The following is a 72,089-nucleotide window of genomic DNA, read 5'->3' as shown; positions in this document are numbered from 1 at the left end:
ACGGACACATCGAGGGATAAATCACACTCCTGAATTACAAAACCCTTAATGTTACAAACCCTCCCGTTGCTAAAATATACCTCAACTATGTCAGTTAGGTAGAGTTGGGCCTTTATGCTCACCAGAATTTTAAAACCCTCCTGGACCTTGGTACTCCTTGTTATGTCCGGGATCTCCAATCTTCCTTATGGGACCGGCTCCTGGACCCGCTCTCCTGCACAAACTTGGAAGTCCTCCGAACTCCTCGAGCCGTCTACTCTTCCGCACGGTCTTCGAACTCCTGATGGTATCTGGACTTGGACTTCACTGCTTCTGGTGAATCTTGTGGATCTGTCTGAGTCTGGCTGAATCTCTCTCCTGCACAATCTTGAAAGTCCTCCGAACTCCTCGAACCGTCTCCTCTCCACTCGGCCTTCGAACTCCTGATGGTCTTGGATCTGGACTGAACTTCTGAATCTGCTCTCCTGCACAATCTTGTGGGTCCTCCTCGCTCTGTCCTTGACCTCGTGTCTGTGTGAATCTGTGATGGATCTGTCTGAATCTCACTGAATGATAAAAAGGTCTTGCTGTCGATTTTCCCTCAACAGTTATACTGTTTCCTTGTCCTTATCTCGGCGCCAAATCAGGGGTTTTCTTTTGTCAAGGTAATGGGCAGGCTGCTTTGACAAAAGCAAGTACTTTATTTTAATGTCTTGTAAATGAAACTGATGGGATCTGTCCTGTGTCCCTCTGAGTTTGGTACAAATAATGGGGTTTTTTCTGTGCTCAGCGATTTCAGAGATGGGTTTGCGTTTTGCTAGCAATTAGCGCACCTCCAGGTGCAAATACTTTTGTTTACGAGTTCGTTACTGCTGTAACCATATTATCATATCAATAGCAGTAAGTTCTGGAATCTTCTAATCGGTGATGACTCAGGCTGCTGTAAGATACTGCTGGTGTGTCCTTTTGAACTGAGCCATGAGAACTGCCAACTCCATCTTGTGTTCTCACAATGTGGCCATTTCAGGGGTTTTACCAATCTAGACTGTATTTTCTGGATTTTGCGAATCCTACAAAGAATATGGCACAAATGAAATGTCATACGGAACAGTGAAGTGCTATCGCTGCGGCAGAACAGTGATGTGAACAACACATGACCATAATGATTGCTGGTTCAAGGACAAAGTGTGCAGACAGTGTGGAAAAGTAGGACATGTAGTGCCCGTGTGTAGATAAAGACACTGAAGACAGGAGTTGGTTCATAGGTATTTACTAAGCAAGTCTGGGGGGGGGGTTTCTAAAGGATATACACAATACACAGGCTTATATAGCCCAAGTGGCAATTACCGGCATTACGAACACCTGGGGCTCTTAAAGGCACATACACCATAATTGCTCTTAAAGGCACATACACCACAATTCCGCCCCTTCTAGCTAACTAGTACATCATATTTTAAGTAATTATTAATTACATGTCTTATGCAAAATAATATACATTGCTGTATTAATTAATTATAAGTTAGTCTCTCAGGAGGCTTCCTGACTCGGTCTGGATAACGCCTCGGGGGTGTAGTAGTTTCTGGTGGTGTAGTAGGTTCTTCTGGCAAGGCTGATTTGGCTTGAAGGCCAGTGTCGGGTTCATCGGGCTCCAGTATCACCGGATCGGAGGTAGATATGGGTATCTCTACTTCATCGTTAGATGTATAGAGTGGTGGTGTAGGTTGTCCCTTTTCGGATGACTTGATGATTTGGTCAGCATGGCGCCTTATTATGCTGTCTCCGATGTCCACGGTATACATCAGTGGTCCTAATCGTGTGCAGATAGTTCCAGGCTGCCATTTCTCGGTACGGTAGTCCCGGGCCAAAACCGGTTGGCCTATCTGGAAGGCCCTAGTTGGCCTTTCATTCATGCCCTGAAACTGCCAGTTCTCCACGTCCCTTCGGATGTTGGGCTTGACCAAATCCAGCCGGCATCTTAGGTTTCTATTGTAGAACATCATGGCGGGAGTTTGGTTAGTAACCATATGCGTTGCATTCCTATATGCAAATAAGAAGTTATCCACCTTGTGCTGAAGTTTTATGTCTTCATTACCCATGGCCTTGATGGCTTTCTTGAAGGTCTGGACAAACCTTTCAGCCAATCCATTGGTGGCGGGATGGTATGGGGCGGACGTGTAGTGCTTTACCCCATTGTTCTTTAAGAACTTTCTGAATTCTTCGGACACAAATTGCGGTCCATTATCAGAACATATCTGTTCCGGCAGCCCATTCCTGGCAAATATGGTCCTTAATACTGTGATGGTTTTTTCCGTGGTGGTGGAGGACATCTTTATTACCTCCGACCACTTGGAGTGTGCATCAACTGCGATTAAGAACATTGAGTCCATAAATGGACCAGCAAAGTCGATGTGCACCCTTTGCCAGGGAGATGAGGGCCACTCCCATGGATGTAGAGGGGCCTGTGGCGGAGCATTTTGGACCTTCTGGCATCCTAGGCAGCTCTTGGTCATGTCTTCGTTGTCTCCATCGATACCTGGCCACCATACAAACGCCCTAGCTAGGTTCTTCATTTTCACTCCACCCAGATGCCCCTCGTGAAGCTCCTTTAGCACTTTATCCTGGAGTTTGGGTGGAATCACCACTCTGGATCCACACATCAAGGTTCCTCGGCACACTGACAGCTGTTCTCTTCTTTGCGAGAATGCTGGCAACAGTGGTTCGCCATGTGCTGGCCATCCCTTCACTGTTAAATCATAGACCCGTGAGAGAGTAGGGTCATTTCTTGTCTCCCTTTCAATGGCAGAATTTGTCTGTGGTAAACCACTGTCATACCTGTCTGTGTCTGTATGTGTATTCCACTAGGTACAGGTCTGGACATGCCTCGGCTGACTCCTCCCACTATTCCAGGTATATAAGTGACTACCTCCCAGTCCCTTAGTATTCTGGACGGGTCGACCACTCGAGACAAGACCTTCATTCTTTAGTTAATAAAAGCCTGATTGTTACTCGCTCAACTTCAGTCTTTTGAGTAATTGATGGCGCATCAATTTTATTAACTAAATTTTTTATAATGGAGAAGATCCTCACACCAGCATGCCTGGACCTGGACAGTCGGGAAGCGGACGCTTCCACCAAGTTTGCTCACTGGCTCACGTGCTTCGAGACATTCCTGACTGCCTCCACTGCGGTCGAAACGGATGCGGACAAACTGTCTGTCCTGTTCTCCAAGGTGAACCACCGAGTGTACTCAGTCATCCGGGACGCGACCTCGTACACAGCCGCCCTCCAGCTCCTCAAGACCCAGTACACGCGCCCTGTGAACGAAGTATATGCTAGGCACCTTCTGGGGAGTCGCAAGCAACAACCTGGGGAATCGACTGAGGAATACCTCCAAGCACTGTCCGTGCTTGGCCGGGCCTGTGGGTGTAAGGCGGTAACGCCCACTAAGTACACGGAGGAACTGATCCGGGATGCCTTCGTAGCGGGCCACAGGTCCAACTACACCCGACAGCGACTGCTGGAGCAGAGTGACCTCACCCTCGACAAAGCCTCTGACATCGCACTAACGCTGGACGCAGCCTTCCGGGGCATGGATGCCTACTCCTCTGCACCGTGGACGCCGCGGGGAACGACAACCTGGGACACGGTAGGACAGCCCCATAGCACCGTGCCACCCCAGCCACAGCCCAACAACGGCCCAACTACCGCAGCAGTGTCCCAAAGCCAGACAGCAGTATCCCAAGGCCAGAAATGCTACTTCTGTGGCCAGGCCAAACACCCCAGAGCGCGCTGCCCGGCGAAGAATGCAACCTGCTCGGGCTGCGGGAAAAAGGGACACTACGCCAGCGTCTGCAAGGCCAAAGCCACCCCGAACGCCAGCAGCGCCGCGTGTGGGCCGTGCGAGCCGCCATCTTGGGCCTCCCCAGCCATGTGCGAACCACCGCAGCAGCAGCCATCTTGGACGACTCCAGCCACATGGGAATCATGGGCGCCGCCATCTTGGACACCAGCCGGGATGCAGCAGACCGCCAACCCCCCCCCATCTGATACTCGCAGCGACACACCGACCCCTACGCTGGCCTCTGTGACGCTGGACCAAACGAGACCGCACCAGCTAGCTCGGTCCAAAATGGACGTTAAGGTAAACGGCCATGCAATAAACTGCCTTTTTGACTCCGGGAGCACAGAGAGCTTCATCCACCCCGACACGGTGCGGCGTTGCTCTCTCCCAGTCCTGCCTGCGCACCAGCGGATTTCTATGGCCTCCGAGTCCCAGTCAGCGGACATTGGCGGCTACTGCGTGGTGACACTAGTAGTAGACGGGACTGTGTTCAATAATTTTAAACTCCTGGTCCTGCCCGACCTCTGCGCTGCCGTTCTACTGGGGTTGGATTTCCAGTGCCACCTCAAAAGCGTTACGATGGCGTACGGTGGCCCCCTCCCCCCACTCACAGTCCGCAGCCAGCAGCCTCCAAATTGCCCGCCGCGCACTAGATGCAACCTCTCCACACTCAGAGTCCCACCCCCCCCACTGTTTGCTAACCTCACCCCCGACTGTAAGCCCATCGCCACAAAGAGCAGGCGATACAGTGCCGGGGACAGGGTTTTCATCAAAACCGAAGTGGAACGGCTCCTGAAGGAGGGGATTATTGAGGGCAGCTCCAGCCCCTGGCGAGCCCAGGTTGTGGTCGTTAAGACCGGCGAGAAACAACGCCTGGTCATCGACTACAGCCAAACAATAAACCGCTACACCCTGCTGGACGCCTACCCACTCCCCCGCATAGCTGACATGGTCAACCAGATCGCGCAGTACCGCGTCTTTTCGACCATTGACCTGAAATCAGCGTACCACCAGCTCCCCATCAGCCCTGAAGACCACCAGTATACTGCTTTTGAGGCAAACGGCCGCCTCTATCACTTCCTTAGGGTTCCCTTCGGCGTTACCAACGGGGTCTCCGTCTTCCAAAGGGAGATGGACCGGATGGTCGATCAAAACGAGCTGCAGGCCACTTTCCCTTACCTAGATAATGTGACCATCTGCGGCCATGACTTGCAGGACCATGACGCAAACCTCGAGAAATTCCTCCGCACCGCCCAACTCCTGAACCTGACATATAACAAGGAGAAGTGCATATTCCGCACAGACCGCCTCGCCATCCTTGGCTGTGTTGTAGAACACGGGGTCATCGGTCCCGACCCGGACCGGATGCGTCCCCTTATGGAACTCCCACTGCCCCACTGCCTAAAAGCTCTGAAGAGGTGCCTAGGGTTTTTTTCCTACTACGCTCAGTGGGTCCCCTACTATGCAGACAAAGCCCGTCCGCTGATCAAGTCCACCTCTTTTCCCGTGACGGCAGAGGCCCGCTTAGCCTTCCACCGTATCAAGGAAGACATTGCCAAAGCCACCATGCACGCAGTGGACGAATCCATCCCCTTCCAGGTGGAAAGCGATGCGTCCGACTTCGCTCTGGCCGCCACCCTTAATCAGGCGGGGAGACCTGTGGCATTCTTCTCACGAACCCTCCAGGGCCCGGAGACCAGACACTCCGCGGTCGAGAAGGAGGCCCAGGCTATCGTGGAGGCTGTGCGTCATTGGAGGCACTACCTGGCCGGAAAACGATTTACCCTGCTCACTGACCAGCGTTCAGTTGCTTTTATGTTCAACAACAAGCAGAGGGGCAAAATCAAAAATGACAAGATCTTGAGGTGGAGAATCGAACTTTCCACCTACAATTACGAGATCTTGTACCGGCCTGGGAAGCTCAATGAACCCCCAGATGCCCTATCGCGTGGCACCTGCGCCAGCGCGCAGATCGATAGGCTGAGGGCCCTCCACAATGACCTCTGCCACCCGGGGGTCACCAGGTTCTTCCACTTCATCAAGGCCCGCAACCTGCCTTACTCCATTGAGGAGGTCAGGACCATGACCAAGAACTGCCAAGTCTGCGCTGAGTGCAAACCGCACTTTTATAGACCAGACAGAGCCCACCTGATAAAAGCCACTCGCCCTTTCGAACGCCTGAGCGTCGATTTTAAAGGGCCTCTCCCCTCCTCCGACCGCAATGTGTACTTCCTCAACATCATTGACGAGTACTCCCGGTTCCCGTTCGCTATCCCCTGCCCGGACATGACCAGTGCCACGGTCATTAAATGTCTGAACAGCCTCTTCACCCTGTTCGGTTTCCCCAGCTATATCCATAGCGACCGGGGCTCATCGTTTATGAGCGACGAACTCCGCCAGTACCTGCTCGCTAGGGGTATAGCCACAAGCAGGACCACCAGTTACAACCCCCGGGGGAACGGACAGGTGGAAAGAGAGAATGCAACTGTTTGGAAGGCTGCCCTACTAGCCTTAAAGTCTAGGGGCCTTCCGACCTCCCGCTGGCAGGAGGTGCTCCCCGATGCGCTCCACTCGATTCGGTCACTTCTCTGCACTGCCACCAATGCCACCCCTCACGAGAAAATGTTTGTCTTCCCAAGGAAGTCCACATCGGGGACATCGTTACCGCCATGGCTGACGTCCCCAGGGCCGGTACTACTGAGAAGACACGTGAGGGCCAATAAAACGGACCCCCTGGTCGAGAGGGTCGACCTCCTCCACGCCAACCCCCAGTACGCTTACATTGCGTACCCGGACGGGCGGGAGGACACAGTCTCCATACGAGACCTCGCACCCTCGGGGACCGCTGTAACCCACTACCCATTACCACCCCCCCCAACGACCCGATATCCAACCCCAGCAGCCGGCTCGCCTTGGACCATCACCCACGAGGACTACACTCCAGGGCCCCAGCCTACACGGGACGCGACGCCGGAAGCTCCACCACCCCTGCCGTCGCCACGTCGATCACAGCGGCAGACAAGACCTCCGGAGAGACTCCAATACACGAACTTTTAAATACACTTCACCCCGCCGGACTCATTTTTAAACAAGGGGTGAATGTGGTAAACCACTGTCATACCTGTCTGTGTCTGTATGTGTATTCCACTAGGTACAGGTCTGGACATGCCTCGGCTGACTCCTCCCACTATTCCAGGTATATAAGTGACTACCTCCCAGTCCCTTAGTATTCTGGACGGGTCGACCACTCGAGACAAGACCTTCATTCTTTAGTTAATAAAAGCCTGATTGTTACTCGCTCAACTTCAGTCTTTTGAGTAATTGATGGCGCATCATTGTCACCGGTAGACATTCCACTATGGTAGAGTGGAATATCTCTACTGGGTCTGCTGTAGGTGCCTCTTCTATCGTTGGCAACGGTAGGCGCGATAAACCGTCAGCATTCCCATGCTGTTTTGACCCTTTGTATTCAATGTTGTATTGGTGTGCCCCTGGAAAAAGGGACCACCTCTGTAGTCTTTGTGCCGTCATAATGGGGACACCTTTTTTAGGGTTGAATATGGAGATGAGGGGTTGATGGTCAGTCAGCAAGGTAAATTTTTGTCCGTGTAGGTAATGGTTGAATTTCTTCACTCCCCATACCAGGCTGAGTGCTTCCCTGTCTATCTGGGCATAGTTACGCTCAGCTGAGTTTAATGAGCGTGACGCAAAAGCTATCGGCCGTTCCGAGCCATCAGGGAATCTATGGGACAATACTGCTCCTATGCCGTAAGGGGATGCATCGCACGCCAGTCTGATTGGTAGTGATGGGTTGTAATGAGCCAAAACTTTCTCGGATGTGATTAAGTCTTTACATTTATGGAAGGCACGTTTACAGTCTTCGTTCCATTTCCAAATCACTCCTGTCTGTAGAAGATCATTAAGAGGGTGTAGAAGAGTTGATAAGTTCGGTAAAAATTTATGATAGTAATTTATTAATCCCAGGAATGACCTTAATTGTGAAACATTTTCAGGTGCTGGGGCTTTTATAACTGCTTCAATTTTTTCAGGTGACTTATGCAACCCTTCCTTATTAATTATGTGGCCACAATATGATAGCTGATTTTGGAAAAATTCGCACTTGGGGCGATTTGCTCGTAGGCCCCGTTCTTTCAGCCTAGTGAGCACCTGCTCCAAATTGGCAAGGTGCTCGTTGTCGTTTTCTCCTGTTATAAGGATGTCGTCTAGGTAGCATTGAGTCCCCGGAATCCCTTGCAGGACTTGCTCCATAGCTCTTTGCCAGATAGCTGGAGCTGATGCTATTCCAAAAACCAGTCGATTGTACTGGTACAGGCCTTTGTGTGTGTTTATTGTGAGATACTTTTTAGAGGTCTCCTCAACCTCCATCTGTAGATATGCCTGTGCCAAGTCAATTTTTGTGAAACGTTTCCCTCCGGATAGTGAGGCGAAAATATCTTCTATCCTCGGAAGAGGATACTGTACCGTGTGAAGGACCGGGTTTACAGTCACCTTAAAGTCCCCACAGATGCGAATTTTTTTCTGTTCCTCAGAGTTATTTTTCAATGTTTTTTTCATGACTGGAACGATGGGTGTTGCCCATTCGCTCCAATCTATTTTGGATAATACGCCTGCCTTTTCCAAATTCTCCAGCTCTGCCTCGACTGCCGGACGTATCGCGTATGGCAATGGCCTTGCCTTAAAAATTTTTGGAATTGCTGTATCTTCCACTTTTATTGAGGCGGTGATGCCTTTCAAGGTTCCTAGTTTCTCTTGAAACACTTCTTTGGCGTTGGCCAAGATGTCTTTTAATCGTTCAGGTATGATGTCATCATTGTTTTTTTCCTTACTGGTCACCGTCAGTGCCTGAATGGAGTGCCAGTCTAAACGTATCTTCCTTATCCATTCACGTCCCAACAATGGTGGACCACCATCTTGTAGAATGTATAAATACAACTTTTGTATTTCTTTGCCGTTGTATACCACAGGCACCCTTATTTTTCCTTTGGGGTAGACTTTCTGCCCCGTATATGTTTTTAAGATAATGGATGTGTCTTTTAGAGGTATATGCGAAAATAGCCTCTCGTAATCTCGTCGATTTATTACGGTTAGAGCTGATCCTGTATCTAGCTCCATTTTAACTGGGGACCCTGCTATTGTGAGGGTAACCCAAATGGTTTGGTAATCCTCTTTGGCAAGTATATTATGTAATTTGAGACAGCTTAGTCTCTTGTTTCCGGAGTCGCTATCGCTATTCTGGTCTTTGGAGCTATTGTCCGTCATCATTTGTACCTTCCTGTACTTTTCTTTATTGATTTTTTGTTTTCTGTCAGTGGATTTATTTTGTCTAGATTGGCATACCCGTGCAATGTGTCCAATCTTACCACATTGCCTGCATGCTTTGCCCTTGAACCAGCAGTCCCTCTGGTTATGGGTGGATCTGCCGCAGCGATAACATCTTTCGAACTCCTGTGTCATTTTATGGGTGCCGAAGTCCTGTGTCTCTTGTTGTATATCTGCAGTTCCTTTTGCTGCTGCTTCATATGATACAGCCATACTGAAAGCTTTGTCCAATGTTAAATCTTTTTCAGAAAGCAGTCTTTTTTGTGTTCCTTCACTTAAGAGACCGCAAACAAATTTGTCTCGAAGATAATCCGATAGTCCTGCTCCGAATTGGCAGTACTTTGATAGCTTTCTTAATTCGGTTAGGTAATCAGCGTTACTTTCATTCTTGTGTTGATTTCTCTTGAAGAACTTGAATCGTTCCGCTATCAGCAGCGGTGTTGGGTTTAAATGCTCCTGCAGGGTATCAACAATTTCTTTAAAAGTCTTGTCCTTTGGTTTGGCTGGAGTGATTAAATTTCGTAACAGCCCGTATGTCTTCGCGCCCATTAGGTTCAGAAGTACTGAAGCTTTTTTTTCATCTGCTATTCCATTTGCAGTGCAATAAACCTTTACTCTTTCCACGTATGTGGTCCAATCTTCTATTTCGGCATCAAAAGCCTCAATATTACCAGATTTAGGCATTTCAGAAAAGATATGGCGCTTCCCGCGCTTTTTTTTCCTGTAGCAACGATATGGCGCTTCCCGCGCTTTCCCGCCGCTGCTACCGATAACAACGCTGTTTTACTGTGGTTTCCGTTTATTCACTGTTGGAGACTCGTTCCCGACGGAGGTCTAAACGCTGACCTGCTTGCCGCGCCGGCCATCTCTCGAGTGCACCCTCCCAGTCCGTTATTGCTTGCCTCCGATTTCGCTGCCTGTCTCAGCTGTAGAGCCCGCCGCTGGAGCTCCAGCCTGACGCCCAGGAAGGATTAGCGCAGTACCTGTCACCAGCTTGGCCAGCTGGTGAAACCACAGTTTCTCTTACTTCCTTGAGTCTTCTGGACGCTGGAGGAATCGATGTCCTTGAGGTGCTGCCGAATTGCAGGTAAGTCCGTTTCCACTTCGTCGCCACTGTAGTGTCCGTGTGTAGATAAAGACACTGAAGACAGGAGTTGGTTCATAGGTATTTACTAAGCAAGTCTGGGGGGGGGTTTCTAAAGGATATACACAATACACAGGCTTATATAGCCCAAGTGGCAATTACCGGCATTACGCACACCTGGGGCTGTTAAAGGCACATACACCATAATTGCTCTTAAAGGCACATACACCACAGGACACATAGCAAGAGTCTGCAGGTCGGGAAAGAAAACCAGCAGCAAGAAATCTCCACAGGAGAAGTACAAGAAGGTACATAAGGTGATGGAGAGTAGTTCAGATGAACAGAAGAGTGATACAGACTCCGGAAGCAAGGAGCTGGGTTGTCTGAAACTACATAATGTGATCAAAACGGAGGATCACCAAACTATCTGGTCACGCTCAAGATAGCAGGAGTCCAAGTGAAAATGGAATTGGACACAGGATCAGCCCTAACAGTCATAAACCGAAGGGACTACAAGCGGCTATTCTCACATATACCCTTGAGAGATACAAAGATTGTCTTGAAGACGTATACGGGGCAAAAAGTCTACCCCAAAGGAAAAATAAGGGTGAACGTTATATATAATGGCAAGGAAACACCAAAAATGGACCTATATGTATTGCCAGATGGAGGACCACCACGACTAGAACGTGAATGGATCCGGAAGATACAGCTAGATTGGCATTCCATACAAGCACTGACTGTAGATGCCAAAAAGGATGACGACGTCACACCTGGACGACTGTCAAAAATGCTAACTGACGCACAAGAAGTGTTCCAGGAGGGACTCGGAACACTAAAAGGCATAACAGCGATGATCAAAATAGAGGAAAATGCAAGCCCAAAGTTTTTTAAGGCCAGACCGGTACCTTATGCGATCCGCCCAGCCGTCGAAGCAGAGCTGGAAGGTTTGGAATGTTCAGGAGTACTGTCCAAAGTGGACTGGAGCGAGTGGGCTACACCCATCATTCCTGTAATGAAGAGGTCATTGAGTAATACGCCTGGGGAACCAAAGAAGGTTCGCATCTGTGGGGACTTTAAGGTGACAGTGAACCTTAAGGCAGCACGGTGGCATAGTGGTTAGCACTGTTGCCTCACAGCGCCAGGGACCCGGGTTCAAATCTGGCCTCGGGTGACTGTCTGTGTGGCGTTTGCACATTCTCCCCGTGTTTGCGTGGGTTTCCTCTGGGTGCTCCGGTTTCCTCCCACAGTCCAAAGATGTGCGGGTTAGGTTGATTGGCCATGATAAAAATTGGCCCTTAGTGTTAGGGGGGATTAAATATGTGGGGTTACGGGGTTACGGGGATAGGGCTTGGGTGGGATGGCTGTCGGTGTAGGGACCGGGTGCTAGGGTTTGGATGATCAGCCATGATCTCGTTGAATGGCGGAGCAGGCTCGAAGGGACGAATGGCCTACTCCTGCTCCTAGTTTCTATCTTTCTATGTAACCCAGTCCTTCACACTGTACAATATCCGCTTCCGCGGATTGAAGATATTTTCGCCTCGCTATCTGAAGGAAAACGCTTCACTACGATTGATCTGGCCCAGGTGTACCTGCAAATGGAGGTAGAAGAAGCCTCGAAACAGTACCTCACGATCAACACTCATAAAGGTCTCTACCAATATAACCGGCTGGTGTTTGGGGTAGCATCAGCTCCGGCTATTTGGAAAGGGCAATGGAACAAGCCCTGCAAGGGATTCCAGGGACCCAATGTTATTTGGACGACATCCTGGTCACGGGCGAAAATGACAGTGATCACCTCGCCAACCTGGAGCAGGTGCTCACTAGATTGAAGGAATATGGGCTCCGAGCTAATCACCACAAATGCGAGTTTTTCCAGAAGCAGATCTCGTATTGTGGCCACGTTATTGATAAAGAGGGGTTACATAAGTCCCCTGAAAAGATTGAGGCAGTAGTCAAGGCTCCAGCACCAGAAAATGTGTCACAACTGAGGTCGTTCCTCGGGCTGGTGAACTACTACCATAAGTTCTTGCCGAATTTGTCTACCGTACTACACCCACTGAACACCCTACTGCAAACGGGGGTACCATGGAAGTGGAGTGACGAATGTAAACGAGCTTTCCAGAAGAGCAAAGCATTGATCACATCAAAAGAGGTGTTGGCTCATTTCAACCCAGCACTACCAATTCGGTTGGCGTGTGATGCATCACCCTATGGCATTGGAGCGGTGCTGTCGCACAAATTCCCGGACGGCTCGGAGAGGCCAGTAGCCTTTGCGTCTCGGTCACTAACCTCAGCCGAACGTAACTACGCCCAGATTGACAGGGAGGCCATCAGCCTAGTGTGGGGAGTGAAAAAGTTCAATCACTATCTGCACGGGCAGAAGTTCACCTTGCTGACTGACCGCCAACCACTTGTCTCCATCTTTAATCCAAAGAAGGGCGTTCCGGTGATGACTGCGCAACGGCTACAAAGATGGTCCCTTTTTCTAGGGGCGCACCAATATGAAATCGAATATGAGGGCACGAAACAGCATGGAAACGCTGATGGGCTATCATGCCTGCCACTGCCTACTGCGGAGGAAGCACCAGCAGTGGATCCTGTCGAAATATTTCATTTGACTATAATTGAATGCTTGCCAGTAACTAACGCTGGTATAGAGAAGGAGACCCGAAATGACCCGACACTGTCTCGGGTATATGATTTGACGGTGAAGGGATGGCCAGCACATGGCGACTCACTGTTGCCAGCATTCTCATCCAGAAGAGAACAGCTGTCAGTATGCCAGGGGACCTTGATGTGTGGATCCCGAGTAGTAATTCCACCCAAGTTAAGGGAGAGAGTGCTCAATGAGCTTCACGAAGGTCATCTGGGAGCGGTGAAAATGAAAAGCCTTGCTAGGGCTTATGTGTGGTGGCCGGGGATCGATCAGCAAATCGAGGACCTGACAAAGAGCTGCTCAGGATGCCAGAAGGTCCAAAATGCACCACCACATGCCCCTCTACACCCATGGGAGTGGCCCTCATCTCCATGGCAACGGGTGCATATTGATTTTGCTGGTCCATTCATGGACTCAATGTTTTTAATAGCCGTGGATGCGCACTCGAAATGGCCTGAGGTGATCAAAATGTCCTCCACCACCACGGAGAAAACTATTGCAGTCCTACGGACCATTTTTGCCAGGAACGGCTTGCCAGAGCAGATTTGCTCTGATAACGGACCACAGTTTGTGTCTGAAGAGTTTCGAAGATTTATGAAAAGGAATGGGGTAAGGCATTACACATCCACCCCGTATCATCCAGCCACAAATGGATTGGCTGAGAGGTTCGTACAAACCTTTAAAAAAGCAGGAAAGGCTATGTGCGATGACAACATTCCACTGCAGCATAAGGTGGACAATTTCCTGTTCGCCTACAGAAATGCGACACATGCAGTCACCAATCAGGCCCCGGCCATGATGTTCTTTAACCGAAGGTTGAGATCTCGTCTGGATTTGCTCAGACCAAATGTACGAAGAGATGTTGAGAGTAAGCAATTCCTGCACATCAATGAGAAGCCGACAAGGAGTTTCAATGTAGGGCAACCAGTCTTGGCCCGCGACTACCGAACAGAGAAATGGCAACCAGGAACGATATGCACACAGCAGGGGCCACTAATGTACACAGTGGATGTTGGGGAGAACATTGTGAGATGCCATGCTGACCAGATCCTAGAGTCACAGGAACGAGTCAACCCCATGTCTCGGCCATACGTACCTGGTGAGGAACCCGACGTACAGGTCGCATCTACCTCAGAAACAATAGCATTGGAAGCTGATGAATCAACTGACGACAGGGTGTTAGAATCGCCTCCACACCAAGAGCGAGACACTCGGGAAAGGCGTTATCCAGAAAGAATCAGGAAGCCTCCCCAAAGACTGAATTTATAAATAGACTATTTTCAGTTAATGTTGCATGTTAAAAGTGTTAATTGTAATTAGTTTGATATTTAATTGTTAAATGAGTGTTATGGTACTGTTAATCTAAAAGGGGAGGAATTGTAATGTATGTACCTTTAAGGGGGAGAACTACTTTTTACAGCTCCTGTATCCTGTAGTACCGGCAGTGACCACACCTGTATATAAACCCTGAGCAGTGATCTGTACAGTCAGTTGCAGTTTGAACCCTCATTCAGTAAACACCTGTTGAATCGTTCCCTGCAGTCTTTGTCTGATTAATGAAGGACAAACATTAAGATACACGGATCTAACAGAGATAATCTGTTTCTTGTTTTTTACCAATGTTGGTTGAGGGATAAACGTTGGCCAGGGCTCTGGGAGAATTACCCTGCCTTCTTTGAATAGTGCCATGGGATCTGTAACATGCTTCTGCGAGGGCAGACGGGGGCCCTCTGCTTAATGTCTCATCAAAAGACTGGAAATACACAATGGCTTGTTCAATACCTGAACGAGGTTAACATTCGGGGTGTTGGTTATTTTTGTGTAATTTGACTCTTAAGGGGCTTGTGTTTGCCTCCTTTATTTTTCATGTTTGTTTACTTGTTTACCAAAGATGATCGGCCATTAACTGTCCCTCTGGACTGTAGAATTCAGACAGGAGTTCCATCAGTTCGAACTATACTGCACGCGGCGGGGAAGGCAAACTAGGTAAGCAGTTCCCTTGCTAAAACATTCAACTCAAACGGCTGTGACCAGCAGCAGAAATATATCATGTGACGTGAAAACTAGAGTGTATGAAGCTGGTATACAGTTGACCTCCCAAATGGTGCTGTGAGCTGGACCCTGATGGAGGTGCAGAAGCAGAAGATGCTTTTGGAATGGGCTGTACAAGGAGGATCCTGGATTTCAGCTGGGATGATATAGCCCTGAACATTGAAGTAGCAAATAATACTGTAACAGAGCATGTAACAGTTAGAAGATTGCCAGCTGGGCAAGTAGATCAGTACTTATGGCTGAAGATCAGTACTCTGGCAAGTCAATGTTATAGGTCCCAGCTTACAGCGTAGGTCTCATATTAATGACAATTCTAATGCATTGCAGATTTAATGTAATTGGGCTTGTAACCCAATTCCCTCTTGCCCCCCACCCCTCCCCCTCCCCCCCAGCAATCACTCCCTCCTCTCCTCCTGCACATTCCTTACCCTTTCTCCACCATCTGGACGTCCTGCTTGTTATCTCCTGACTCTGAAAGCTGCCATGAAAAACATACAAAAAAACCCCTGCATGATATCCATGATGCTTAATATCTGTTAGTGCTTGACTTTATTCATTCGCTTCAAGGTTCCAAACATTGTAGAAACATAGAAACATAGAAGATAGGAGCAGGAGTAGGCCATTCGGCTCCTCGAGCCTGCTCCGCCATTCAATGAGATCATGGCTGATCATCCAAATTCAGTACCCTGTCCCTGCCTTCTCCCCATATCCCTTGATCCCTTTAGCCTTAAGAAATATATCCAACTCCTTCTTGAATATATTTAATTTTCTGATCGGTATTGTTTGAGCTCTAGAAGTAATTTAAATTTTAGTTTGCGCCTTGTCACTATCTTGAATTTCAATTTTAGTTTCAGTCTTCGGAAATGTCCTCCTAATTTGAATTTGGTTGACAAAAATGCAATAATTTTAGTAAATGACGAATTTCCTCTTGATTGATTAAAACAACACTGCTTTCCAGCAGACAATGCTCACTAGAAGGAACTGACGCTAAGGGCGGTGAGGCCAATTCAATTCCAAGGGAGGGTTCAATACCTGAGCCATCGACTTGTCCCTGACCTGCTGAGTGTTTCCAACATTTTCTGTTTTTATTCCAATTGTAACACTGCTACTGCCACTGGCTAATTCAGCACTGAGCAAGGGACCTTTCTGGCCTATATTACTCAATGAATGCTCAATTCTTTCATTCTGTATACTTGGAGGAACCCTGCATAAAGTGTTTGAGAGAACTGTTGCATGGCCTTGCACTTGTTTCTTATCCAACCTGCTAAAATCCTGTATTTCTTATCCAGTGACTTCATTAGTCTGCTTGATGTCACAAAGCTTTTGAGGTCAGATTGACACAGAGAAGGAGACAGAAATTTGACCCCACAGAGGAGACTTGGCAGAAGGATATGTTCATCTACATCAAGTATGGAGGTGAGCTGATCTTGCCTCGTGCATGTCTGTAGAGAGAAAACACATCACTTACATTTCAAATGACAGGCACACAATTTAACGTGATGAATAAGCAGGCACTGCAGAATCTTGGCGTACAAGAAAAGCTTTGAAAGCTAGGCCAGAGGGGACCATTTGTAGATCTGGGGGATGGATGGGGGGTGGGGGGGAGGAGGGGCGGGGGGTTGTTGGGCAGTACTGTGGAGCCCGGTGGAGAACTTCCTGTATCTCCTGGGCCCACAAAAAATCTCTGTAGACTTGCCTTGTTGTGGCCTCTTCCTCTTGAGCACCAGATTTTACCAAGCGGAGCCTCTGCAGTGCACGTTCCGCCCACTAGGCCTTCAAAATTGCATCGGTTTACGTCGGACGACCCCCAATTTGCATAGATTAATGAGGCTCCCACCTGATGCCAGTGAGGTTTCTAATGATAGAAGAAAGCTCTTTCCTATTGTAACAATTCAATTCTGTTCATGGGAATGAAGTTTAAAAACTGAGCTGCACTCCAGCTAGAGTTACAATATAACTGGCGTGCAGTGCTAACAATACAGCGCTGCCTTTACCAAAGAGTGCCACAACCAATGCCAAAGCTGTGCAAAATTGCCAGTTCAGCAGAGTTATACATAGGGTTACATAGGGTATACAGCACATCCTGCACATCTTGAGTTAGTATAGTGTGAAAGACTGTAACAGCAAAACAAGAAGCACAGTACCACTGGGGCATTCTATGGCTTCTTTGTCTGAGAGACAGGGTCAGATCAGGTGTTGAAACCTGCTACCATAATGACAGTAGACAGTGCTACCTGTGAATGGTCAAAGCCCAGTGCCGGGTGGCAGTGAAGTAACCCGGACACCTCCAGAAAGTGCCAACAGCTTCAGGCGAATGAGCCCTTGGAGGACAGGAGTGGGACCCTTGATGGATAAAAAGAGAAACTTTGATACGACTTGGAGAAACTTTTAAAAATTTAAAGTTGCTCGAGGAAGGAACACTTTTGTGCATTGCGGTGGTTGTGAGATGTTTGCCTTCCAGGCCCAGGTTAGTGAGGAGTTCATCGGCAGCAACTCAAGGCTCAGGTGGTCGGTCTTGGTGAGCGACTGGCCACGCATCAAAGTATTAGTGAGGGAGAAGTTTTTATAGATGAGAGGACCACACTTGGGGCTCAGAGTAGGAGAGGAGTCCTCGCTACATGGAGGAGGAGGGTGGGTCTCTGTTAGTAAGGGGCCTGGAAGTTGTGGTCAGGTATTGGGACATTAGGAGGCATGCCTGGTGCTCTCCAACGGATAATGTGGAGACTCAAGGCACAGCTGTGTCAGGTGAGGATGTACCATGTACTAAGGCAATCCAGCAGCCTGTTGGGGAAGGAGGCAAAAAGAGAGAGAGGAGCAGACAAGTTGTGGTATTAGGGCATTTGATTTTTTTCTTTGGTTCACAGATAGAATTCTGTGCAAACCAGACCCAGAAAACAAATGGTTGCACGTGTTGAGGATCTGACGTCTTTGACAAAGTGCTGGAGGGAGCAGGTGAGGAACCAATTATTGTTGTCCATGTGAGAACGAATAACACAGGTAGAAGTAGACCAGACGTCTTTCACACTAAATTTAGGTGATTAGGAAGGAAGCTTAAGGCAAGGACCTCCAGTGCAGTATTTTCTGAAATACAACCCATGCCACGTGCTAGTGAGGAGAGACGGAGGGTAATCAGGCGAACCAATGCGTGGCTAAGTATTTGCTGTAGGGAATCAGGTTTTCGGTTCCTCAAAGAGTGGAGCACCTTTTGGAAAGGCTTTATGAATCTGATGGGCTCCACCTAAACAAGAAGGCGGTAGAGGCGTTAGCAGGCAGGCAGGATAGATAATAGGTGGGGACTGTTTAAACTAGATAATAATAATAATTCAGCTTTATTGTCATTGTACAATGCACAAGTACAACGAAATGTGATCTTGCAAGCTCCCATGAGTCCAGTACAAATAACATTAAATGTAAATAGCACCGTCCTGGGCGAAGCAAAGCCGCTGTGTCTGTGCGCACCGCCATTCCATTTCCACCATTCCTCCTGTCCGACAATCTTCAGCCCAACGCCCGGGCCTGCTCACCAGCCACCCCTCTCGGGGCTCCTTCCGTGACCTTCTCACCAACCGCCCTTTCTTGGGGCTCCTTCCGTGACCTTCTGCACCTGGTCTTCCCTGATGGTCACCCCTCCAAGTACTAACCAGGCCTGGCTCTGCCTGGCTCTGCTTAGCTCTGCTTAGCTTCCAAGCCTTAGCCAGCGACCCTGTCCCTAGTCCCAGGAACAGATGCAGGAGTAGTTACCGAAGGTGCAAGAGGACACCTGCAAATTCTAAGGAGTACAAGTGAAAATAGAAATAATCAGTCTAATTCCAATGGTAGGAGAAAGAAACCTAAAAATGTTAATAAATTAAATGGGAAAGCCAAAAAACAATAAAGAGGATGAGAGTTAGTGATTGGTGGAAAATTGTGAGCCCACAGTCAGTGTTAGCAAGAAAATGTTGGAATGAGGATGGGGAGGCGATTAATGTAAAGGGAAATGTGTGTAATGTGAAGGGAAGAAGTAGTGATGGGAGTAGTTGGCGGTTGTGCAAGTGATAGTATGTGAGAAGAGAATGGTGTTAGTGTGTGGTGTGAAGAGAGGTGAGTGTGTTTGCAATGAGGAAGTGAGGTGTTTTAGTGTGCCCTAGTGATTGTATATTGATGGGTATAGTGGAGCAGAGGGAATTGTTGAGTGTGGTGAGGCAGTGAGTGAGAGGAGTGTTGTGAGGTTCTGTTGAGAGAGAGGTGGAGAGCTGAGCGGCTGTACTCATCCTTGCTGCTCTAGTGAGATCATTGAACCACTTCCTGCATTGAATCCAGGTTCTGAGGGTGATGCTGGTGACACAAAACCCGACAGCCAGCTCTGTCCAGCCCGGCTTCATCCTTGCCATGGGCATGTCCTTATGGGTTTTGGGGAAGAGCTGAACCTTTCTGGCCCTCACTTCCTTGACTAGGACATTCAGAGAATAAGGAGGCAGCTCTATGACTCATCAGTCTTTCTGAGAGGTCTTCCAGAGTTCTTCACTGATAAATCCAAGCAGGGGATGTGACCTCGCTTTAAGTAGGCCTAAGGAGGCGCGCCAGAAGTTGCCTCGTGTGGGTGGGCTGCCCGATTCTGCTGCCCATCAAATTCCGATGAGGCCCAGGAGTTAAAATTGTCTGGAGCCCACACCGGAAGTGCCCTGGCAGCTTGCAGCCCGCCCAATTTCTGCCCTGAGTTAAAATTGGGGCATTTGTGAATGAGTTTTAATTTATTAAAGGGCTCTTTTTATTGTTGCTGTATAATCAGGCATTTATTTTGACGTTTTGTTTTTCTGATTCCAGATGGCCAGCATTTTCTTGCTAACCCTAACTGTTGTCTCATAAATTTCCTGCACTACATGGAGGAAAAACTGAATATTCAGCATCCAGGTAGTAGATAAAAATTAATCAGATCTTTAAGACCTTCGGAGAGTAATTATAACCAGTAATAATAACCAGTATTTATCACTAGAGTATTGCCCACATTTCCTCACAATAAATTAAGGGGATAATGTGAGTGGTGATATTGGTGGTCCTGATGCACACTGGGATGTGACAGGATTACTGGAGTAGAATATCTCCCCTTAAATACCAGTGGAAAGCAAAGTCAATCTAACTCTCTAACAATTAAAATTCTTCTTCTTAACCTCCTTTCCTAAATTGAGCTTCCTTCCCAGCCTCGCCGCCCCCCCCCCACCAACGTACAGTCTAGGTACATAGGAATAGGAGTAGGCCATTCAGCACCTCAAGCCTGCTCCGCCATTCAAAATTACCCGCCTTGGTTCCATATCACACTTTAATCTTCGATACTCCAGGGAATACAAGTCTAGTCTATGCAACCTGTCCTCATAATTGAACCCTTTTAGCCCCGGTGTCACTCACCTCAGAAGCTAAAGATGAGAACAATTTTAACTGCTGTCAGTGAGAAGGTGCTCTGCTACGGTTAAAACCCATCACATCACAAATATGTTGGGAAAGCAGCTATGGTATATGTGTCAGTGGGAGCAAATGATGTACAGCTTCCACCCAATACTTGGAAAGTATCAAGCGATCTGGACCAACTTCTTGGAGGCCCCTACAAGAGAACCGCTTCACCCCATCAACTCTAGGTCCCACTCCACAGAAAGAGAGTTATAGGCTGATATGAGGGGGAAGATGGGAGTACAGCGGTCTGGCTGAAAGGATGCCAGGAATTCTGTATCCTGGAATGGGTGGCTAAACTGATGGAATTTAGTGAGATCAGCTCAGACATATCATTGGAATAAGTTCCCTGCGTGTTTGTCATAAGGATATTCAGAGAGTAGCAGCTCTTAAGGGCGGCTGTTCCCATTTCAAACCAACAGCGTTTTATTGGCTGCAGGAACTTGACAAAGTCAACAGTGGAAGATGGGCAATGAGATGCCCAGACTTGCCTCCTTTGATGAAGAAAACTTGGATGTTCTTTTTTTAAATTCGTTTATGGGATGTAGACGTCACTGGCAAGGCCATCATTTATTGCCCAGCCCTAATTGCCCTTGAGAAGGTGGTGGTGAGCCGCCTTCTTGAACCGCTGCAGTCCGTGTGGTGAAGCTACTCCCACAGTGCTGTTAGGGAGGGAGTTCCGGCATTTTGACCCAGCGACAATGAAGGATCGGCGATATACTAAGTCAGGATGGTGTGTAACTTGGAGGTGGTGGTGTTCCCAGGCGCCTGCTGCCCTTGTCCTTCTAGGTGGAAGAGGTCGCGGGTTTGGGAGGTGCTGCCGAAGAAGCCTTGGCGAGTTGCTGCAGTGCATCTTGTAGATGATTCACACTGCAGCCACGGTACGCCGGTGGTGAAGGGAGTGAATGTTTAAGGTGGTGGATGGGGTGACAATCAAGCGGGCTGCTTTGTCCTGGATGGTGTCGAGCTTCTTGAGTGTTGTTGGTGCTGCACTCATCCAGGCAAATGGAGAGTATTCCATCACTCTCCTTACTTGTGCCTTGTAGATGGCGGAAAGGTTTGGGGAGTCATGAGGTGAGACGCTCGCCGCAGAATACCTAGCCTCTGACCTGCTCTTGTAGCCACAGTATTTATGTGGCTGGTCCAGTTAAGAGGTGCTGATCTCACCTATGTTATTGTTAAGTTTCTGCTAAAAAGGTGTAATAAAAACAGAAAATGCTGGAAATACTCAGCAGGTCAGCATCTGTGGAGAGAGAAACAGTTTCAGGTCAATGACCCTTCATCAGAACTGGAAAAAGTTAGAGCTGTAACAGATTTCTAAGCAAGTGTAGGAGCACTAGATGGTACATACTGCAGCCACAGTGGTGGAGGGAGTGAATGTTTAAGGTGGTGGATGGGGTGCCGATCAAGCGGACTGCTTTGTCCTGGATGGTGTCGAGCTTCTTGAGTGTTGTTGGAGCTGCACTCATCTAGGCAAGTGGAGAGTATTCCATCACTCTCCTTACTTGTGCCTTGTAGATGGTGGAAGAGCTGTGGCAGAGGAGCATAGTCATACTTGTGGCTGAGAGAGACACCCGCTCTGCACCACAATGTGCATTAAGCATGGCAGGCCGTGGCTTATCAAGTCAACCCTGTTTCCCTCGTACATAGGTTTGTGGCAGCAGATGAGAATAAAGTTCTGTGACCCAAGGAAGGGGCTGGCACTCTCTGCTCTTCAAAATACTAATAGCTGTATGTTTGGCTGGCTTTAAAGAAGGAATCTATTCAGAACTACAGGTGAATGACAGGGGCTAATGGCAGCACTTCTGACCTGAACAGACTGTCTGGACATGAGGAAGTAGCCCTGAGATCATTTCAAGTAGAGATAATTGAGGGGAAAGGACAGCTTGGCAACTTCATGCCAACCTATAGAGGTGAATTTTCACCTTTTCCACCAGTAGCAGATCGACTGTATGCACCCCATTTCCATTGATTTCAAGTGGAGAGAGTGGAGCTTATTAATGGCCAGAAGTGCTTCATGTAGTTGTCTGAGAATGTTCAGTACTCCCTGCATAGTATGTTGGAGACTCTGCAGAAAGGTAACCTTGATATTTCTGCCACAGTGTGTGAGGGCTTCAGAAACCTGCAGGCCACCATTGAGCGAGTGGCAACTCCAAGGGCATCCGTAGGGAAGGCCTTGTGGGCAGAGATCAAAGCACAGACCCTGGCCGGAATTTTCATGCTGCCGTGCGTGTGGGATTGGAGGCGGGTCGGGAGTAAAAGTCACAAAAAGTGGGAGCACGTCGGAAACCCGCTGTCGTCCCGTCTCCTCGCACCTTTAACTCGGGTGCGTTTGCCAGCGTGGCACGGACCTGAACAGCAGAGGCGGGCAACTTAACTTAGCTCATTAATACCTTGTTGCCAGATCCTTAACAGTGTTTGTTAACCAGACCTTTTGAATTTCACTGGATGGCCATGGGAATCATGTCTATCAAGCTGAGGCAGAAGCTCAGTGGCCATTGATCGAGGTCATTACTGCAGAGCTTGGAAAGCACAATAAATACTCCCACATCACACCTGCTTTCTTGCCTAAGGGAAACGCTCTTACTGAGTGCATTTTGAGCACAGATTTAGGTGTTTACAGTTTGCAAGTCTTTTCTGAAACTTTGGAAGCCACTCTCACCTCATTGCTACTAACTATCACAACATTGACAGATTGCTGCTCTAATCTCTACTTGACCTGCCATCTATTCCATCAGCATGGGTGCCATTTACACTGTCCCACCTTGGTCCTCAGAGTCAGACCAGGATGAGCCCCAACACCAGCAGCAGCAGGCACACCAGCAGCAGCAACAACCTTCTCCTTAATGACCTAATGCTCCGCAGGACAGAGGGCATCAGCGCAGGGCTGCACCGCGCCGGAGGCGATACCCCCAACACAGGGTATACAGGCAGAGGATGAGCTTCCTCAACATGACTGAGCAGCAGTGCCAAAGGAGGCTCAGACTATCATCGCAGACATTTGCAACTTGCTGGAGCAAGCCCAGCAGCCCAGAGGAGCTGGTGGACATGCCTTACCAGTGGCTGTCAAAGTCACCAGTGCCCTCAACTTCTTTGCCTCAGGCTCCTTCCAGGGATCTGCAGCAGATATTTGCGGCATCTCGCAGTCGGCCGCCCACTGCTGCATCACACAGGTCACTGATGCCCTCTTTGACAAGTCAGCCAATTATATCAACTTTACCACTGACGATGCGAGTGTTAGTGAGCGCGCTGGGCTTTGCCGCTCTGGCTGGCTTCCCATGGGTGCAGGGTATCATCGACTGCTCACACATGGCCATCAAGACACCCCATCATCAACCAGGAGTGTTTGTCAACCACAAGGGCTTCCACTCCCTCAATGTGCAGCTGGTCTGCAACAAAGGAAGATCATCATGCATAAGAACATAAGAAATATGAGCAGGAGTAGGCCATTCGGCCCTTCGAGCCTGCTCCGCCATTCAATGAGACCATGGCTGATCTTCTGCATCAACTCCATTCACCGGCCCTATCGCCATATCCCTTGATGCCCTTACTAGTCAGAAATCTATCGACTTCTGTTTTGAATATACCCAATGATTGAGCCTCCAGGTACAGAATTCCAAAGATTCACCACCCTCTGTGTGAAGAAATTTCTTCTCATCTCAGTCCTGAATGGCCTACCCTTTATCTTGAGGCTGTGGCCCCTGGTTCTAGACTCCCCAGCCAAGGGAAACATTCTCCTAGCATCCATCCTATTAAGCCCTGTAATAATTTTGTATGCTTCAATGAGGTCCCCTCTCATTCTTCTGAATTCAAGAGAATTACAGGCCTAGCTTACTCAATCTCTTCTCATACAACAGTCCTGCCATCCCAGGAATCAATCTCACGAACCTTTATTGCACTCCCTCTATGGCAAGTGTATTTTTCCTTGGGTAAGGAGACCAAAATTGTACACGATATTCCAGGTGTGGTCTCACCAAGGCCCTATATAACTGGAGTAAGACTTCTTTACTCCTGTACTCAAATCTTTTTGTAATGAAGGCTGCACCTGCACATTCACTTTCAGTGACTCATGTACAAGGACACCCAGATCCCTTTGAGCATCTGCATTCCCCAATCTTTCACCATTTAGGAAATACTCTGCCTTTCTGTTTTTTCTACCAAAGTGGATAACTTCACATTTATCCACATTATATTCCATCTGCCATGTTCGCGCCCGCTCACTGAGCCTGTCGAGATCCCCTTGAAGCCTCTTCACATCCTCTGATGCTGCCACCTAGCTTTGTATCATTAGCAAATTTGGAAATGTTACATTTAGTCCCCTCATCCAAATCATTGATATAGATTGTGAATAGCTGGGGCCCAAGCACCGATCCTTGTGGTACCCCACTAGTCACAGCCTGCCATCCTGAAAAAGACCCATTTATCCCTACTCTTTGTTTTCTGTCATGTGTGCCAAATTCCCTGGCAGCTGCCATGACTCTTTCACCCTGCGTCAGTCCACCCTCCATCAGCTCTTTGCACCTCCAAACACACTTATTGGCTGGCTGCTTGGAGACAAGGGCTATCCACTGAAGCCGTGGCTCATGACACCCTTGAGGAGGCCAAGTACTGAGGCTGAGGAGAGATATAATGAAAGCCACATGTCCACCAGATGTGTCATAGAGCAGGCAATAGGCATGCTGAAAATGAGCTTCAGATGCCTTGACAGATCTGGAGGAGCCCGTCAGTAGGCACCAGCCAGGTTCTCCAGAATCATCGTTGTCTGCTGTGCGCTGCACAACATAGCGCAGCAATGAGGATTAGTGCTGCACGAGGAGCAAAGCGCAGAGCGCACAGCCACTTCAGAGGAGGAGGAGGAGGAACATCAGCTGGAAGACAAGGAGGAGGAGCAGGAGGAACCTGCTGTCCAGATGCCAGCAGCACCGGAGCACATTGCTGCCTAGGAGGCCAGAGATGGCCTCATCGTGGCCAGATTTACTTAACTTCCTGCATTACACCCATATGGCTGCCACATGCTGAGCCAGGTTCCTCCCCCAGCAACACCATAAAGCATCCCTACAATCACCAAGCCATTCCTTTCACACTGACCCCCATTGCTGGAAGTAACGTTATGTCTCATCATTCACTCCAACTCACTAAGCCACTTCCAAAGTAGCATACAAAAATGGGCATGACCGGAAAGTAGTGAAAATAAATAGTTTCATATGTGACATAAGAGTAATGGAACCTTAACAAAAACACTTCTTTAAACACCCAAATGCTTACCCATGAGCATCTATGTCTATGTCTGTGTCATTTTTTGTTTACGCGTACTTCTACGAGGTGCAACCCCTGTGGCTTCAGCAGAGGTAGAGGCGGCCTGCTCACTTCCCTGCTGCGACTGCATTGACACCTGTGGCAGACGTCCTCTGGGTTTTGGAACCTGTGATGGATCCACCAAAGTCTGCTGCTCCTGCGACTGTGCAAGGGCAGACTCGGCCATCGCGACCCGATGAAGCATCTGGGGCTCTGACTGAGGGGGAGGCAATGGGGGAGAAGTGTGAGCATTTTAAGAGGAGCCCGCACGTCCAATTCCCCTCTCACCCTAGTCCACTCCTCTATCACCCCCAGCACCCCTTCCCCTTCACCTGGCACCTTTCCGTGCAAGCGCAGGAGATGTAACACCTGCCCTTATACCTCCCCCCTTCCCACTGTTCAGGGCCCCAAACACCCCTTCCAGGTGAAACAGCGATTTACTTGCACTTCTTGCAATCTAGTCTACTGTATTCGCTGCTCATGATGTGGTCTCCTCTACATTGGGGAGACCAAATGCAGATTGGGTGACCGCTTTGCGGAACAGCTCCGTTCAGTCCGTAAGGGTGACCCCGAGCTTCCGGTCACCCGTCACTTTAATTCTCCGCCCCATTCCCACTCGGACCTCACCGTCCTCGGCCTCTTGCATTGTTCCACGGAAGCTCACCGTAAACTCGAGGAACAGCACCTCATCTTCCGATTAGGCACTTTACAGCCTTCCGGACTCAATATCGAGTTCAATAATTTCAGATCATAACCTCGGCCCCTATTACATTTTTACTTATATTTTTTATCCACACCTTTGTTTTGGCCTTTCCCCCCCTCCCTTTCTTTTTTTTTCTCTGTCTCCCACATGGCAGCTGTCTTCCATTCTGCCAGCGCATTTCACACCTAATCTAGAGCCGTCTTTTGTCTCCACTAGTCCTATCACCACCTCGTCTCATTTTGAATACCTCTTAATGTCTCTTCTCTTTTGTTCCCTCCCAGCCTGGCCTCTTAATCTATTTCATTTCAAAGGTTTTCACCCGAAACGTTGACTCTATTTTCTCTCTACGGATGTTGCCTGGCCTGCTGAGTTTTTCCAGCATTTTCTGTTGTTATTTCCCCTCTCACCATCATCCCTCTTATGGGCCGCCCGCTTCTCTGCTAGCAAGGAGCCAGAGAGCACCTTGCTGAACAGCAGTGGGACCATGAGGACCCAAGTCTACGTTGACATCCCTCTTAGACAGGAGGTCCATGAGTCTCTGCCATCTGTTCTCCATAGGCAGCATGTGCTCCTGTGACTGGTGCATTAGCTGCTCCATGCAGGTGGCCATCCTTTCCATGGAAGAACCTACCGTCCCCATCGCCTGCGGCACGGTAGTACTAATATTGGAGATGGACTCCTCCATTCTCTGCACATTTGCAGACATCGCGGCCGCAAAATCTGTCAGAGCCTCCTGCACTTCTTGCTGCACCTCCAGGATCGCCCTCTTTCTCGATGGCCCTCGAGGCTGAACGTCTGCATGCAGCTGAGCAGAGCTGGGAGTGTCCTGTGCCCTCTGGCGAGGAGTCTCCACTGCTGTCCCTGTCAACACCATCTGCTCTTGCTCGGTTGTGACACCAGGTGACAACACTACTCTATCTCCCATGGGACCCACCGAGGTGTGTATATCTGCGCTGGTGCTGGGTGCACATAGGTCTGGTGACAGTGCACCCTCAGAGGCTGGAGGTTCCTCTGAGGAGTCGTCTTTCTCTTCCTCCTGGACAGTGGGTGGGGGCTCTTCATGGACCTGTGGGAGAGTAAAGAGATGATTTAGAAATGTAATATTAAAAATGGGTAATAATACCATTATGCACATGATGAACATTCACTGGATGCTGACATCAGTCACCATATGAGTGACTGCTGTATGCCATGTGGCTGTATGAGATGTAATTCTGTCACCAGGTTGCTGAGAGGCCCCCCTCTCTCCGTCTCCCACCGCCAGCTGCTCCACAACTCCTGACACCTCCAGGACGACCTCCTCTGCTGCTGTCAAAGTAATGAAGGATGGAGGGCCACCTCCGGTTCTCTCCCGCTCCCTGTTATTATGCACTTGTTTTTCCTGCAAGGAGGGAAAGAAGAGAAGGTTGAGTGAGAGTGATGGAGTGAGTGTAAGGAATGTGTGGGTTACATCTTTAGAGGGTGACCATGAAGGAGTGTGGTGCCAATGCCAAATGGCCTCCTTGTGTTAGTTGCATTAGGGTGGGGGTGAGTGTGAGGGGTGGTTAGTCAGATGGGGATGTGAGCATGTAGATAGAGAGAGAGGAATGGGTGGACGTGCAAGGTATGTTGGTGTGAGTAAGGATGTGCAGGAGCAGGCTTGGGAAGGCAGAGTGATGGGGATGTGGTGACAGGCACAGCAGGATGAAGGTGAGTGTGTCTTTGCACTCACCTTTCCTGATCTCATCAGATCATTGAAGTGCTTTCGGCACTGCACCCAGGTCCGCCTCACCACATCCCTGCTGTTCACCACCTCAGCAATTTGGAGCCAGACTCTTTTGGTCTCCTGGGGAGGTTTCTTCTGCCCATCAGCAGGGAAGAGGATCTCCCTGCGTCTTCTGACCCCTCCACAGGAATATGTAGGGAGTCATCGGAAAACCTGGGTGCAGCCCTCTGTTTTTTTGAAGCCACCTCTGCAAGGCTGAGCGATAATGGTGATATATCCTCCCTGTACACTCCTAGATGAACCGTTAAATTCAATGTAGCCAAGGCTGCTTTAAGTATCCCCGCTTGAAATGACTCATTGATTATGTCATCAGACCCGCAGTATTTAATAGGGCCGGGAAACGCGCAGCCCTGCTTTGATTGGCGCCATTAACGAAAAGTCGCTCTGAGGAGTGGGATGATAAGAAGAACATGGTTCCGACCCGCCACGCTGACCAACCGCACCCGCCCCACCCAGGTACAGAAAATCCCGGCCCTTGTTTCTCTCCGCGATGGCCTAGAAATTGGATCAGGCGAAAACGAGCGCTGAAGGGTCCAGTACGGTGTGCAGCACGCATGCACACATCCGTGCTGGGTATGCACCACACACCATATTGGTTAGGGTGCCTGGTAGTCGTCGAGATTACCTGCCTGTAGCAGGCGTTAGGCCCAATCCCAATGCAAACTGGGGGCCTAAGACCTATTTCAGGCCCCTTTCCGCTATTGGATCGCAAATGACCATAGCATGCACCACGCACGCTGCGGCCAGTTTTCTCAGGACTTTAACAGGACCGCTGGAGACTGCCACCAAAAAGGTCATTTAAAAATGCTTCACTTATCGGAATGTGGAGCCATAAGGAATAGGAGTGCTCCTTCTGGCTCCATATTAAAACCATGGGCTGCTGCCAGCAGTATTTTGGAAACACAGTTGTAGCTCTGCCACTTCTACAACAGTTACGGTGCCAGAGTTGCAGTGGGATTGTACCGAAGGGCCAAGGATTTTCAACCAATGTGTCTTTGGGCTAGAGAGGGGAATAATTAGTCAGGAGTCCCACTCCTGTTTGCTAATCTCTGCTGGCACCTGCTTGTATGTGAACTTCAGCTGAGGGCATGGTCAGTCTTGGCTGTGAATGTCTCCACTGTCAAATAGCTTGCTGACATTCAAGGCTCACAGATGAAGAATGACCACTTTCAGATGAGATGTTAAACCGAGGCACCGTCTGCCCTCTCAAGTAAAAGATCCCGTGGCACTTTTCAAAGAAGCGCAGAAAAATTGTCCCTGGTGTCCCGGCTAATGTTTGTCCCTCAACCAGCATCACTAAAACAAATGATCTGGTTATTATCACATTGCTGTTTGTGGGGCCTTACTGTGCGCAGATTGACTGCCACGTTTCCCTACATTACAACGGTGACAACACTTCAGAAGTACTCAATTGGCTATAAAGCGCTTTGGGAAGCCCCGAGGCCCTGAAAGGCACTATATAAATACAAGTCTTTCTTCTTACCTAAACAGCTGGAGCCTTTGGAACAGAGCCTCTGCGTGAGCCAGCAACTTCAGGACACAAGGAGAGAGACAGACGGCGTGATATTTTTAACTGGGTCCATAATACAGACCTTCTTTCTCTGCAGACACAGTAGACTTGTATGATGAGCAGATGAATCTGAAGTTCTTGTTCCGAATCAAAGATCCAGCTGAAAATGTTGAAAACCTATTTGAGCCAAGAGGGATCTACTATGCATGCAAAATTGAACGTAAGGATTCCAAAATTTCATTGCTGCTTTTATTTTGAGAAAATAATTTTATTCATTAAGGTGATGGATGACAATGCTAATCTGCTGGCCACTGTTTCCAACCGGTCCTGGAAATGCGCGGCCAGAGTGTCTGCCTGTTTCAGGTGGGCACCTCACTAAGGCATGCAAATCAGAGTCCCATGATATACATAGGACGCCAATGCAGTTTTCAAGCACCAATGGGCAGAGTGTGCATTGCAGCTGCCCATTGGTACCAGGTGTAGAGGGACCACTACAGGCCGCTCTGGAGACAGCACAGGTAAGATTTTAGAACAACTTTTGTCGAATGCTTCTCCCGGTCCCACAAAAATCCTCTGGCCCACCGCCGGTCCTTTCATGCCCCCCAACCCCAATTTCCTCCCCCCTCCTTCAACTCTTGACTTGTGGCTTGGCTCCACGGAGGAGTTACCAGATTCCGCCCCATGCCCGCTTACCCCGAGCAGCAAGCTGCCCGTGAGTACTGGTTCAGCGCTTGGAGCTCGTCAATCAGATGTAAACGAGACCCAACCATCAAAATGGCTCGGGGCCTCTCATCGAGGACGTCGGGCACGTGGCATAGTCTCTCTGCCCACTGCCCGCCCAATGCGCACCAGTAATGGAAATCAGCTTCATTATGTCAAGCCATTATCATTGCTTTCGAAAACAACTGTAAATATCTATTTTTCTCAGTTCTTTGGAAAATTGTCTCAATTCACAGAGACTGAAAAATATCCAGCTCCCACGATGGCTCGGTAAATAGATGCAGTGCCCAATGTAGTACTAAACCATTGAGATTAGAAAAGTCTCACATTCAGTCCCAGAATGATGGCATTATAATTGGATCCAGTGCCCCATGGTAGTGAACATAAAAATCAGCCAGTGTGAGGAGGATGCCGAGAAACTCCAGGATGATTTGGACAGGTTGGGTGATTGGGCAAAAGCATGGCAGATACAATATAACGTGGATAAATGCGAGGTTATCCACTTTGGTGGCAAAAACAGGAAGGCAGATTATTATTTGAATGGCAATAGATTGGGAGAAGGGGAAGTACAACGAAACCTGGGTGTCCTTGTGCACCAGTCGCTGAAGGTAAGCATGCAGGTGCAGCAGGCGGTTAAGAAGGCAAATGGCATGTTGGCCTTCGTAGCGAGAGGGTTTGAGTACAGGAACAAGGATGTCTTGCTGCAGTTATACAGGGCCTTGGTGAGACCACATCTTGAGTATTGTGTGCAGTTTTGGTCACCTTATCTGAGGAAGGATGCTCTTGCCATGGAAGGAGTTCAGCGAAGATTCACCAGGCTGATACCTGGGATGGCAGGAATGACGTATGAGGAGAGATTGGGTCGATTGGGCTTGTACTCGCTGGAGTTTAGAAGAATGAGAGGGGATCTCATTGAAAGTTATAAAATTCTGACAGGACTGGACAGACTAGATGCAGGAAGGATGTTCCCGATGGTCGGGGAGTCCAGAACCAGGGGTCACAGTCTAAGGATAAGGGGTAGGCCATTTAGGACAGAAATGAGGAATTTCTTCACCCAGAGAGTGGTGAACCTGTGGAATTCTCTACCACAGAAGGCAGTAGAGGCCAATACATTAAATATATTCAAGAAGGAGTTGGATATATTTCTTAAGGCTAAAGGGATCAAGGGGCATGGGGAGAAAGCAGGGACTGGGTACTGAATTTGGATGATCAGCCATGATCGCATTGAATAGCGGAGCAGGCTCGAGGGGCTGAATGGCCTACTCCTGCTCCTATCTTCTATGTTTCTATGTTTCCCACTCCTGCTCAATATTCAGTACCCACACTCACATTTGTTGTCAAGCGAGGACAAAATTGTGCTTGCCTATGATGTCTCCCAAAATCAAATATCCTGGTGACACATTTCCTCGGCTCGCACATGAGAATAGTGGCAACTAGGATGAGATATTGGAATAAAAACAGAAAATGCTGGAAATACTCAGCAGGCCAGGCAGCATCTGTGGAGAGTGAAACAGAGTTAACGGGGGGAATTTTAACTTAAAAAAACGGCTGGGTTTGGAGCGTGGGGGTAGTTAAAGTGTTAAAAATGTGAATCCCGACCCGAACCCGCCTCCAACCCGCCCACTTCCGGTTTTAGCAGAGGTGGGATGCGGACGGGTGAGGGGGGATGCGAGACGGGGATTGGCAGCCAACTCACTGCCAGGAGGCGGGCAGTCTATTTAAATATTATAATGAGTCTGAAAGCCTCTTCTTTAACCTCCATTTCGTGTTTAACTGTAGCTGGTTGGGTTTTATTAACTTCGTAAAACCCGGCAGAACTGCTGCATCCAGGAGGTGAGTGCCTTTACACCTACCTCCTGGATTCAGGGTAATAACAACAGAAAATGCTGGAAAAACTCAGCAGGCTCCCCCCCCGCTCCTCCGGCCAACCCCTGCCCCCGATCTCCCCCCCCCCCCCCCCCCACGCTCCTCCGGCCAACCCCTGACCCCGATCTCCCCGCCCACCCCGCTCCTCCGGCCAATCCCTGCCCCCGATCTTCCCCCCCCCCCGCTCCTCCGGCCAACCCCTGACCCCGATCTCCCTGCCCACCCCGCTCCTCCGGCCAACCCCTGCCCCCGATCTCCCCCCCGCCCCCCACGCTCCTCCGGCCAACCCCTGACCCCGATCTCCCCGCCCACCCCGCTCCTCCGGCCAACCCCTGCCCCCGATCTTCCCCCCCCCCCCACGCTCCTCCGGCCAACCCTTGCCCCCGATCTTCCTCCCCCTCCCCCCCACTCCTCTGGCCAACCCCTGCCCCCGATCTTCCTCGCGGCCGCTATCCGATCCTTCGCCGGCTGCCACCCTATTTTCCTCGCACCCTCCCCCCCTGATCCTTAGCAAATCTACCCCGCCACTCCCTGTGCTGGACTCAGCCCACCCCATGCTTCTCAGCTGACCCTGGCCCTCCACTGCGATCCCTCCCTCCCTCCTGTGCCGCAGGTTTACCCGCCAACCTCCCAATTGGGCTGGCAGTGGGTGTGAAACAGAGACTTCCCATGTAAAGGGGGGGAGGGGGAGAAAAGAACAAAAGGGAAGGTCTGTGATAGGGTGGAAGGCAGGAGAGGTTCATTTTTTTTATTCGTTCATGGGATGTGGGCGTCACTGGCAAGGCCAGCATTTTTGGTCCATCCCTAATTGCCCTCGAGAAGGTTGGTGGTGAGCCGCCTTCTTGAACCGCTGCAGTCTGTGTGGTGAAGGTACTCCCACAGTGCTGTTAGGGAGAGAGTTCCAGGATTTTGACCCAGCGACGATGAAGGATCGGCAATATACTTCCAAGTCAGAATGGTGTGTGACTTGGAGTGGAACTTGGAGGTGGTGGTGTTCCCATGCATCTGCTGCCCTTGTCCTTCTAGGTGGTAGAGGTTACAGGTTTGGGAGGTGCTGCCGAAGATGCCTTGGCGAGTTGCTGCAGTGCATCTTGTAGATGGTACACACTGCAGCCACGGGACGCCGGTGGTGGAGGGAGTGAATGTTGAAGGTGGTGGATGGGGTGCCAATCAAGAAGGCGTCTTTGTCCTGGATGATGTCGAGCTTCTTGAGTGTTGTTGGAGCTGCACTCATCCAGGCAAGTGGAAAGTATTCCATCACAATCCTGACTTGTGCCGTGTAGATGGTGGAAATGACAAAAGGAATAATGGTGCAAGGCAAAAGGAATCTAATGGGACAAGTAAAAAAACAAAAGCTGGGTCTAGAGGAGGTGTAAATGGGAACATCAGAATCACTAGCAATAGCTGCCATCCGAAAAAATGAGTGCAGAGGTTATGATCTGAAATTGTTGAACTCTGTGTTGAGTCCGGAAGGCTGTAAAGTGCCTAATCGAAAGATGAGGTGCTGTTCCTCGAGCTTACATTGATATTCATTGGAACAATGTAGGAGGCCGAATGCAGAGAGGTCAGAGTGCGAGTGGGGCGGAGAATGAAATATTGGAGCTGGTATTGGCACTTGTGGTGCTGTACCTCAATGGAATTCAGCATCTTCAGGAGAGGAGAAAACTGGGGGAAAAGAAACTGAATTTTGTCTGTCTTTTTACAGAAAACCAACCAGAAAATACCTTTAAATCTATCATTCCACTTGAAGACAATCCAACCGAAGAATTGATAGGTACAGTAACACTAACAGAGGGTAGGGGACACAGGCCCTTGACACATATCTTGAGCCATTTTGAGCAGGCCCAGGTGCAGGACCTCTCTTCTCCCAGACTCACTGTTGTCTTGGTTATTTTTTTTTAGAATTACATACAAATTATGACACAGAAAGAGACTGTTTGGCCCACCCAGTCTGTGTTGGTGTTTATCCTCCACACAAGCTGTAGTCTAGGGTGACCATATGTCCCGGTTTTCCTGGATGAGGTACTGTGTCCCCGGGCAAACAACTTCCCCGGAAGAGTCACCGGTTCACGAAACTCGTCCCCGAATAGACTAGAGCCATAGTCATTGGAATATATGCATATCAAACATAATCACAGTTTCAGGTCAATGGACTGAACAGTGTTATTGTATTATTTATAAATGGTGTCTGAATGCGTTTCAATAGTGTGACGTCAATCGCAGTAATTATATGCACATTTGTTTTGCATTTGTAGTGTATATGTGCAACTGTTAAAATATAGGCTGCTAAACATTTTTGCCTCGTTACGCTGCGCAACCTACATTTTCCGTCCTGGCTACTTTGCTGTGCTCCCACCCTGTATGTCCCTGGATTTGGTTTAGAAAATATGGTCACCCTACAGTAGTCCCATGTACCCCATCTGTTCCCCTATCACTTCATTCCCCCTTTCCTATTCTTAAATGTTAACGTGGTCTCTGCTTCGATCACGAACTCTGATAGTGAATTCTACAGCCTCACAACCTACTGTGTGAAACGTTTCTGATCCCTGTCCTTAATCTCTTACATTTAATCTTGTATCTATGTCGCCATGTGCTAGGCTCCTCAACCACTGCAAATAGTCTGTTTCTATTTATTCTGTCATATCCCTTCATAATTGTAGACACCACTATCTAATCACCCTTTAATCTCCTCGAGTCTAACAAAAGCAGCCCCAATTTTTCACGTCTTTCTTTGTATTTGTATTCCCTCATAGCGGGCAGCATCCTAGCACACCTGCACTGTAGCCGCTCTATTGCCTCAACATCCTTCCGATAGTGTGGAGTCCAAATCTGCACACACTGCTCCAACTGTGGCCTTAATACGTTTTATATGAATTCACCATTACACCTCGACTTTTATATTCTATACTTCTTGCCATAAAACCCAGTATCCATTAATTTTTTGGTGGCCTTTTCCATTGAGGTGCTGCTTTTAATGCCTTGTGAACCTAAACCAACAAATCCTGCTGCTCTTTCACAGCACCCAGCCGTCTCACGTTACATAAGAACATAAGAAGTAGGAGCAGGAGTAGGCCATACGGCCCCTCGGGCCTGCTCCGCCATTCAATAGGATCATGGCTGATCCGAATCTAGACTCACGTCCACTTCCCTGCCCGCTCCCCGTAACCCCTAATTCCCTTATCTGCTAGGAAACTGTCTATCTCTGTTTTAAATTTATTTAATGTTGCAGCTTCCGCAGCTCTCTGGGGTAGCAAATTCCATAGATTTACTACCCTCTGAGTGAAGAAGTTTTTCCTTATCTCAGTTTTGAAAGGGCAGCCCCTTATTCTTAGATTATGCCCCCTAGTTCTAGTCTCACCCATCAGTGGAAACATCCTCACCGCATCCACCCGATCAAGCCCCCTCACAATCTTATATGTTTCGATAAGATCGCCTCTCATTCTTCTGAACTCCAATGAGTAGAGTCCCAACCTACTCAACCTTTCCTCATACGTCAACCCCCTCATCTCCGGAATCAACCGAGTGAACCTTCTCTGAACCGCCTCGAGAGCAAGTATATCTTAAATATGGAAACCAAAACTGCACGCAGTATTCCAGGTATGGCCTCACCAATACCCTGTATAACTGCAGCAAGACCTCCCTGTTTTTATACTCCATCCCCCTCGCAATAAAAGCCAAGATTCAAAGTAGAATGATGTGTTTTTTACCAGAATGTACCTCCTCACATTTTATGGCATCGCATTTCACCTGCCCCTTTTTTGCCCATTCTTTTATTTAATTAAACTAGCAACATCAAGTTGTCAACCGTAGGTTCCACTTTCGCTTTTCTTTCTTAATTTCCAATGTCCCTGCAAAATCCTACTTAGTTTTAAAAATGTTTCTTGCCCTCTTTTCTCATGAAGGCATTGGCTTGTGCTGGAATACAGCTCCACAAGTGTTAAGCCCCCTCTAGCCCCCTCACTAAAGTGGTCGCCCTGCTGTGTGAACATAGACACTGTGGGTCAGCAGGATGTTAATTCACAGGAAGACACCGCCGCCAAACCTGACCCGGCTCTCACCTGATGCCCGTGCAAGAAGCGCTTTCCAGCAGGGCCCATTAAATGGCGACCAAGAGCAGGAATCCGAGCCGGTTCCTTTCTCCCCCTCCCCAGCTCAGAGGCACTGAGGGCAATTGTGGCATCCCCACTGCTGCTTTAGTGAGATCAGTGCTCTCGGCACAGAGCAGGGTTCAAACCTGGGACCTTCCAGTCCTGCATAATTCAGCTTCCCGCTGGAGAGTACACTTTTAAATTGAGTCCTTATGGCAGTTCTTGGGCATATTTTTTTTTAATCTGCAATAAAAATTGAAAGACCTTATTTTCATATGCAATTGGACCCTAAGCTCTTTATGTAAAAAAAAAAATCTGATTTTTAAGCACATATTTTAGAACCTTGTTGTTTTTTCCGCTGTTTTCATTATTGAGTTATTGGTATAGGTGTACATGCAGTGAGGCAATATATTTGCACACTGCCAGTTTAACCAGGTGATTGTAAGGGGTCATGGCTACTTTGATTGATGACCATGCCATGATGGATCATAGTACTTTCTTTAACTGTGTATTATCCTTTGTTTACAGAGGCTCTTCAGATTCAGTGTGCCCCTGTGGACCACCCAAAAAAGACCGTCTCTTTGAACCCTTCTGTAATATGGCGTTTTTCTAATCTATTTTATTGTTTATTTCCTTTCTTCCTCCTCTCCTGGAGGTACTTAGTTATGTTGGGGTGTAGCACCACAGGCACAGCCATTCTTCATTTTTGAAGAGGTGGCTAAAGTAGTGGACAGGGGAATGTCTATGGATGTTATTTATATGGACTTCCAGAAGGCATTTGATAAAGTCCCACATAAGAGATTGTTATCTAAGGTAGAAGCCCATGGAGTTGAGGGAAAGTTATTGATCTAGTTAGGAAATTGGCTGAGCGACAGGAGTCAGAGCGATGGGATAATGCGCAGGTACTCTAATTGGCAGGATGTGACTAGGGGTATCCCGCAGGGATCTGTGTTGGGGCCTCAACTATTCACAATATTTATTAGCGACTTAGATAATGGCATAGAAAGTCATATATCCAAATTTGCCGATGACACAAAGATAGGCGGCACTGTAGATGAAAGCATAAAATTACAAAGAGATATTGATAGATTAAGCAAATGGGCAAAACTGTGGCAAATGGATTTCAATGTAAGCAAATGTGAGGTCATCCACTTTGGACCTAAAATGGATAGAACAGGGTACTTTCTAAATGGTGAAAAGGTAGAAACAGAGGAAGTCCAAAGAGACTTGGGGGTTCAGGTACATAGAGCATTAAAATGTCATGAACAGGTACAGAAAATAATCAAAAAGGCGAATGGAATGCTGGCCTTTATATCTAGAGGACTAGAGTACAAGGGGGTAGAAGTTATGCTGCAGCTGTACAAAACCCTGGTTAGACCACACCTGGAGCACTGGGAGCAGTTCTGGGCACCACACCTTAGGAAGGATATATTGGCCTTGGAGGGAGTGCAGCGTAGGTTTACCAGAATAATACCCAGACATCAAGGGTTGAGTTATGAGGAGAGATTGCACCCAAAGATGTGCGGGTTAGGTTGATTGGCTATGATAAATTGACCCTTAGTGTTAGGGGGATTAAATACGTGGGGTTACGGGGATAGGGTGGGATATGTGTTGGTGTAGGGGTTACGGGGATCGGGTGGGATATGTGTCGGTGCAGGCTCGATGGGCCGAAATGGCCTCTACCTGCACTGTGGGGTTTCTGTGATCCTGTGAAATTAGGGTTGTATTCCCTAGAATTTAGGAAGCTGAGGGGTGATCTGATCAAAGTTTTCAGGATATTAAGCGGAACAGATCGGGTAGATAGAGAGAAGCTATTTCCGTTGGTTGGAGATTCTTGGACTAGGGGGCATAGCCTAAAACTTAGAGCCAGGCCTTTCAGGAGTGAAATTAGGAAACACTTCTACACACAAAGGGTGGTAGAAGTTTGGAACTCTCTTCCGCAAATGGCAATTGATGCTAGATCAATTGTTAATTTAAATCTGAGATTGATAGATTTATATTAACCAAAGGTATTAAGGGATATGGGCCAAAGACGGGTACGTGGAGTTAGATCGCAGATCAGCCATGATCTCATTGAATGGCGGAACAGGCTCGAGGGGCTGAATGGCCCACTCCTGTTCCTATGTGCCTCTATTCACTACGCAACCAAGTGGCCATTCTTTATGTGTGAGTCCTGATAGTGAGTGTTGGCAAGCTACTCTACCCCAAAGACAAGCCCAATCATGTCCTCAACTAATGCCTCTACACGCACTTTACAGCAGCGGTCCCTGGATAGCGATCAGAAGCCGGAACCCTGGCTGATTTTCCTATCTTAACCCAGGAAGCCTAATTGTGCTCTTAGCTGGATGGAAAACTGCAGGGTCCCGCTGCCTGAATTCCCAATATGTGGTCCCGGTGGGTGACTGGGAAAGCAGTTTTGCAAAATCGGCCTTAGCTGTTTTAATATGCTTTTCTTCCATGATTCCTCCTTGATATTCTTCTCTGCCTTTCATATGACCGCAAAGCCATACTTGTGACTTCTTCACACCAGTACTAATCCACAGCAACCAACTTTGGGATCCTGATACCAATTCATAACATGTAGATTTCTTCAAATTAGTGAGTGCTGCGTCACTCCAGTGGAAATCCGTCCAGACCCAAACAATTCCCACACTAATGAAGTCACACTTAACCATCTACAGTCCATGGTTTCTACATATGTCCATTGTTCCAGACCCCTCAATCACTGAAAAGTTTGATTTTATCCTTTCTGATCCATTCCTTCATAATTTTAAACACTCATCAAATCACCCTGTATCACCTCTGTTCTGGGAGTGGGCCTTTGGCGTAGCGCTAGCATCCCCACCGCTGGGCCAGAAGGCATAGGGTTTTGAACCCCGCTCCAGACAGTCCTGGCAAGTGGAGTCGGAGCTCCGGCTCTAAATTCTGGGTTGACATCCAGTGGGATACTTGCGTCCGTGGGTGTGGGTGGCCCCCCCCCCTCGTATGGGTTGTGGGAGCCCGTAAAACCCTCCCGCCATAGGACTAACCACCCTAATGGCTGGTACGAAGATGGTTACGGTCACGGAAGGAGCGTTAATCGCGGCCAGAAATCCTTCCACCACTTCATACAGTTCCCCGAAGGGAACAGTGTGAAGACACGTACGACGACGACCTCTGTTCTGATGAAAACAATTTTTCAAGTCCTTCTTGTATTTGTATTTTCAACTTTCTTGTGTTTGTATTTGCGCACATATACCCCCAGGTCTCTCTGTATCGTGGGTTCATGAACAGAGAGACCTGGGGCTATATGTGCACAAATCTTTGAAGGTGACAGGGCAGGTTGAGAAAGCGGTTAAAAAAGCTTACGGGATCCTGGGCTTCATGAATAGAAGTATCGAGTACAAAAGCAAGGAAGTTATGATGAACCTGTATTAAACACTGGTTCAGCCTCAGCTGGAGTATTGTGTCCAATTCTGGGCACCGCACTTTAGGAAGGATGTGAAGGCCTTAGAGAGGGTGAAGAAAAGATTTACGAGAATGGTTCCAGGGATGAGGGACTTCAGTTACGTGGATAGACTGGAGAAGCTGGGGTTGTTCTCCTTGGAGCAGAGAATGCTGACAGGAGATTTGATAGAGGTGTCCAAAATCATGAGGGGTCTAGACAGAGTAGATAGAGAGAAACTGTTCCCATTGGTGGAAGGGTCGAGAACCAGAGGACACAGATTTAAGATGGTTGGCAATAAAACCAAAGGCGACATGAGGAAAAACTTTTTTATGCAGCGAGTGGTTAGGATCTGGAATGCACTGCCTGAAAGGGTGGTGGAGGCAGACTCAATCACTGCTTTCAAAAGGGAATTGGATAAGTACCTGCAGGAAAAAAATTTGCAAGGCTACGGGGAAAGGGCGGGGGAGTGGGACTAGCTGAAGTGCTCTTGCAGAGAGCCGGCACGGGCTCGACAAGCCGAATGGCCTCCTTCCATGCTGTAACCATTCTATGATTCTAACTCCGAGGGTATGTAAATAAACCCATGGACTTGTCTATACTAATGCTAATCCACACTCATTCACCCCAGTGCTAATCAATTAGCATTAATCCATGCCCCCATGCATTTTACAAATCATCACAAATGCTCTCAAAATGTTTTCTTATTCTACGTCAATAACAATCTACCCTCAGTCAAATTCGCCATGCCATCGCCTGTCCATTCTAAACTAACACCACTGCAGCATTGCCAAGTCAGCCAACTACAGCTGTTTTCCCAAACCATTATTAATCCATATCACACCAATGCCAATCTATCTTCAGCCTTCTTCTTTATCCTAATGCCAATCCACAAAATACAGATTTCTCCAAGTTAGTGCTAAATCAATCCAGCCAAAGTCCATCTAGATCCAAGCAACCGACACTAATATGAATCCATGCTCAGCCATCTTCTCCAGATGAAATCCAATCCATAGTTAAGTAGTTCTTTTACAGTTGTACCAACCTACAGGCAGGAGGCAGCATGTCGACGAAAAGGTAAATCCATGCTCAGCTCCCTATGATTTGCCCCGAAGTGGTTGGTCACAGATTTTGCCAGTTGTACCATTTGGCAGTGAATCAGGCCACAGGTAGTGATAACATTCTTGGTTATCTCAATGTTAAATTGTGCCCCTTTATGCTTAAATTTTAATACCTGGTGATCATATGCATTCGTCTGTGTGTGCATGTGTATAATTTTATGGGCTGGGAGTGGTTTTGTGAGGCTCACAGTGGCTGTCTGAGCAGTTATCATCTAACAGTGCCTTTGTGCGCTCCATGCTTTTGATTCATTACAGCATTCATGCAAGAAAATTAAAAATTATAACATTATTACTGCAGGTTAAGTGCAGGATATTCTACGTCCAATCAATATAGTACAGGAGGTGGCCATTTGGTCCCTTGTGTCTGTGTTAGCGGTGGCTCTTTGACTGGAGCTGTCGACTTTAAATTTCACTGCCCTTTGTCTGTACCCTTTTATATTCTCCCCTGTCAAATACTTGTCCATTTCTCTTTCAAATGGTGCTATAGTCTCTGCCTCAATAGCTACTCCTGCTAAAGCACTCTCCCTCTGTGTGACAAAGTTTTTTCTAACGTCCTCCTCCATTCTTTTAGTGATTTGGGTCAATTTTAACCCAGAGGGTGGGGGGGGGGAGGAAACGATGCGTGGGATGGGGTTAAGATCAGGCAAACACTCCACTTACCAGCCAGAGGTCGCACCGCTCCCACCCGGGCACATTTTATCTTCACCGGCTTTAAAGTCAGCAAAGGTTCCTGCCTCAGGCAGGCAGGAGCCTAATTTAAATTTAAAAGTCACAGTCCAATGATGTCGTTGGCGGCACCATAACGTGATTTTTACGACGACTCGGCGGGGAGTGGGGTGGGAGGCCTGTCTGGCATCAAACCCGCCGGTGGGATGCAGCAGAGTGGCCAGAGGAGGCCAAGGTAAGTCATCATTTTTATTCCTCGGGGAAAGTGCTCCTCTGGGCACCGGAAGCAATCCCCTGTCCTGGCCCTCCCTCGCCCTCTCCCTCCCCACAATGGCATCTTTTTGAGAACATTTCGTTCCCCCCCCACCTCCCCCAGTATTTACCTTATGCCAAAATGTCATTCTCTTAGGTCCCTGATGGCAGTCGGCTCCCACCCCAATTCCTATTCCCACCCACTGGCCTTAACATCATTCCCACCGGTTTTGGGTAGGAGACCAGTTTCAAATATTAAAATGAGGGCTGGGCATTAAAATCGGCCAGGCCATGCTTCTTTCAGAACATCTGGGTGCAGTGCCTGTTTTGGGCCTCCGCCACACCGACCCCTCCCACTCCCACACACCGACCCCTCCCTCACACCGACCCCTCCCTCACACCGACCCCTCCCTCACACCGACTCCTCCCACTCCCACACACCGACCCCTCCCTCACACCGACCCCTCCCTCACACCGACCCCTCCCTCACACCGACCCCTCCCTCACACCGACTCCTCCCACTCCCACACACCGACCCCTCCCTCACACCGACCCCTCCCGCACACCGACCCCTCCCTCACACCGACCCCTCCCTCACACCGATCCCTCCCTCACACCGACCCCTCCCTCACACCGACTCCCCCCTCACACCGACCCCTCCCTCACACCGACCCCTCCCTCACACCGACCCCTCCCTCACACCGACCCCTCCCACTCCCACACACCGACCCCTCCCTCACACCGACCCCTCCCTCACACCGACCCCTCCCACTCCCACACACCGAGCCCTCCCCCACACCGGCCCCTCCCTCACACCGACCCCTCCCTCACACCGACCCCTCCCTCACACTGACCCCTCCCACACACCGACCCCTCCCTCACACCGACCCCTCCCTCACACCGACCGCTCCCTCACACCGACCCCTCCCACACACCGACCCCCCCCTCACACCGACCCCTCCCGCACACCGACCCCTCCCTCACACCGACCCCTCCCTCACACCGACCCCTCCCGCACACCGACCCCGACCCCTCCCTCACACCGACCCCTCCCACACACCGACCCCCCCCCACACCGACCCCTCCCTCACACCGACCCCTCCCTCACACCGACCCCTCCCACACACCGACCCCTCCCTCACACCGACCCCTCCCACACACCGACCCCTCCCTCTCCCTCACACCGACCCCGACCCCTCCCTCACACCGACCCCTCCCACACACCGACCCCTCCCTCACACCGACCCCTCCCTCACACCGACCCCTCCCACACACCGACCCCTCCCACACACCGACCCCTCCCTCACACCGACCCCTCCCACACACCGACCCCTCCCACTCCCACACCAACCCCTCCCACACACCGACCCCTCCCACTCCCACACACCGACCCCTCCCACACACCGACCCCTCCCTCACACCGACCCCTCCCGCACACCGACCCCTCCCACACACCGACCCCTCCCCCTCCCTCACACCGACCCCTCCCGCACACCGACCCCTCCCTCACACCGACCCCTCCCTCACACCGACCCCTCCCACACACCGACCCCTCCCCCTCCCTCACACCGACCCCTCCCGCACACCGACCCCCCCCGCACACCGACCCCCCCCTCACACCGACCCCTCCCTCACACCGACCCCTCCCTCACACCGACCCCTCCCTCACACCGACCCCTCCCACACACCGACCCCTCCCACACACCGACCCCTCCCTCACACCGACCCCTCCCTCACACCGACCCCTCCCACACACCGACCCCTCCCTCACACCGACCCCTCCCCCACACCGACCCCTCCCTCACACCGACCCCTCCCACACACCGACCCCTCCCCCTCCCTCACACCGACCCCTCCCCTTCCCTCACTGACCCCTCCCCCACACCGACCCCTCCCTCACACCGACCCCTCCCCCTCCCGCACACCGACCCCTCCCTCACACCAACCCCTCCCACACACCGACCCCTCCCCCTCCCTCACACCAACCCCTCCCCCCTCACACCGACCCCTCCCTCACACCGACTCCTCCCTCACACCGACCCCGACCCCTCCCTCACACCGACCCCTCCCCCTCCCTCACACCGACCCCTCCCTCACACCGACCCCTCCCTCACACCGACCCCTCCCCCACACCGACCCCTCCCTCACACCGACCCCTCCCCCTCCCTCACACCGACCCCTCCCCCTCCCCCTCCCTCACACCGACCCCTCTCACGTTTTAAATCTCCCTCCCCCCGGGTCTGTGTCCTGTTCTTGCCAAATCACCAACCAATGGAAACAACCTTCACTATTTATCCTCTCAATCCTTTCCTTACCCTTTCATAATTTTGAAACCCTCTATTTGATGCCCACTTTGATGTCAGTTTGGCTCTGGGGTTACCAATCTTGCCTCTGAACCCAGAAGGTCTTGGCTTCAAACCCCATTCCAAGATTTGAGCACATAATCTGGGCTGGCATTTCAGTGCTGCACTGCAAGAGCACTACACTGGCAGGGGTGGGGTTAAGTTTTTGCCTTCACTGTCTGGGTGGTAATTTGATGGAGTGGACTGCCTGCCCATTGTAGGGGTGGAGGGGATGAGTGGTTGGGGTAGCTCTACAACAGACGGGAAAATACGCTTCCCCAGATTTCCACCAAGTGGTGAAGATGGGAATTTATCCTGTGGTGTCTTCCAGTTGAGATGTTTGACCTAAGCCCTGTTCAGGTGGAAAGGTCCCATGGCACTATTCAAAGAAGAGCAGGGTGTCCTGGGGTTCTGGCCAATAGTTATCCCTCAACCAACACCACCAAAGAACATTAGCTGGTCATTTGTCTCGCTTGCAGTTTGTGCGACCGTGCTGTGTGCAAATTGGCTGTCACATTTGCCTACAAAACAACATTGGGTACATTTCAAAAGAAACTTCTTGAGTGTGAAGTGCTCCCCCACCCCCCCCCCTCACCCACCTACTACCAACACACACCCTCCGCCCCCCCCCACCCCGCCCAAATCCTTAATGACCTTGTACAGGGACCGTTTCCATGGGTCACCGATGGTGATCTTACTCCTGAGGCCCCACCCATTTTGACATCATCCCCAGCAGCTTTGAGCGGGAGTTCCTAGCACATCATCCAGCACCACCACAATGCTTTTAGCTCTAAGCAATTTTTTTTAGAGTCACGCATTTCGGGAGTTAGCGAGATTTTCCGTAGTGGAATTCCATCATGGATTTTCTACAATGGACAGAAAATCCTGCAGGGCCCTCTGCGAATCAATAAAAATTGACTTTTTTTAATAACAATTACTTATAAACTAATATATACTAATAGATTCTGTACAAATTCTATAAAATATTCTAAATTATAACTAAATATATTTTATTATACAATTTAATCTATTTCATGTTTTGTTTATTTTAAACAAACTTTCTTTTTATTTCTAAAGCTTTAAAATTATATGAAAGCCTTTTTTATATACTGTCGAATCTTTTTGTTCTATTTTGTGTTCTTTTGTTTATTTTAAACCAACTTTTATTTCTAAGCTTTTTAAAATGACATGAAAGACTTTCTTTATAAACCATTTTTTCAATGACGTTAATATACTTTCAATTTCCAATGTAATCTATTTCACATTGGCGGATTTAATTTTAACCGCTGTTTGGTATAGAGACAGCGTTGGGATCCCTGTGGGGATCCATGCCTGCAGGGAGCGGATAGTTGGCAAATAGGGGCTACAATGTTGCAGCCCTGTTTTTGATTGCATGCTCCCCGCTGGGAGTATGAGATTGGAAAGTTCACCTTTATATTCCTAATATACTCAGCAGAATGACGTATTCTGCAGTACATCCGATATGCTCCTCTCCTTATAAAACACAAGAGATCTGCTCATATATATTAATAGTGGTTAAATATCATCCGACAAATTTTTTTTTTACACTTGCCACACTACAGTAATGATGACATGTGCATTTTGCAATTTAGGTGCTTTATCTTGCACTCATCACAATGAGGAATATCTGTTTTTAGGCATGGAACACTTTTCTATTTTTGTCCTCCCTGTCAGTGTCTCGCACTCTCAGGTCAGGTACAGCACAGGTTTGATGTGCAATAAAACTCCCTCTACGTGGCGCAGGCTCGAGGGGCCGATTGGCCTACTCCTGCTCCTGTTCCTTATGTGCTACTGCGCCCCAGTCGTTTTCACAAGAGCATCCTTATTGCTCCAATGTGGCATGCCCATTCCTCAGACCATCCCTGAAGCTTCTCTGGCCCCGATTTTAACTCCCCCCCGCCCCCCCCCCCCGCCTGGCGGAAACTGGGCGGAGGGTAGTTAAAATGAGGAAAGCGACTTACTCACTCTGATCCCGCTGCCTTCTGATCTTAACCTGCTCTTCTGAGCAGGCGAGCAGGACACTGCAGGAAGGCAGCGGGGTCCTGTTTAAGCATGTAGATCGGGGCCTACCGATGTTGTCATTGGGACCCGTGCTGCGATTTTAGTTGGAGGCCTGAGCAGGGGAACAGTGATGGCTTCCCTGTCAGACCAAACCTGTCGGGAGCTGGGTCGTGGGCCTGAAGAAGCCTAGCTAGGTCATTTATTACATTTTCTTTTAGGCTCCTTTGGGCCTCACAAGGAAGCCTTGAGCCTCTGCTACCCCAGGCTCATCCCCTCCCCCCGAGCGCGTCCAGAGCCCCCCCACCACTCCTCCCTCAACCCCCCCCATCACCATTGACTGCTGGGGACCAATCTCGTGGGTCCCTGGCTGTGGTCCCCTGCCGCCGAATTCCCGCTCCCGCCCCCGCTCCCGGCCGGGTAGTGGATTTGGCCGGGTCCCGGCGGGCATTGGAGAAAATTTACGGTAATGCAGCCCAGCCGTTAAGATCGGCTGGGTCTCCTCATCCCCGAGTACGCTGCCACTTTGTGGCTCACGCGCTTTGTACCCATCCTTAAAATCGGGGCTTCTGTGTGAAATTATCAATTCAGTGACAACTAGTGACAGTTTGGCCTTTTACCATCAATGCTTCCAAACAATAACAACCCTAACAACTCTCCCAGTGACTCCCGCATATTGTTCCCACAGTAAGCCATCATTCTCCCGGAACCTGCCTTGTCTGTATGGCTCAGTACTGAACCAAATAGTGCACTTGTCCCACTGAACCATCAGAGGTGCCCCTATAGTCCATTTCTAACCACTGTCGTTCCTTATCTTGATGGATGAACTACAGCGGCAATATATATATATATATATGTTTTAATAGATGTAAAGGGAGCGGTGTGATGACATAACAGTGCCACTGAGTGATGCGATATGGGCATGCCCAAATGATTCCTCACAAAATGAGGCCAAGGGCTTCCCCAAAGTGAAGGAGCAAAGGAAGATGAGAGTTTGGGTCAGCTTTCCTCACTCTTGTGCAGCTCCTAGCAGCTGATTACCAAGCTCCGTTGGTGCAATCCTGGAACTAGGCCTGCACTCTGGACAAGGAAGTGGTCCGGTTAAGGTGAAGGGGTTGTTTTAGGGGAGAAAATAAATAAAAGAAATAAAAATTGGTGGTATTCATCGGAGGAAATATATCAGAATATGAAAGGTGCATGCAGGCCAGAATATTGTCCATTCGTGGTTAGTGGGTGGAAAATCTAGTAATAGTTCCGTGATTTCAGTGCAAAAAAAATGCTAAACTATTTTGTTCTTTTTTTTTAAATGTGTTTGCTAAGCAGGCGAGGAAGGGGAAAGTAAGCTCAAAGCTTACAGCAGAAGACGAACCTACAGTGAGCAGGGGAAGTGGCATTGGAAGGTCCAGATCAGATATGGGAAAAAAGTCTGGCAGAGGTTAATCAGCGATGCACAACTTTCTAGCACTGTGTTCTTGTACTGTATTGTGCCAAAAAGGATCTCAGTTCAGAAATCACGAGTCTGCAAACCATTGTTTTACTGTGTCACCAATGTAAACTTGGAATAGAACAAAGAATATAACTCTTTTCACACCCTCAGGCCATCTCCAAATATAAATAGAAAAAATAAGGCCTAATCATACTGCTATAATTTGTACAAAGGGAGAGTAAGCATGCGTAGTATTATACTGTCCAACAACAATACAACTTATGATATGAGTTAGCAATGGATTGATTACACCAAGTGAGATACAATATGTAAGCAATTATTTCTGGTACTTTGCATGCTTGGGATATAGTAATTTATTGGCAGGATATTTAACTGTCTTATGAACTCACTGTGAATTATCAGTACAGTTGTTAAATTATTTCCAATAGATTCTTAATTGTAAGAAGAGATTAAGGCCTAGAGACTGCACCTGGAATACTGCATACAGTTTTGGTGTCCATACTTAAAAAAAGACATACTTGCTCTCGAGTCAGTACAAAGAAGGTTCACTCGGTTAATCCCGGGGATGAGGGGGTGGACATATGAGGAGAGGTTGAGTAGATTGGGACTCTACTCATTGGAGTTCAGAAGAATGAGAGGCGATCTTATTGAAACATATAAGATTGTGAAGGGGTTGGATCGGGTGGATGCGGGGAGGATGTTCCCGATGATGGGTGAAACTAGAACTGGGGGCATAGTCTTAGAATAAGGGGCTGCTCTTTCAAAACTGAGATGAGGAGGAACTACTTCACTCAGAGGGTGGTAGGTCCATGGAATATGCTGCCCCAAAAAGCTGTAGAAGCTACATCATTACATAAATTTAAAACAGAAATAGACAGTTTCCTAGAAGTAAAGGGAATTAAGGGTTACGGGGAGCGGGCAGGAATTTGGACATGAGTCTAGGTTCGGATCGGTCATGGCCCTGTGGGTAGTGGAGCGGGCCCAGGGGCCGTGTAGCCTGATCCTGCTCCTATTTCATGTGTCTAATTCTGTTAGATTCAGGAGATGGTTCTGTGATAGTAGATTGGCGGCTAGGATCAGATCAGCCATGATCTTATTAAATGGCAGAGCAGGCTCGAGGGGCGATTGGCCTACTCCTGCTCCTATTTCTTATGTTCTTATGTAAATTCGGTATAGCCGCGTTTGGGGCGCTAGTCCTGGCGATGCGCAAAGTTTAGCGCCAGGCGCAATTTAGCGCCACCTAGCGCGATATTGGGTTGCAGCGCCCCTAAAGGTGATTGCGGCGCTAAATCAGGCGCTGCACACTACTCTTAAGGCTCTAACCCAGTGGCGCAACCCAATTTCGCGGCGGCGGGGCGCAGCGAGGGTGCTGTCAATAATCACTTTCCCTGAGACACACTGGCGCCGGCCAGCTCTTAAAGGGGCAGGTCAATTGGCATCACCAGACACACTCACTGCCTTGTAGGCCTTCAAAGCGGTGGGAGCCTACCTGTGGAGCACCAGCCTAGCAAGACATGGAAAGGGTGAGGCAGAGGGCGGAACGCCTCACTGATGGGGCATTGGATGCTTTGGTTGGCGCAGTGGAATCAAGGCCAAGGAAGATGGTCGGAATGTGATTTATGTTTTGGACAGTCTCCCGGGTGTGAGAGGCAGTTATGTGTCAATGTATTAGTTTTGCTTTCTGTTGCCATAGCTTTCTCATGTTTGAAGGAACCACATTTTGTGTAATGAAACACTTTCTTCATTTACAATGGCCATGCCTTCTATTTACATGCATCTTGCCCTTCACAGGCTTGGGGGTATCAGACCAGTTCCATTCCTGTTCTTGGAATGGTAGCAAGCATTCCGTGAGAGGGGCCTAGAAGCTACTTCTGATCAGCCTCTGACACGCAACCTGAGAAGAGCCGCTCGCATAGAAGTTCAGGCCAGCAGGCATCTTCTCAGCCGCCGACAGAGATGTCCTGCACCTTATCTGAGGCTGCAGATCTGGCTGAAGCAGCTGGCACAGCTCAGTCACCACCTCCTTTCTAAATCGCAGCCTTCTGACACACTGCTCCTCCGGCATGTTCATGTAGGAAAACTGCTGTCGGAAAACCCTGCCAGCGTAAGGTCTGCTGTGGTGACGTCTGTTGGCCCTCCTCCGTCTGGCCATGCCCGCTCTCCTCTCCCAGCGTCTCAGTGCCCTTTCCAGATGATTCAGCAGCAGGACGTTCCCCTCCAATGCAGCCCCCATAATAAGTGCCCACAGGAAAGTTCCCCGTTGTCAAGGCTCACCAACAGCAAGGTGATGGTCAGAAGGCTGAAGATCGTCTGCCTGCGCTGGCTCAGTGGTCAAATGGCTCTCAGTGTGCAGCTCAGCAACTCTTTGTAGCTCTCGAGGAAGTTGTGCTCCAAAAATGGCTGCCGCTTTTAAACCACACCAGTCCCCTTTAAATAACGCTCCTCCAGCCCGAGAGCGACCTGGTAAGGTCCAGGTAAGCTGTCACTATTAGCGCCAGGCGCTACGGAGGGGGGCGCCACTGAATTTCCGGTTCGGGGTGCCCAAAAGGCGTTGCACACTCAAATGACATCATAATCAGCCTGCGCCCATGAGCGGGCGCTAAGATTTAGCGCCGGCGCTAAATGCATGCTCAATATGGGGCGAGGCGCTAGGCGCCTTGCGCCCGCCTGGAAATTGGCTAACGCCCCACTTCTCGGCCTCTTTAGGCATTAATCGATGGCGCTAACAACCGAATTTCTCCCCCTAAGAAATTAAGACTTCATTTTGAAAGTTTGGATAAATTAACTAGTGGTCAAACAAAATGTGAGTGTAATTTGAGCTGTAGGAGCAGACAATAATCTGAACAAAACAAGTTTCATTCAACAGCATTCCCAAATAAGCTGTTGCCTTACCCAACGTTAATATAAGTGGTGTAGAGGGAGAGAAATGATACTCTGTATTAATTACTGTTTATTGCTCAAACCCATTCATTTGTTAGGTATTTTCCTATTTATAAATAATTGTTACTAAATATTTTATTTGAAATGAACATTTTTTTAACGTTTCTATAGATTAAATAATGCTTATCGTATTTTTTCTAACAGTTTAACTATTTGAACTATTTGCCTGTATTCACTAGAGTTTAGAAGAATGAGAGGGGATCTCATTAAAATGTATAAAATTCTGACAGGGCTAGACAGACTGGATGCAGGGAGGATGTTTCCTGTGGCTGGGGGGTCTAGAACAAAGGGTCACAGTCTCAGGATACGGGGTAGGCCATTTAGGACTGAGGTGAGGAGAAATTTCTTCACTCAGAGGGTGGTGAACCTGTGGAATTCTCTACCACAGAAGGCTGTGGAGGCCAAGTCACTGAATATATTTAAGAAGGAGATAGATAGATTTCTAGACACAAAAGGCATCACGGGGTATGGGGAGAGAGCGGGAATATGGTATTGAGATAGAGGATTAGCCATGATCATATTGAATGACGGAGCAGGCTCGAAGGGCCGAATGACCTTCTCCTGCTCCTATTTTTCTATGTTCTATGTTCTTGAGCGGATTTCTCAAAAATTGTTTTCCAGTAGTTTTGAAATGCATTCGCTCTGAAAACAATCAATGGATTTTCTTTTATTTAAAGGAGTGCGGTGATGCACATTTAACATTTTTTGGCCTGGAGATTCCAGTTTGTGTTCAAATCTGGAGTTAATGGTGTTGTGTGAGTGTTTCTCTTTTTTTGTCCTTTCTTCGTTTTTCCCAGGTCCGCAAAGTCTCAACCAGGACTCACTCCCAACACCACAAGCAACCATTGTAGACCCCCAGGTCAGACACCTGGACAGGATGAGTTACTATGGAAACAGATTTCTACTTCTTTCATTGACCAATTAGGACGACACCTCAGTGACATCAAACATAATAAAATGAATTTCACAAAAGTGCGCCCTTTTTAAAGGGGCACAAAAAATAAACACCCAAATCATTAAAAAAAACAAAGGGATCTTATCAAATTAAATGAGAATAATGGCCTGGAATTTGCGGTGGGTAATAACAGCGAATGAACAGCGTTCGCTGTCATTAGCCCTTTGAAACTGACCACAACTTGATGCAGATATCCTGAAGTTGCGGTCTGTCATTCACTGCTCCGACACAGGCTGCGCTGTGGCCCGCCCCCGCCTCTGCCCCCCCACCTCCCCCCCTCACACACCGTCCCACACACACAGCCGGCAATCAATGTAATTCTTCCGCGGTAATACCGCTGATAAATACCTCATTAAAAGTAAGACCCTTTTGGATTAGGTGTAACTGGGGTTTTAACAGTGTATTGACTGCTAAACAAACATTATGGCCCTGAAAAAACAATTTAAATTTTGTGAAGTGTCAAATTTATCCATTTTAATAAAAATTTAAATTTTTAAGAAACTTTAAAAAAAAATGTTTTAAGTTTGTTCATCGTTATTTCTATTATGTCCGTGTATAATTGAGACACGGACTGCAGGAGTTGATTATAACAAGTCTTTACTGAATGGAGACAACCTGGAAACTGAAACTACAGAAGCCTGCTAGGGCCTTTTATACAGGGGTGGTCACTGCCAGTACTGCAGTCTGAGACCAGTTATTCCCTTAAAGGTACACACACAACAATTCCTCCCCTTTTAAATAAACAGTACATAACATTCATTTAACAACTAAATAATAACTAATTACAATTACAATTACGGTTGCTAGATACATTGGTTGAAGTTAAGCAATTATAAGTTCAGTCTTTGAGGAGGCTTCCTGATTCTGTCTGGATAACGCCTCTTTGGGATATCAGGTTCTTCTGGCAAGGTTGAGTCGGGATCAATGTCGTTGTTTGGTTCGTCTGCTTCCAATAACACCGATTCTGCGGTAGATGCAATTGGTACTTCGGTTTCATCACCAGGTGTATCAGATCGTAGTGTGGAGTTGACGTTTTCCAGTGACTCTAGAATCTGGTCAGCATGGCATCTTACAGTGCTCTCTCCAATGTCCACGGTATACATTAGAGGTCCTTGCCATGTACAGATCGTTCCTGGCTGCCATTTCGCTGTGCGGTAGTCCCGGGCCAAAACTGGTTGACCTATCTTAAAACTCCTGGTTGGTCTTTCATTCATATTCTGAAACTGCCTGTTCTCCACATCTCTTCTGACGTTTGGCTTAACCAAATCCAAGCGGCATCGTAGTCTTCGATTGAAGAACATCATGGCTGGAGTTTGGTTGGTAACCGCATGTGTCGCATTCCGGTAGGCAAACAAGAAGTTATCCACCTTGTGTTGTAGGGGTATATCTTCATTACACATTGCCTTGATAGCCTTCTTGAATGTTTGAACAAACCTCTCGGCCAATCCATTAGTGGCTGGATGATATGGGGCGGATGTGTAATGCTTAACACCATTGTTCTTTAAGAACCTCTGGAACTCTTCAGACACAAACTGTGGTCCATTGTCAGAGCAAATCTGTTCAGGCAGCCCATTCCTGGCGAATATGGTTCGTAAGACTGTGATAGTTTTTTCTGTGGTGGTTGAGGACATTTTTATTACCTCTGGCCACTTTGAATGTGCATCCACCGCAATTAAAAACATCGAGTCCATAAAGGGACCAGCAAAATCAATGTGCACCCTTTGCCATGGAGATGAGGGCCACTCCCATGGATGTAGAGGGGCTTGTGGTGGGGCGTTTTGGACCTTCTGGCATCCTGTACAGCTCTTGGTCATCTCTTCGATTTCTCGATCGATTCCCGGCCACCACACAAACGCTCTGGCTAAGTTCTTCATTTTTACCCCTCCCAGATGACCCTCATGAAGCTCATTGAGCACTCTATCCTTCAACTTGGGTGGAATTACTACTCTGGATCCACACATCAAGGTTCCTCTGCACACTGACAGCTGTTCTCTTCTCGGCGAGAATGCTGGCAGCAGTGGTTCGCCATGTGCTGGCCATCCCTTCACCGTTAAATCATAGACCCAGGAGAGTGTCGGGTCATTTCGCGTTTCCTTTTCTATGTTTGCATTCGTCACAGGGAGACATTCGACTATGGTCGAGTGGAATAACTCCACTGGATCCACTGCCAGTTCTTCTTCCACCGTCGGCAACGGTAGGCGCGACAATCCATCAGCATTCCCATGCTGTTTAGTTCCTTTGTACTCGATGTCATATTGGTGTGCCCCTAGGAAAAGGGACCACCTCTGTAGCCGTTGTGCCATCATTATCAGTACGCCCTTCTGAGGGTTGAAAATGGAGACGAGAGGTTGATGATCAGTTAGTAGAGTAAATTTCTGACCGTGCAGGTAGTGATTGAACTTCTTCACCCCCACACCAGGCTGAGGGCCTCTCTGTCAATCTGGGCGTAGTTACGCTCGGCTGAAGTTAACGAGCGTGACGCAAAAGCTATCGGCCTCTCTGAACCATCAAGGAATTTATGTGACAGTACCGCCCCAATGCCGTAGGGAGACTCATCACACGCCAGTCTTATCGGTAGTGATGGGTTGTAGTGAGCCGATACTTCTCTTGAAGTGATTAGGTCCTTACTCTTCTGAAAGGCCCGCTTACATTCATCGCTCCATTTCCATGCTACTCCCGTTTGTAGTAGGGCGTTCAGTGGATGCAGAATTGTGGACAAATTCGGCAAAAACTTATGGTAGTGTGGTGTATGTAACCTGTTCCACCTTAAGAGAACTACTTTAAGAGATGTACTACTTTCTCTTGGCTGCTGTATACTGTAATACCGGTGGTGACCACACCGGTATATAAGTGTTGTGTAAGGATTTGCTGGGCAGTTCAGCCCTGACCTCCGAATAGTAAAGACCTGTTAAAAGTTATTCTTGTTGTCTGTGTCCAGTGATTGATCCTAAACATAACTGGGACACACAGACTCAACAGTGGCGACGAGTCCGATCTTACCCTGCGGCAATTTTATATCCAAGGCAGCTTCGTCCTCAAAACGGGCATCGAGAAGAGGCATCTGCCCTCATCATCCTGCTGAGCACCATCGCACGGGAGGCATCGAGAACCCGGGTTAAAAAGAAAAAGAATTCTGACCACGAAGCCCTCCATCAGCGACAGGCAGTGATCATCCCTTCTACCACGGTGGTGGGTAAGCCGATCAGCGACACGAGCAGAAAGTCGGCCGCGTTGACTGTGGAGTAGGGGAGGGAAAACGGAGGAATAAGGGCGGAGAGCTCGACCACGGCCGGTAGAAAGGGCCGGGCTGCAATCGAGGCCGAGAGGCGCAGCGACTGGGGCAGCTTAAGGCTCGAGAGCCGCGGAGAACTCAAACGCAGCCGGTGTACAGGACCGGGCTGCAAGCGGGGCTGCGAGGCAAAGCAGCGTCGGGGAGTTGAGAAGCTTAAGGCACGAGAGCCGCGGAGAATTCAAACGCAGCCGGTGTAAAGGACCGGGCTGCAAGCGGGGCTGCGAGGCAAAGCAGCGTCGGGGAGTGAGAACCGCTGGGGAGGCGAGAACGGCAGCAGCAAGGCAATTGCCATTGCAGCCAGTGGGGGAAGAAGGCAAATGCGGGAATCCGCCATTGTAGTCGGCGGGGGAAGAAGACGAGCGCGGGAAAGACCGCCAAGCGCAGGAAGCCGCCATTTTGAAAAAAAAAAGAAAAATTTAAAAAAAAACTTGCAAGGATGCCTAAACATGGGAGCATTAATACCTTTGATAGTGATATCGAAGATTGGACCACGTATGTAGAACGCATGGAAGTTTATTGTAAAGCAAATAAGGTACCAGATGATGAGAAAGCACTAACCTTATTAAGCTCAATGGGTGTGAAGACATACTGGCTATTGAAGCACCTTCTATCACCAAATAAACCGGCGGATCAGACTTTCGCGAATATTGTTACTGTCCTGAAAAATCATTTAAACCCCACGCCGCTGATGATAGCAGAACGATTTAAATTTGACAGGAGAACGCAGTTGAAAGACGAAAGCAACGCTGAATTTTTAATTGAACTACGTAAGCTATCGAAGTACTGTCAGTTTGGAACAGGACTAGCAGATGCGCTGAGAGATAAATTTGTGTGTGGATTGTTAAAAGAAGGAACACAAAAGCGACTGCTTGAGGAGAATGATCTTACGCTTGATAAAGCTGTCACTATTGCAGCATCGCAAGAAGCCGCAGCGAGAGGCACTGCGGAAATGCAGCTACGGTCACCGGAACTCTGCACCAATCAAATGGTCTTGAGTACAGTAAAATATTATCGTTGTGGAAAGACAACGCACGATCAGAACCAGTGCTGGTTCAAAAATCAGGAATGCAGAAAATGTGGCAGGCTTGGTCACATAGCTAAAGTATGCCGGTCAGGAAAGAAGACCAGCAACAAAAAGTCACCGCAGGAAAAGTACAGAAATGTACACAAGGTGACAGAGAACAGTTCGAACGAACAGAAGTCAGATTCAGACTCCAGCAGTAGTGAACTGGGTAGTCTAAGAGTACACAATGTTGGTAAGGAAGCAGACTTCCAAACAATTTGGGTCACACTTCAGATAGCAGGAGTCCAAGTGAAGATGGAATTGGACACTGGATCGGCATTGATGGTCATGAATAAGAAAGATTACAAAAGATTATTCCCACATATTACCCTACGGGATACGGAGATTGTATTGAAAACATACACGGGGCAAAGAGTATACCCCATCGGGAAGATAGAGGTAAAGGTGGTCCACAAGGGCAAAGAAAGCCGAGGAATGGACTTATATGTGCTACCTGAGGGAGGTCCACCACTACTGGGACGGGAGTGGATTAGGAAAATAAATATGGACTGGCATTCCTTAAAAGCACTAACGGTAGATTCCGGTACAAAAGATGTCAAACCTAAACGATTGTCCAGAATATTGGACGATGCTAAAGAGGTGTTCCAACAGGGACTGGGAACACTGAGAGGAATTACGGCAAACATCAAGGTTGAAGAACATGCAAACCCGAAATTTTTCAAAGCCAGACCGGTACCTTATGCAATACGACCTGCTGTGGAAGCTGAGCTGGAAGGGCTAGAACGTTCAGGAGTACTGTCTAAGGTAGACTGGAGTGAGTGGGCCATGCCCATTGTCCCCGTCATGAAGCGTTCATCGAGCAACAAGCCGGGGGAACCGGGGAAGGTTCGCATCTGTGGAGATTTCAAGATCACTGTTAATCCGGTGCTTCACACGGTGCAGTATCCGCTTCCGCGGATTGAGGATATCTTCGCTTCGTTGTCTGGCGGAAAACACTTCGCCAAGATAGACCTGGCGCAGGCGTACTTACAGATGGAAGTTGAGGAAGAGTCACGCCAGTATCTCACGATCAACACACATAGAGGCTTGTACCGGTATAATAGACTGGTTTTTGGAGTGGCATCGGCTCCAGCAATTTGGCAGAGGGCCATGGAGCAGGTATTACAGGGAATTCCAGGTACACAATGTTACCTGGACGATATTCTGATTACAGGAGATGATGACGAGGAACACCTTGCAAACTTGGAACTGGTGCTCACCAGATTGAAAGAATATGGTCTTCGAGTTAATCGCCAGAAATGTGAATTCTTTCAGAAGCGGATCTCGTACTGTGGTCATGTCATTGACCAGGAGGGGCTTCATAAGTCTCCTGACAAGATCGAAGCTGTTGTGAAGGCTCCCGCTCCGGATAATGTATCCCAATTGAGGTCGTTTCTAGGGTTGATTAACTATTACCATAAGTTTCTGCCAAATTTATCCACGGTGCTGCACCCGCTGAACGCTCTTTTGCAGAAGGGAGTACCATGGAAGTGGAGCGAGGACTGTAAGAGGGCCTTTCGCGAAAGCAAGGCATTGATCACCTCAGAGGAAGTGTTGGCTCACTTCAACCCAACGCTGCCTATTCGTTTGGCTTGTGATGCTTCTCCATATGGTATTGGGGCAGTACTCTCACACAAGTTGCCAAATGGCCAGGAGAGGCCAGTTGCGTTCGCATCCAGATCATTGACCTCCGCTGAGCGCAACTATGCTCAGATAGATAGGGAGGCTCTCAGCCTTGTGTGGGGAGTAAAGAAGTTTAATCATTACCTGCAGGGCCAAAAGTTTACGCTTCTGACAGACCACCAGCCGTTGGTATCCATTTTTAACCCTAAGAAGGGTGTTTCGGTGATGACAGCACAGAGACTCCAGAGATGGTCCCTTTTCCTAGGGGCACATCAATATCAGATAGAATTCAAAGGTACAAAGCAGCATGGTAATGCTGATGGGCTGTCGCGCCTGCCACTACCTACAGAGGAGGAGGCACCGACGGTTGACCCGGTTGAGTTATTTCACTCGACCATCATCGAATGTTTACCAGTCACCAATGCAAGTATTGAAAGAGAAACCAGGAACGACCCGACACTGTCCAGGGTCTACGAAGTGACAGTGAAGGGATGGCCAGCACATGGTGATCCACTGTTACCGGCATTCTCAGCAAGACGAGAACAGCTGTCCGTCTGTCAAGGAACATTGATGTATGGAACAAGGGTGATTATTCCTCCTAAGTTAAGAGAGAGAGTTCTAAAGGAACTGCATGAAGGTCATCTGGGGGGAGTCAAGATGAAAAGCCTTGCTAGGGCTTATGTGTGGTGGCTGGGTATCGACCAACAGATAGAGGAGCTGACGAAAAGCTGCTCAGGGTGCCAAAAAGTGCAAAATGCACCTTCGATTGCACCGCTGCATCCATGGGAATGGCCTTCAACCCCATGGCAACGTGTACATATTGACTTTGCTGGTCCTTTCATGGACTCCATGTTTTTAATTGCGGTGGACGCACATTCTAAATGGCCAGAAGTGATTAAGATGACTACCACTACCTCGGAAAAGACGATCGCGGTGTTAAGAACGATATTTGCAAGAAATGGATTGCCAGAAGAAATATGTTCAGACAACGGACCGCAGTTCGTGTCAGAAGAATTCCAGAGGTTCATGAAGAAGAATGGGGTGAAACATTATACCTCTGCCCCATATCATCCGGCGACAAACGGGTTGGCCGAGAGATTTGTACAAACGTTCAAAAAAGCGATAAAGGCCATGAGCGAAGATCAGATTCCACTACAACACAAGGTGGACAAATTCCTACTGGCATATCGAAACGCCACCCATGCAGTGACAAACCAAAGTCCTGCCATGATGTTCTATAACAGGAGGTTGCGGTCCAGGTTGGACTTGTTAAAACCAAATGTGCGGAGGGAAGTTGAAAACAAACAGTTCCAGCATATACATAACAAGACCACTCGGAGTTTCGAAATAGGACAACCAGTGTTAGCCCGGGATTATAAAAACGAGAAATGGCAATCTGGAACAATTCGGGCCAGACAAGGACGCCTGATGTACATGGTAGATGTTGGTGAAAATGTAACACGGCGTCATGCTGACCAACTGGTAGAATCGAGAACAAGGGTCGAACCTATGGTTACGGCAGAGACAACCGTGGAAGAAGTTAGTGAACCTGAAGCATCTACCTCAGAAGTGAATGTACCTGATGATGATGTCCAATCCATAAGAGACCAACTAGATGGGTCACCCCAACAACGAGAAGCAGAGACCCCTGAAAGGCGTTATCCAACTCGAATCAGGAGGCCTCCTCAGAGACTGAATCTTTGAACTGTTTTGCATGAAGTTGTATATATGTTATTATGTTATGTTAAATGGGGATATAACTGTTAAGCTAAAAAGGGAGGATTGTGGTGTATGTAACCTGTTCCACCTTAAGAGAACTACTTTAAGAGATGTACTACTTTCTCTTGGCTGCTGTATACTGTAATACCGGTGGTGACCACACCGGTATATAAGTGTTGTGTAAGGATTTGCTGGGCAGTTCAGCCCTGACCTCCGAATAGTAAAGACCTGCTAAAAGTTATTCTTGTTGTCTGTGTCCAGTGATTGATCCTAAACATAACTGGGACACACAGACTCAACAGTAGTAATTCACCAATCCGAGGAATTACCTCAGTTGCAACACATTTTCAGGCGCTGGAGCCTTAACTACCGCTTCAATTTTGTCAGGGGACTTATGCAACCCCTCTTCATCAATCACGTGGCCACAATACGATATCTGTTTCTTAAAAAACTCGCACTTGGGGCGATTGGCTCGTAGCCCATGTTCACGTAGTCTAGTGAGCACCTGCTCTAGGTTGGCAAGGTGTTCACTGTCATCTTCACCTGTCACTAGGATGTCGTCCAAGTAACACTGAGTCCCCGGAATCCCTTGCAGGACTTGTTCCATCGCTCTTTGCCATATCGCCGGAGCTGATGCTACTCCGAATACCAGTCGATTATACTGGTAAAGACCTTTGTGAGTGTTTATCGTGAGATATTTTCTAGAGGATTCTTCAACCTCCATCTGCAAATATGCTTGTGCTAGGTCAATTTTTGTAAAACGCTTCCCTCCAGATAGTGAGGCGAAGATATCTTCTATCCTTGGAAGTGGATATTGTACTGTGTGAAGGACTGGGTTCACCGTCACCTTGAAGACCCCACAGATGCGAACCTTCCTTGGCTCCTCAGACTTATTGTTTAACGTTTTCTTCATGACAGGAACGATGGGTGTCGCCCACTCACTCCAGTCTACCTTAGATAACACGCCTGCATTCTCCAGATTCTCCAGCTCTGCCTCGACGGCTGGGCGAATTGCATATGGTACCGGTCTTGCTTTGAAAAACTTGGGAATTGCATTCTCCTCTATTTTTATCGAGGCGGTTACGCCTTTAAGAGTGCCCAGTTCTTGTTGAAATACCTTTTTGGCGTCAGCTAAGATTGTTGACAATCGTCCAGGAGTGACGTCGTCATCCTTTTTACCAGCCACCGTCAGTGCCTGAATGGAGTGCCAGTCTAAACTTATCTTTCTGATCCATTCACGTCCCAATAATGGTGGTCCACCATCTTGCAGAATGTAGATACAATTTCCGTATTTTCTTGCCGTTGTATTCGACAGGCACCCTTATTTTTCCTCTGGGGTATACTTTTTGCCCCGTATACGTCCTCAAGACAATGGATTTCTCTCTCAAGGGTATGTGTGAGAATAGCCGCTCGTAGTCTCGTCGATTCATGATGGTTAGAACTGATCCTGTATCCAATTCCATTTTGACTTCGGACCCTGCTATCGTGAGGGTGACCCAAATGGTTCGGTGATCCTCTTTTGCGATTACGTTGTGAAGTTTGAGACAGCTTAGTCTCTTGTTCCCGGATTCACTATCGCTCATCTGGTCTTCGGAACTACTGTCCGTCATCTTTTGTACTTTCCTGTACGGTTCCTTAGTAACCTTTTTGTTGTTGTTGGTCTTCTTCCCAGACCTGCAAACTCGTGCAATGTGTCCCATCTTTCCACATTGCCTGCATATTTTGTCCTTGGACCAGCACTCCTTCTGGTCATGGTTTGTTCTGCCGCAGCGATAACATTTTGCAAATCCCCGTGTCATTTCGTGGGTGCCGTATTCCTGTGGCTTTTGTTGTATTTCCGCAGCTCCCCTTGCTGCTACTTCGTATGATACTGCCACGCTGAAAGCCTTATCTAGCGTCAGCTCTTTCTCTGAGAGTAACCTCTTCTGGGTTCCTTCACTCAGGAGTCCACAGACAAATTTGTCCCGTAAGGTATCTGCCAGTCCTGCTCCAAACTGGCAGTGCTTTGATAGCTTGCGTAGTTCCGTAAGGTAATCAGCATTGCTCTCATTTTTATGCTGATTTCTCCTGTGGAATTTAAATCTTTCTGCTATCAGCAGCGGTGTAGGATTTAGGTGTTCCTGTAGGATTGTGAGGGTGCCAGTCAGTTCCTTTTTGTAACCTCTAGATGGCACCTTCACTGTTCTTTTGTTAATTGTTTCTCGTTCTCTGGTGTTAGTTTTTAATCAGCCTGTTAGCTGTTTATGGGTGGCACCTGGTTTTCTTGGTATATAAGTTCTGTTGTTGTTTCACTCAGTGCTCAGTCCTCATTAGGGTGAATCAGGGAGTTAGTCTTGACAATGTTTCTTGTCTTGACTAGGTTCTCTGTGTGACTAGCCTTTCCTCTATGGCAGCTTGCCTTCACAAGCTGGCTGCCATAGTTCTCTTGAGCTATGTATCTAAGTCTCTGTTCTTGAGTTATGTATCTAAGTCTGTGCCATAGTTCTCTCGAGTTATGTATCTAAGTCTGTGCCATAGTTCTCTCGAGTTATGTATCTAAGTCTGTGCCATAGTTCTCTCGAGCTATGTACCTAAATCTGTGTTCTAGTTCTCTCGAGCTATGTATCTAAGTCTGTGTTCTTGTCTCTGGATTTAAGATGTATTTAAGTCTTGTTCTGTTGAGCTGCTTGTCTTGGTAAGGTGCTGTTTGGACTAGCGTGTTGCCATGTGGGAGCCGTTGGGATCTTGTCTTGAGCCTTGCATTGGTAAGCCGATTACCCTCGGGGTAGCTTGTCTGGCGTTGTGCCTCGGCAAGCCGGTTGCCCCTTGTGGTAGCTTGTCGCAAGCTCAGTATAGACAAGTGGGCTTCCTCATGGAAGCTGTCCTGAGTTCCTATCTTGACTAGCCGTCTTGTAACTTGTCTCTAGTTCTCTTGTCTCTAGTTCTTATGTATATTGCTGTGTCCCTTGTGTTAATCTGGTTATGTGTGAATTTAGTAAAGTTCAAACAAAGTACTGTATATTTGTCTGGTTTCTGCACTTGGGTCCAGATCCTACCTTGCCTGGAGAGCACGGCCTCGTATTTATACAGCCCCGTGGCTCCCCAACCCTGACAAGGATAGCAACAATTTCGTTAAAACTCTTCGCCTTCGGTTTGGCTGGAGTAATCAGGTCCCGCAATAGGCCATACGTTCTTGTGCCCATTAAATTTAGCAATACCGATGCCTTTTTCTCATCGGCTATTTCGTTTGCCTCGCAATATACCTCGACTCTTTCCACATACGTGGTCCAGTCTTCTATTGCATTATCGAAGGCAGTGATATCGCCAGTCTTTGGCATCTTGAAAATCTAAGATGGCGCCTCCCGCGCTTTTCCTTCTTTCCCGCCGAGTTAAGATGGCGCCTCCCGCGCTTTCCCGCCGCTGCCGCTGCTGCCAACACTGTTGCTGGCGATTATATTTATTTTACTATCCTGTAATGGCAACGCCCTATGGTCTTCGCACCTCCCTGATCGCTGCTGCCAACGCCACTCTCCGCGGTATTTTTATTTTTCTATCGCGCTTCAATATTTGCTCCGTTAATTGAAGATCCGTTCCCGTCGTGGAGCGGACCCTCTGGGACACTTCCCTCCCTCTTCTTAGGTCCGAACGCTGCCCGGCTTCGAAGCACCGGCCGCGCCCTGTGTGCTCCACCCTCTCTCTCTCTCTGCTTCCCGACTCACTGCCCGGCCCCGTTGCAGAGCCACCCGATCGAGCTCTAGCCCACTGCAGCCCAGGAAGGATCAGTGCACTACCTGCCACCAGCCCAATTAGCTGGGAAACCACAGACTGGAGAACCTAGCCTGGCTCTCGACAGTCTCTCCTGCACTTCTCAATTCGATGATTTGGAGGGCGGTTGCCCACGGTCGACGCCCGTTTCTCGAGTTTCTTTGGATTTTTTTTTTTTCTTTCTTCTGGCTTCGACCTTCAATAACGTCGTCTGAGGTGCTGCCGAGTTGCAGGTAAGTTTGTTTCTTACTCGTCGCCAGTATTATGTCCGTGTATAATTGAGGCACGGACTGCAGGAGTTGATTATAACAAGTCTTTACTGAATGGAGACAACCTGGAAACTGAAACTACAGAAGCCTGCTAGGGCCTTTTATACACGGGTGGTCACTGCCAGTACTGCAGTCTGAGACCAGTTATTCCCTTAAAGGTACATACACAACAATTTCAGGTTTACCTTTTCCCTATGTGAGAGCCCCAATCTTTGTTTTGCTCTAACTTTTTTTAAAAGTTAGAATCAAAGGAGCTTACTCACTTCCTGGTTCTCGGTCTGTGAGAATTCTGCATTGTGATTGGCTGTTTAGTCAGCTTGTTGACGTCACAGCAGCTGATTTCAACTGCACTTCGGAAAAGCCAAACATCGCGCCACAGAGATCGTGAGATCCTTGTGGGAAGCTTACTTCAGGGTCAGTGGCAAACGCCTTTGCTTCACCGCTGACCGCAAATTACAGGCCATTATCTACACTCGCGACCATGCACTGCGGTCCCTCCGGTGCCCACCGGTCACAGATGCCCTCTATCCTATCATGCTCCTTCTACATGGCCATCCGGGTGTGGACAAGACCATGGAAGAGAGGCAGGTACAGCCAGAGCGAACAGCCCCATCGGCCGCGTCTAACCTGTGGATGGCCACCTTAGCCAAACCCAGGAGCAAAGCCACGAGGAGATCAAAACACATTTCCGAAGCCTCAAATGTATGCCTGCACTTGCATGGATGTTTACTGCCAATATTTACTGCCAATAGACAGGCTGGTGGAATGGGAGGACACATGGCAGATGCAATTCAACGCAGAAAAGTGTGAAATGATACATTTTGGCAGGAAGAATGAGGAGAGATCATACACACTAAATGATACAATTTTAAAAGATGTGCAGGAACAGAGAGACCTGGGGGTGCTTGTGCACAAATCTTTGAAGGTGGCAGGACAAGTTAACAAAGCAGTTAATAAAGCATATGGGATCCTGAGCTTTATAAATAGAGGCATAGGGGGAAAAATTCGGTATCGCCCCACTTGGGGCGCCGTTATCGGCCGTGCGCAAAGTTCAGCGCCTGGCGCTAATTATCGCCTCCGACAGTAAACTTGGCTTTTATCGCCCCTGGAGGTGATTGGAGCACTAAATCAGGTGCTTCACACCTGTCTTAAAGCGCAAAGGCCGAGGAGCGAGGCGCTACCTCAGAGCGCTGGCGAAGCAAGGAAGGGCAAATCAAAACCAACCTGCAAAGTGCTGATCAGTACTCAAAACTCTTTCACAGAGCGTTGAATCTCTCCAGAAGTCTCTCTCTCTCTCTCTCTCTCTCAGAATGCGTGGTGCGAAAATGTCACTGACAAAAAAAGGCAGGAAGCGGTTGCCTTTAAATAGCGCTCCCCTAGTCCCTTTCTGACAGCCTAATGCTCCCCTCAGCCTGTCGTTGCTAGTGGCAGGCGGTAAGGCAGGGGGCGCCACTCAATATCCGGTCCGGGGCGCTAACGGGGCGTTGCGCACTCGACTGACAAGAGTACAAAAGCCAGGAAGTTATGTTAAATCTATATAAAACACTAGTTCAGCTCCAGCTGGAGATTGTGTCCAATTCTTGGCACCACACTTTAGGAAGGACGTGAAGGCTTTGGAGAGGGTACAGAAGAGATTTACTAGAATGGTTCAAAGAATGATGAATTATACAGTTACGTGGATAGACTAGAGAAACTGGGGTTGTTCTACTGGGAGCAGAGAAGGCTAAGAGGAGATTTGATGGAGGTGTTTAAAATCATGTAGGATTTAGATAGAGCAACTAAAGAGAAACTGTTTCCAATGGTTGAAGGGTCGATAATGAGAGGGCACAGATGTAAGGTGATTGGCAAAAGAACCAGCGGCGACATGAGGAAAACATTTTTACGCAATGAGTGGTTAGGATTTGGAATGCACTGCCTGATAGGGTGGTGGATACAGATTCAGTAGTAACATTCGAAAGGGAATTGGACAAATACTTGAAGGGGGAAAATTTTGCAAGGCTATAGAGAAAGAGCAGGGGAGTGGGACTAAGTGGATTGCTCTTTGAAAGAGTTTGAAAGGATTCGCAAATTTCATGTCTCCCCCGAGGATTTACTTTTGGTTTATTAAAGAAAGCCTGGTTGGACTGAGTTTAAAATCCAGGGCACAACAAGATGGCTGCCGTCAGCCTCATGGCCAAAGCCTGTAAGTTTCAGTTTGGACTGACTGCTTGTATTCTGATGACTGTGAGAAGGAACTTTCCAGAACTTGAATGCAGACAGACCTTCTGCATTTATGCATTAGAAGCAAACCCAGTGGCATTCGGGCCTCTGATTAAAAGCCATCAAGGTTGTTTGCACAAACAATCAGGAGCAGACAAGGCCTGTTGAATATGTAGTGGGACAAGCTCAGCTGCATTCAGGCCTTCGTTTAGAGAACGTCAACATTGTTTACCTAAGTACTTCAAAATGATCAACGGGGCACTCAGACTGGAATGGCCCCATCACGAAAAGATCAGTAAAACCGATTACCGGCCATCCAGGTTGATGGGCCCAGATCGGTACCTTTTGTATGAGTTTCAATACGTCCAGATTAGACAAAAGAAATCAGCTGATCTGGCGAGAGATAAGGGCTACCGGGAAGGGTATAACTAGTCCCTCGGGAGGCCATTTCTCTCTCTCTCTCCCGCCTCGCCTCCGGTGCCCTGCCTTACCATCAACCCAGCAAGAGGATCGTCGATGAAGAGCCCATCCAGGGAAGTAGAATACCCGCAGTTACGTTTAAATTACTGGGGTATCTCTGCTTTGGGCGGTGAAAACATAAGACATCGGCAGGCAACAGGGCACGGAGCAGGCGTTTCAACATCCTAGACTGGTGAGCATCAATTTTCTGGCCCATCACAAGATAATCTAGATAGGTGTAAATGGTGGGAATTAAGGGGAATTGCTAAAGTGTAATTTTAGTCATTTTCCCTCGATGTGCCTGTTTTTCCTCCCCCATTAAATGTAATTGTGCTGCATCCATAGTGATTTTCTCTGTATAGTAATTGTTCTCTATTTTAATAAACATTGGTTTTCTTTGCACCGAACCACTGGTCTCGTTTGTCTATATCGCTACTTGTAAATAAGTCCGGTGGTCAGAACCAAAGGAGAAGCGATTCGAACTGCACGGGGCTGGAGCAGCTCAGACACACGACTGACTGATCAGACACAAACCCCAAACCAAAACCCCCTACAAGTTGGCGCAGACTCGATGGACCAAATGGCCTCCTTCTATGGGGGTGAAATTGGGTGCCTTTGCGACCGGGTGTGGCGCTGACATTGACTCCTGCCATGTTTAGCGGGTGTTTTGTGGCAGCGCTACGGCATTGCACCCCGATCTCCTTCGCCTGGAGATCATAATGTCATCGCCGTGCGCATCACCCCGGACCCAAAATTGACTTCCGCCCCCTGCAGCAGCGCTGGCCAAAAAGACCGACGGCTGCAGGAGGCATGCATCGGGCAGCCGGCTGCTTCGGGGGCGATGATTAAAGGCGAGGGGGCCAAGGTAAGTGGAAAAAAAACGTACCTTTCCTGTTCTACTTTTTTTCGCAGGTTCCTGCCTGCAATCAATCAGCCCGGCACTCTGCTTGAGTGGGATCACAGCGGGATCGCAGCTGCCTTGGTGGTCCAGGTTGACATCCTTTGTGACTGTGACAAAGGTAAACTATTCCTCCTCGTCCTTCTTGACTTGTCTGCAGCCTTTGACACAGGTGACCACTCCATCCTTCTCCAATGCCTCTCCATCATCATCCAGCTGGGTGGGACTGCACTCGCCTGGTTCTATTCTTATCTATCTAATCATAGCCAGAGAATCACAATGGCTTCTCTTCCCGCTCCCGCATCGTTACCTCTGGTGTTCCCCAGGGATCTATCCTTGACCCCCTCCTATTTCTCATCTACATGCTGCCCCTTGGCGACATCAACCGAAAACACAGCATTAGTTTCCACATGTATGCTGATGACACCCAGCTGTATCTCACCACCACTTCTCTCGACCCCTCCATGGTCTCTAAATTGTCAGAGTGCTTGTCCGACATCCAATTCTGGATGAGCAGAAATTTTCTCCAATTAAATATTGGGAAGACTGAAGCCATTGTTTTCGGTCCCTGCCACAAACTCCATTCCCTAGCCACTGACTCCATCCCTCTCCCTAACATCTGTCTGAGGCTGAACCATACTGTTCGCAACCTTGGTGTCATATTTGACCCTGAAATGAGCTTCCGTCCACATATCCGTGGCATAACTAAGACCGCCTATTTCCAATTCTGTAACGCTGCCCGTCTCTGCCCTTGCACATCCGCTGCTGAAACCCTCATCCACGCTTTTGTACCTCTAGACTTGACTACTCCAACGCACTCCTGACTGGCCTCCCACATTCCACCCTACGTAAACTTGAGGTCATCCAAAAGTCGGCTGCCCATGTCCTAACTTGCACCAAGTCCCGTTCACCCATCACTCCTGTGCTTGCTGACCTACATTGGTTCCTGGTTAAGCAACGCTTCGATTTCAAAATTCTCATCCTTGTTTTCAAATCCCTCCATGGCCTCACCTGGCTCTGTAATCTCCTCCAGCCCCACAACCCCCCACCCCCAAGATATCTGCGCTCCTCTAATTCTGCCATCTTGAGCATTCCTGATTATAATTGCTCAACCATTGGTAGCTGTGGCTCCTGTTGCCTAGGCCCTAAGCTCTGGAATTCCCTGCCTAAACCTCTCCACCTCTCTACCTCTCTTTCCTCCTTTAATACAGACACTCCTTAATACCTACCCCTTTGACCAAGCTTTTGGTCACTTGCTCTAATTTTTCCTTATATGGCTCAGTGTCAAAATTTTTGTCTTATAATACTCCTGTGAAGCGCCTTGGGAGGTTTTACTATGTTAAAGGCGCTATATAAATACAAGTTGTTGTTGTTGTAAACCCTTTCTCTCGCTCTCACACAAAAAAGTCTATTACAGGAGGAACGTAACGTTACATTCAAGATTATTCACAGGCCTGAGGAATATCAAACATGATTTATTGGATTTTTATACGTTTTTACTGAATTCAGGAAGTGAATATTATCATTACAAATAATGAACTTTTTTGTTAACTTATTGTGTTTATGAAATGTAAACCTGTTTTTGTGCAGTTTATTCAGCAGTTGAAACCTGCACTGGTTTCAATTTCTAATTAATTTTATTTACACTTGAGGAATAAAATTGAACAAATTGGAATTTTAGGAAAAATCAAGCTATATAAAATCTACGTATTTAAAGGAGGGAAACATCTGGGAGGAGTCACGCAATAGGAGGGCAACTAGTTATACTCTTATAAATTGATTTCTGAAAAAGATTTTCGATGGTGTAACTCCCTTTACAGCAAAGCGTCTTCCATACTTTTAGTTGATCTACACCATCTGCAGTGTGACATTGTGATAATGGCTGATGAGATTTTTGCACAGCAGGATCTCCTGTAATTTATTCCCTGGCCATCTGTTTATTTTCTGTAATACAAGGTAGTTTTCTCCCCACCAATATTTATTTCGTAAGGAACAGCTGGAATGAGTCAAAACACTCCCATCCCTGGGGTACAGTACTGAGAGTACATTTATAACAAGGGATAAGGTACTGAATTTGTGATATAACTAAGCTGATACAGAGCTAAATGTGTATTATAAGATAGGAGATACAGTACTGAGGTATTTATAACATTAGGATACAATACTAATGGCCTAGAAACTTGATCGTGCCCGAATACGGGCAGACAGTGGGCAGCGTGCATGCTGAGTGTGCCCGCTAAGTGGTCACAGAGACTACCTGATATCGGCGCACCTACCTTACACAGAAACAGGCGTGCAGCCAACGCTACCCACACAGCTTATTGGCTGCATGCCTGCTTGAGGGGTAGGGGTGGGTCGGGTAGGTAGCCTGGCGTTCCTGACACCATTTAAAGACAGCCTGCATCTCTTAAAGGGGAGGTGAACGGTGGCTGCAGGCAGCAGGAAACGTTTTGAAAGCTAAAAAAAATGGCTGGAAGAACTGCAGAAACAAAAGCTCCCGGAATTTCGGATGTAGCATTTGGAGGCCTTTGTCGAGGAGTTCGGCAGGAGGAAGGAGACACTGTTCCCTTGGGGTTGGGGCGAGGGGGGAGGTGGAAAGAAGGCCTTCCAGGCAAGTTGCCCACAGACAGTGGGAAGAGGTGGCTCAAGAGGTCAGTGCCAAAAATATTGCATGCAGGACCTGAATGCAATGTAGCAAAAAGTTGAATGATCTCAGCAGGGTTATCAAGGTAAGACTCCTAACTCTCTTACTCTCTGCTCAGACCTACACTACCTATCGCCCTCCCTACTCACAAGCCTTCCCTTCCCCACTTCCCTTATCCCTCCTACAATCACTGCACCACACTTCACTCACTGCCTTCTGCTCCTACTGCCTATCTCTTAATCTCCTCTATTAAGCCCCTCACTTCACCATACCAGTTATCTTTCACACATCGACACTATTCTACCTTGACATGCACATTCTTAAAACATCTCACTTTTTTCTACATTGCATTCAGGCTACCACTAACACATTCCCTTCTCTCTTGCAGGAGACATTAGGTCAGGTGACCAAAAGTTTGGTCAAAGAGGTAGGTTTTAAGGAGCATCTTACAAGAGGAGAAAGAGGTAGGGAAATAGACAGTGAAGGTAGAGAGATGTCACTGATGTCACCTGTTGAATTTTGAAAAGAACCAGTAGCAATAGACGTTAAGGGTCATGGTTATGTGGACAATCACTGGCAGGGCTGTCCATGCTCTGGCTTCAGTTACAGCCTCCCTGATGAAGCGCAGGCTCCTCACATATTGCTCCTCTGTCAGGTTGAGCATAGGAACATAAGGACAGGAGTAGGCCATTCAGCCCCTCAAGCCTGTTCCACCATTCACTGAGATCATGGCTGATCTGTATCCTAACTCCATCTGATTTTAAGGTTATGTCCCTTCGCCCTAAACTCCCCTACTAGTGGAAAAAGTATCTCTATATCTACCCTATTAATTCCTTTCAAAATCCTAAAGCCTCAATCGAATCACCCCTTACCCTTATTTATTCCAGGGAATACAAGCCGAGTTTATGTAATCTCTCCTCATAATACAGCCCTTGAAGCCTTGGTAACATTCTGGTGAATCGGCTGCACGACTCCTTCCAAGGCAAATATATCCTTTCTAAGGTGGGACGCCCAGAACTGTACACAGTACTCCAGATGTGGTCTAAGCCAGGGCTTTGTATAGCTGTAGCAAAATGCCCTCCCCTTTATATGCTAGCCCTCTAGATATAAAGGCTAACATTCCATTAGCCTTTTTGATCATTTTTTTGTACCTGAGATAGGAAAACTGTTGCCTGAAGCTTCGCGCTGCTCACAATAAGTCAAACAATTTCACATTTCTAGCATCCGCAGTATTTTGCTTTTGTGCAAGTCTTTTAAGGGCATGTGGTGCAGAAAGTATTTTCTGCTAAAGTGCAGCTGTGTCCTGTTAAGGTAACAAATTTAATTGTTGCCAGGTAAACTCAGGTCACTAAGGGTGTGGGGGGTGAGGGGGTGGAAGGGGGGTGAATTTTGTTTCGGGCGGTATTGCAAAACGGGCGAAAGCAAATCGGCAGGATCTTTTACTTCCCGCCTGATTGTCTTTTCCATTGCAGTCAATGGAGACCTTTTCCCAGACCAATTAACAGGTCTCTGTGAAGGGTTATAATAAGATAACAGAGTGATTATTTGCAACGCATTTTTGACTCTCTCTGCGCATGCGCACTCAATCCGGTCGCCTGAAACGTTAACTCTGTTTCTCCCTCCACAGATGCTGCCTGACCGGCTGAGTATTTCCAGCACTTTCTGTTTTTATTTCAGATTTCCAGCCTCCGCAGTATTTTGCTTTTGTATTAGGGGCACTTTGTCCACCAGCACCTTGATTTTAAAATTCTCATCATGTCAAAACCCCTCCATGGCCTCACCCCTTCCTATCTGAACTCGGAAGTGTGACTGCTCCTAACTGCACTGTTGAGCTCTGGAGCTGGTTGTCACAATGAATGGATCATATTACACATTGCAAAGTACTTGATTACTCAGGCAGGCCTGATCTAATTACACATTCCAGACAAACTGCTGGGTGTGTCTTGTCCTCCAAGGGGACCAATCAAAAATCTGGTCTTGCCCTCCAAGGGGACCAATCAGAACTTTGGTGTTACAAATAGTTACAGCCATAAGATAAATAGTGATAGAGTGTTTCCATTGGTCATAAATAGATTGTTTCCATTGATTTGCAAGGCAAGAATGAAACCAGAGATTAGGAACTACTTCTTTATATTAAAGGTAGTTAGAATATGGGATTATCTACCACAAACTGTTGTTGAAGTAGAGTCTATAAATTCTTTTGAAAGGGAATTGCTTCAAAACGAATATGAAAGGGTATGGGGAGAAAACAGAAGCGTGGAATTAGACTAGACAGCTCTGATCAAGAAAAACACTTGCCAGTTTCTATTCTGTAACATTCTGTATAAATGGGGGATTAGTGATCTGTCTGTCATATAATGCAGGGGATACAGAATTGATTGTGTATTATAACATGGGGATACAATAGTGAGTATTATAATACAGGGAGATGGTACTGAATGTATTATAACAGGAAATACAGCACCAAATGTATATTATAACATGGGGATACAGTACTGTGTATTATAATGCAGGCATTTGGTGCAAAGTGTGTAATTTAACATAGGGAATACAGAAGTTTATGTATTAAGACATGGATTACAGTAATCTGTATATTGTTATATACATAAGTACAGCACTGTGAATGTCATATAGTGAAATAGATTGATAAATGATATCCAATGGAATTACCAAAAGAAACCCTCCCTCTA

The 72,089-nt window shown here is 48.2% G+C and overlaps 1 protein-coding gene across 1 annotated transcript; it reads left to right on the top strand.

The window, feature by feature from the left end:
- The first annotated feature begins 22,432 nt into the window (after positions 1 to 22,432).
- On the top strand, positions 22,433 to 52,293 carry LOC147125282 (uncharacterized protein CXorf65 homolog). Its single transcript, XM_085993733.1, has 5 exons — positions 22,433 to 22,454; positions 29,747 to 29,869; positions 33,941 to 34,009; positions 36,852 to 36,916; positions 47,471 to 52,293. Exons 1-5 carry the CDS (start codon positions 22,433 to 22,435, stop codon positions 47,585 to 47,587), a joined length of 396 nt encoding a protein of 131 aa, XP_085849859.1. The 3' UTR covers positions 47,588 to 52,293.
- Positions 52,294 to 72,089: the final 19,796 nt, after the last annotated feature.

The sequence above is a fragment of the Somniosus microcephalus genome, chromosome 1 (assembly GCF_052327205.1).
Source record: "Somniosus microcephalus isolate GS21.2 chromosome 1, FLI_Smic_1.0, whole genome shotgun sequence".
NCBI lineage: Eukaryota > Metazoa > Chordata > Chondrichthyes > Squaliformes > Somniosidae > Somniosus > Somniosus microcephalus.
The sequence above is the reverse complement of the archived record's forward strand: the minus strand, read 5'-3'. Positions and strand labels throughout refer to the sequence as shown.

Bases quoted from the DNA above. Each gene is read 5' to 3' on its own strand.
- LOC147125282 (XM_085993733.1), top strand. From the start codon at position 22,433: ATGTTGGAGACTCTGCAGAAAG. The intron at 22,455-29,746 runs GTAACCTTGATA...CTTTCTCTGCAG, and splicing joins GTTGGAGACTCTGCAGAAAG to ACACAGTAGACTTGTATGAT. The intron at 36,917-47,470 runs GTAATATGGCGT...TTTGCTAAGCAG, and splicing joins CCGTCTCTTTGAACCCTTCT to GCGAGGAAGGGGAAAGTAAG.